We start from the raw sequence: 69,620 nt of genomic DNA, 5'->3' as shown, positions 1-69,620 counted from the left end.
CCGCTCCCTGCCTAGGCCAAGCCAAGTCTCCCTCCCAGGGAGCTGCTGCAGCCACCCTGCCGCCTCTTCCCTCCCCCTCCAGTCCAACCTGTAAACACACACAGATCAGTCTGCCCCGAGCCAGCTGCCTCCCCTGACGCACAGCAGCCAAGGGAGGTGAGGACACACAGGTCCCCGGGTGATGGCTGCTGCGGGCTCCAAGAAGATGCTAGTCAAATAATTGGCCCTTCCCCTTTTCACTCTTCCAATTTCACACTGAGTTATTCCCTTTGTATTTATTAAATGTGAAATGCATGAATGCACGCTAGCCTTGCCAGGTGTTTACGGGGTGGCAAATCCCAGCACAGCCCAGGGATAGCACATCTCTGGGCGCTGCCTTTGCGTGGCCACCGCGGCCACCCCGACAAAGTGAGGCCACATCCATTTCGGGACTGGGAATTAAGGCAGGTCCCTCCCACCAGCTCCCTGGCACTGGGCATCACATCTCCCTGTTGCAAACAGGACCCCAGAGATGAGCCACCTAGCCCTGTCCCATTTGTGCAGGCCTCCAGAAAGAACGACTCCACGGCCAGCTGGGTCTCTTCCGGCCGCCTTACTCCATTTCTCGCTATAACAGCAAGTTCTTCCTTCCTCTTTTCCTAAAGTCTCTCTGGGAAGAGTCCAAGTTGGCTGGCTTTGTTTCAAGGGAAGACAGAAACCGGCTGGTGAGTATCCGAGAACGCCCATCCTTCTCCCCCAGCCTCCTCAATCTAACAGCCCTGAGCGTGAACTGGGGGTCTCAGCGGGTTCTCCCCACTGCACAGGGTAAAACCGAGGCCTCCAAAGTAAAATGGCCATCGGAGAATTAGCCATGGGATAAGGCTGTCCGGAGAGTCCCTGACCCCAAGGCCAGGTGAGTAAGGGACAGGCAGGGCTAGGTTGGGGGAGCCACGTAGGGGACCATGGAATCAGGCTCACAAAACAAAATCCCCAAAATGCTGAGATGTAAGGAAAGCAAAAATAAGGGAAGAGGCCAGACCACCTGGCCCGGATGTGAGGGAGTATTTTTCTTTTTCTTTTTCTTTTTTTTAAAAGATTTTATTTATTTATTCATGAGAGACACAGAGAGAGGCAGAGACACAGGCAGAGGGAGAAGCAGGCTCCATGCAAGGAGCCCAATGGGGGACTCGATCCCAAGAACTCCAGGATCACACCCCGGGCCGAAGGCAGACACTCAACCACTGAGCCACCCAAGGGTCCCAAAGGAGCATTTTTCTTTGGCGGCTACAATGCAATCACAGAAAATGACCAGACCACAAAGAAGTAAGTCGTTAAGGGTGTTTGTTATCAATAGTCCTTGCTCAAACCAAGACGGCACCAGAATCTCAAGGCCACAAACTCCCTGGTCAGGTTTTCGATAAAAGACCAGCCTAAAAACCTTGAGTGGCCACCCTGTCAGGACCTCTCGCTCCCAAGAGCTTTCCCTGTGCCCTCACTAATAAGCCTCTAGCGCTTACTCACTCTTCTTTGCAAGATTCATCCTTCGACTCCTCCGTGAGACCAGAACCTCGCTCTCCTGCTTCACGGTGAGCGGGGAAGAGGCCTGCTCGCTGCCGGGCGGGCCCCCTGCTGGACGGGGCACCTGGGGGCGTCAAGGACAGGGCCCGGTTTTCTCCCACATTCTTAAAGGCAGCTAGTTACAGCTCACCCCTGTGAACTGGTTTCCGGTCAAGTCTCCATGAAGAGCACCAACTTCTCCAGCTGCCCCAGTTTTGAGCCTAACCCCTGGGGAAACAAACCAGGAGTACAACCGAAGGTGACTTGCCTCTTCCCTGGCACAGCGTCTGCACGATGGGACCACCATGGGACCCGGATGTGCTCCTGCTTAATTAAGACAAAGGCAATGCCATAGCCCAGGAGCTTCCCACCTGCCCTAGGTGGCTGGGGCTGCGAACCAAATGCCACAGACCAGGGGCACACAGCAGAAGTGATTTCCTCACAGTCCTGGAGGCTGGAAGTCCCGGATCCAGGGGTGGGCAGGACTGGTTTCTCCTGAGGCCTCGCTCCGTGGCTTGCAGATGCCTGTCTGCTCCCAGTGTCTTCACAAGCTCTTCCCTCTGAACCCGTGTCCTAATCCTGTCTTCTTACCAGGACACCAGTCAACTGGATTAGGGCTCCCCCTAAGGACCTCATTTTAATGTAGTCACCTCTTTAAAGGCCCTGTACTGGGGATCCCTGGGTGGCCCAGTGGTTGAGCACCTGCCTTCAGCCCAGGGTGTGATCCTAGAGACCTGAGATCGAGTCCCACTTTGGACTCCCTGCATGGAGCCTGCTTCTCCCTCTGCCTGTGCCTCTGCCTCTCTGTATGTCTCTCATGAACAAATAAATAAAATCTTTAAAATAAATAAATAAATAAATAAATAAATAAATAAATAAATAAAATAAAACAAAGGTCCTGTCTCCAAATACAGTCAAGTTCTGAAGTACTGGGTGTTAGTGCTTCAATGTGTGAATTTTGCGGGTGGGGGACACAAATCCCTAATTCCCATAATAGCTCCCCCTGTTTCAACCCCCATAGCAGAAATGGGGGACGGCTCGCTCCATCGCAGTCCGTGGCACCAGTTATACCTTTCCTGTCACCAGCACGTCGACCACCCGGACTCCCCAACCACTCTTGCAGGAGGCCCCCTCCCAGCAGCCACCCCGAATCTCCCACAGCTCTGCTCCCCACGACTGTCCCGAGAGACTGAGCCGCCACAGGCCCTGCCGACAGCCCTGGCCCTGCCCCCCGGCCTGGGGCTCCTGCAGGAGAGGACTTGGCCCGCTCCGAGAGGCCAGAGGCGGCAGGCAGGATGAGAGAGGCCTCGTGATGAGGCTGGGGAGGCGCCAGGCCCCCAGTTCTGGAAGAGATGTTGGGGATTTGGACGCAGAAGGCGGCCTGCGAAACCTCTCGCTGGATCTACTTCTTCCCCGCGCCCCCAGCCCTGGCCCAGGCTCCCTCAGTGGGAGAGGACAGCTAGCAGATGTTCCAGATGTTCTCAAGGGATCTTCAACCTCCAAGTCCAGAAGAGGGTCAAAGGGCGGCCTTGCAATTTCCTGGCGGAGGAACCACAGCTAACCACGGGGGCCCGTGGTTCTGTCAAGTTTCCATGTGCCTCGCTGCACTTCCGTTCTGAGCACTTTTTCTGTACATCTGTCTCTTATAGCCCTAATAGTCGCCCTTCTGTTCGTCAGTCTCACAGCTGCATGAGGCTCTGTGGTGGAGAAGAAGGGTCTGAGTCAGGGACTGTTCAGGTCTTTTTTTGTTTTTGTTTTTGTTTTTGTTTTTGGACTCATATTTTTGCTGGTTTTCATTAGTGCCTGGAACAGCGCCTGGTACATATTAGGACATACGTTCAATAAAGATTTTTAAATAAAGGAGTGACAAGGATGAGCAAACCTTGTCTCAGGTGGCTGGTATGGTATGCGGTGTGGAGTAGACCAGTGGTGGCAGGAGAAGTCCCCTCTGTAAACACAGTTAGACAAGAAGCCTGTGAGGGTCCTTAGGAGCACCAGCTGGGAAGACAGAGAGGGTCAGAAGCAGGAAACTTGACCTCTAAAACCTCAGTCCAGAGGTCAGAAGAACAAAATGAAGACCAAGAGAAAGCACATGGTAGTAGTGAGTCTCCTGTCATTCGAGGCATGAAAGGTTAGCCAGACACCAGAAATGCAGGATGCTGCCCAGAGACAACATACCTGAGGCCCCCAGAGAGCAGATATTCTCAGACTAGGACCTGGGCAGACCCTTCGCCTTTCCTGGGCCTCAGTTTCCTTCTCTGTAGTATGGCAGGAAGAGGTAGGATCTTGAATTTCATGACAGCTCCTCTAGCCTTGAAAACGAGTGCTCTTGAGCCTCGGGAGAGTCTGCCTCAAAAGAGTGCTCTCCAGAGAGAGGAGGCCGGGAGAGAGGGCAGTGGGGAGCCCTGAGGAGGCACGCAAAGCCTCAGTGAGAACTGGCTTTGCCCTGACTCCCACGCCTCCAGCCAGCCCCAACCCTTGGCCCCAAGTTTGGTGGCCCCAGGGGTGCTGGTGAAATCAGTGAAGGCTCAGCAGGGTCAGGGGCCATGGCATCCTCCAGGGAAACCCAGGATAGAGGCAGGGGGTCCCAAGAACACATGTCTGGTGGTGGGAGGGCCTCGGGCTGGGTCCCAGCCCCCACCCAAACTCTGATTCTCTGTGTGACCATGGGCAAGTCACTCTCCCTCTCTGAGTCCCGATGTTCTGATACGCCAAGGGTAAGTCTGGGCCTTGTCGAGATAGGGGCAGGAAGGAGGCAAGAGGAAACAGACAGGGTCTCAGGTTGCCGGAGCCCTCAATGTGCCTGGACTGTAGGGAAGAAGGAGGGAGCGGGAAAAGATCAACATGGCAAAATCTGTAAAATGGGTTTACTGATCTCTGCCCTGCCTTTCTGCCTCTATGTGAAGAGGCCTGTCACTTTTCAGTACTGGAGTGCCTCGCAGCCCATCATGCCATTTGATCTGCAAGTTGACCCACCACAAGAAAGCAGGCTGTAAGGAGTTAAGTGACCCCCCCCACACACACACACTGGCCACACACACACACACACACACCACTCTGGGACCCACACAGTTCTCTGCAGGCTAAACTCTCTGCACCACTCTCTCTCCCTGTGGGTGCCCGTAGCCCCTGGTACTTCCCTGTCACACCCCTGTCATCGTTGCCTTTTCCCTGCAAAGGCTGTGAGCTGCAGGAGGGCAGGGGGGTGTCTCTGTTCACACCTGTATTTACAATGCCTCGCACAGGGCCTGGCACCCACGAGGGCCGTGGTGGAGCCAGACCCCAAATGTGGGAAGGTCAAAGAAAGAGTTCTTTAATGACTTTGGTTTCAAAGAATTTGATATAGAAGCTTAAGAGAAGTCATGGGAGAAATAAGAATTCTGGACCTCTTTACACATATGTTAATTCTACTTCAATGCGTTCCTACAAACCTTTTGCTCGTGCCGGCTCTGTGGTAGGCACTGTTGAACTAAACAAAACACCCTGCCCTCGTGGAGCTTGCATTCTAATGGAGAGAGACAGATGATAAACAAGACAAGTGAGTCAGGCTGTGTTTTAGTCATGGGTGCCATAGAGAAGACTGCAAAGCAAGGAAGGGGCAGAGGACACGCCGTGGGCTGCCGCTGGGATTGCAGAGTGCCACTTGGTCTGAGATAAAGGAGTAGCTGAGAGGAAACTGCTCGGTGCAGAAGGAATAACAAGTGCAAAGGCCCTGGGGCAGGAACAGCAAGGAGGCCAGTGTGGCTGGAGCCAGGTGAATGAAGGAAAGGAAAAAGGAGGGCAGCCCCTGTGGCTCAGCGGTTTAGCGCCGCCTTTAGCCCAGGGCATGATCCTGGGGAGCCGGGATCAAGTCCCACATGGGGCTCCCTCACGTCGGGCTCCCTCACGTCGGGCTCCCTCACGTCGGGCTCCCTGCGTGGAGCTGGCTTCTCCCTCTGCCTGTGTCTCTGCCTCTCTCTCTCTCTCTCTCTCTCTCTCTCTCTCTGTATCTCTCATGAATAAATAAATAAAATCTTAAAAAAAAAAAAAAAAAAGAAAGGAAAAAGGAGGTGAGTTCAAAGAGGCAGAACAAGGAAGCCTTCTCGGTGGCCCGCACAGAAGGCTTTTGGCATTTGACTTTGAGGAAATGGGAGAGCTAGAGGAGGGATTGGCAAATAATAGGGTTTATTTTGAATCACAGTGTTTTGGGGTAAGAATAGCCACCCTAGTTTCTGGATCCAGCCTTGGCATGAACCCTGGCCCGACTAACTCCAGATTCATGCTCACTCTGGTACCCCAGAGGGACCCGTGAGCTTTGAGGGCAGAGAAGCCTGGGCTATGGGCTTGCCCAGGGCAGAGGGAGGGAAGCCAGAGACCCAACGGGCAGTCTCACTGCTCAGAGCAGCTCTGTGAAGGTGGGGCTCCCACGGGAGATCTCCCCTTCCAGGGCACCAGCAATGTGGCCTCAGCCCTCAGGCTGCTTGCTGTGAATTGCCCGAGGAAAGAAGAAGGGAGAAATGAAAGCCTGGGCTGGGCTGGGCTGTGGGCCCCAGGATTGCTCAATGGGCTCAGCAGAAGCCTGGACCCTCCCCACGCCCCCAGCAAGCCTCCCGGGAGCCACCCTGGCCCGAGTCACAGGATTAATAAGCTGCTTCTAATTAGACCCACAGAATCCCTCAGGCCCTCAGGGGAGGCTGCCTCAGAGGAACTTGGCTGGAGCCACCACTTGGGGCACAGGACAGAGGAAGAGGTGACCACCACGGAGCCTCCGTTTCCTTATCTGTGGGATGGTGAGGATTTGCTACTTATTTCACAAGGCTTAAAAGATGTCACACCTAAAGTGCTTTGCAGAGAGCTTGGCTCGGGTGCGCGTGTATTACACAGAGGTCCCTCGTAGCTCCGGCCAATCAGTAAATCAGGGGGCTTCTCTCCCTGTGTGCCCCCCACACACACACCAGGCCAGACTCAGCTGGTCGTGGGGACAGAGGGACTCTGGGCTCAGCCCGGTAGGAGATCCTAGGCTGGCTGCAGCTGATGCAGGAACCTAAATAGGACACAAAACCTATAGGACTGTCCCCCAAACTTGTTTTTACCTCACCCACAGTGAGAAATACATTTTTCATTGTGATTCAGTATAAACATGCATATAGATCCCTAAAATATGTTCCATGAGACGGTACTTGCCCCCACTAGGTGTGATGTACTCTATTTTCCATTCTCTTCCATTTCATTAGACATTAAACGCTGATCGCAACCTAAACACGAAACGGATTGAGAGGCTGATGTGGAGCAGTTGGGCTTTTCGGCCAGCCTGGTTTGGGGTTGCAAGGGCTGTGGGCGCAGGTGTCCACGTCCATGCGACTGTCCTCAAGGGGACACCCCATCAAGAGGCCCAGCAAACACACCCGTTTGCCTTCCAGATGTTCCTGAGAGGCTGCTTCAGACCCTTGCAAGGAGGGCCCTGATTCTGCCCCGCAGAGCCACCTGCAGGGGACCGTGAGGGCTGTAAGGGCTTCTGTGGGGCCTTCCCTACACCAAATACCAAATGCTAAAAACCAGAGAATCAAACTTCCTAGGGGACCCGTTGCCATTTAGCCCACAGGGCACCCCTTTCCCTGCCCAGCAGTCCTGGCCCCGGAGTCTAACAACTCTAAGTTCAAACCCCAGCTAGGCTACTTGGGAGCTTCGTGGCCTGAAGGACCTCTGGGAGGCCCAGGTGCAGCATCATTACCACTGGGATGGTCCCTAAGCCACAGGGCTGCTGTGAGGTTGAAGCCAGCCGAAGCACAGAACTAACTCGCCGGCTAACTCGTTGGCACGGTGCTTGACACTTGTAGGTGCGTGACGAATGCAAGAGGCTGCTCTCCCCTCTCTGGGGCCCCTCTGCCTGGTCCCCACCCCATCCTCCCCAGAAGTCCCAGCTCCTAGCAGAGCCTCCTCCGGAGGCGCTTCCGGGTGCTTGGCTTTGTAAACAGGTCTTGTGGCAGCAGCAGCCTTAATTTTAGTTCTGGGCTGGGTAATTTCCCGTGATTACAGGCCCTGTCAGTGCAACGAGCTCTGCAGCTGCTGGGAAGCCAGCAGGCCTCGTCAGGGCAGGGCTGGAGCACATGCTCCCACACACGCCTACACTCGAGGGGGCACAGTGCTCACGTGTGCATGCACGCACACACACATGCACTGCTCGTCCGCCACCGGGACCCAGAGGCCCTCAGCCTGGCCACATACATATGGTTTGTGCCCACACAGATTCCTACAAGAGGGAGTTTAAATAGGACATGTGCACACACACACAACCTTTCCTACAGTGGATGACAGGTATGGCAGTAAGGACAGGAGGGCAGTGACAGGGAAAGTTTTAGGGCAAGGACTCGAACCTACCCCTCTTTTCTAGAATCTTCCTTCTATCCCTTCCCTGTGGTGCCCAAGGGAGGAGTATCAGGAAAAGAGATGTCCCATCTTTCCTATTTTGAGCACTCCTAAGGACTCTGTGTGTGTGTGTGTGTGTGTGTGTGTGTGTGTAAATGAATGTGTGAGTGTGTGGGTGTGAGTACATCTTTGTTAGATGTCTGTGCTGAATCTCCACCTTGATTCTGGTGCTGGAAATGCAGCAGTGAGGACGACAAAGGAAAGCCTGACAACAAACGTGATAGACATAAATAACATACAGTTGACCCCCATTATTTGCAGATTCCGTATGCATGCGTTTGCCTTCCAGCTCATGGTATTTGTACCCCCAAAGTCAATACTCACCTCGGTCAGTCATCTCAGACACGCACAGAGCAGGGAAGGGGCCCGAAGCACCAGTTCCCGGCCGAGGTCCAACAAGGAGACGCCCTGCCTTCTTTTCTCAGCTCACACACTATAAGCAAGCGTCTTTTTCAGGGCACGTTTTTCACATTTTTGTGCTCTTGGTTGGCGATCTTGCTGCTTACAATGGGCCTCGGGCGCAGTGCAGAAGTGCTGGCTCGTGCTCCTGCGTGCAAGAGGCCAGTGATGGGCCGTGCGGAGAAAATACGGGCGCTAGACAAGCTGCGTTCACGCACGAGTTATTGTGCTCAACCTGGAGTTCAATGCTAATGAGCCAGTAATGCATCTTAAGTAAGGTGTGTGCCAACAGAAACCCACAGAAAACAAGGTTATTACATATTGATCAGTGGACAAAAATGTTGGGCACAGAGGCTTGAGCCCCGCCCTGCGCCTCCCCCGGGAGCCACGGTTCTGTGTTTGCTAATTCAGCGCTGCCGGGGACTTTATGGAACGGAACCGCCGCGAATTAGGAGCATCGACTGCAATTACCCCCGAATGCCGTGACGAAAATAAAACGGGGACGTGCAACACGACAGGGAGTGAGGTCACTAGGTGGCTGGGACAGGCCCTCTAGGAGGTGACATGGATGCTGAACAGGTGGCGGGCTGAGCGACCACGGGAGGTGGCAGTTGTGCTGAAATGGGCACAGGGGTCCTGGGGATCCAGGGCAGAGCAGGGAGGGCAGGAGGGCCGGGTTGCTGTGCTGGTCCAGGCTAGGCTGTGGGAAGGAACCTCCTGGTCACGATGGGAAGCAGGGGTGCCAGGCGAGGTGGACACTCCCCGAATTGGGAGACCAGCAGGAGGAGCTGTCCTGCCACCCTGCCAAGTGGGAGATGCCCCAGACACTGGTTCAGAGCTGTCGGGGGAGCGGGCCAGGGCTCTGGGCTCGGGTGGGGACACGGGCACGTGAGACTCACATGCGCCCCGCATGGAGAGCTTCCCACCGAGGCTGTGCCAGGGCCTCGGCAAGGCTCCCTTTAAAGGGCTTTCACTGGACCCTGCTAACTGTCCCTCACCCTATCCCCCTGGACATTTCCCGGGCTCCAGCAACGCAGAACTAAGCCCAGAGAACCTCTATACGCTCCGGGCTAGCCTCTCTTTGAAAGATCTAATTCAATCAAACGGATCATGTGCTCTGGGTCTCCCCAATTTCGCATCAGCTGCTCCTCCTCCCAGGATCCTTCCCCTAGTCTAGTCGTCTAGTCCGACTCACCCTTTTGGGCCCAAAATACCACTGCCTCTCCCAGGAGGACTTCTCTGATTGCTCTGACCCTCAGCTGACCTCTGACATTTGCAACCCCCCACCCCCTGCTGCCCCTGCTGCGTCCCACCTGCCTCTGTCCTCAGCATGCACCCCTGCCCCCAAAAGCAGGGCTTAGGTCTCCAGATCCTTTTCTCCCTTCTGTTTGATCCCCAGGGCGCAACCCACAGAGGATCAGAAGACTAATGCTGGGGTCAGGGTCAAGATCAAGATTTCAGCAGGGCCCAGGGGGAGGGCTGAGGCTGCGTTTGGTGAGGGCTCCGGGTGGGCCTGGTGCGGACCGAGGAAGGGGCTGCAGAACGGATCTGGGCTTGGGACAGTCAGGGCTTGGCCAGGACTCAGAGTCAGGTCTGCGCTGAGCCAGCTGGTGCGCAAGGCATTCATTCCCACGGTCATCCACCCCCCTGCCCGCCCCCCCGCAGAGCCCTGGCCGCTGGGCTGAGAGGCTGAGCTGGCCTCCGGCCTTCCCAGAGGCTGCGCAGGGACGCTTTGCCTCCCACCTGGCTCCCCCGGCCACAGGCTGCCCGGGGTGGGAGGCGATCTGCCCAGTGGGAGCCCAGAGCCGCTCCGTGCCAGCACTGCGCCCAGCGGAGCTGTGGGCCACACCGGTGCCATGGCGATGCCACCGCTGCCAGCCTTTCCCAGCCCCGTAACCATGGGAATGTGCGCTGGGCTGCGCCACTCACGCAGTGCTTCGGGGGCAGGGGAACCACTGCCCATCAGCCCCGCCGGCCCGACCTGCTCTTGGGGACGCCAGCAGGGAGGGTCCATGAGCTTGGCCTGTGTCATCCCACCTGTCACTCCCCACGGCCCCCATACACACACACACACACACACACACACACACACACACAGAGCACCCCAGCTCTGGAAGGCACACAGGGGTTAGAAAGATCTGGAAGGAAGACGGGGAGAAAAGGAGAAAGCGGTTGTGGGGGCTGGGCAGAGGGGACCAGATGCAGGCAGCTGGCCATCTGGATTCAAGCAGAAGCCCCAGCCACCTCCGGCCGCCCCGGGGCCCAGCCATCCAGGATCCTAGAGACAGGCCAGCCGCCCCATGCGCCGTTCGTCACTTCTCACAGCTGGACACTGGGGCCCTGCTCAGAGAAAGAGAGAGAAGGAAACAGAGACAGACAGACAGAGAGACAGAAAGGGAGAGAGGAAGTGGGCTAGGGGCCGAGGCGCCGACGGACTGGGCGCGCTCTGGAGGAGAAGCAGCCACACGACACACGCCCACGAGCCCCGAGACAGAGCAGACTCTCAAACAACCAAAGTCCCAAACACCACCTGGGTTTGTGATTTCGTGGTTTCCAAAGTCTGGCTCTCCCTCCGCAGGCAGCCTTGTTCCTGATGGCTCTCAGGGCCCAGGTAGCTGACAGTCCCCAAGTTGGGAGGGTGAGGCCATCCCGGACTCCCAGGCCGCACACATCGGGCGTCCAGAGGGAGGGGGCAGTGCCTGGGACTTTTCGTGACCCCTGCCACCCGCCCGGGGCCCTGTGCACCTGCGGCTTCGCCTTGGATGTCTGTCCGGCTTGCCCTGTGCTCCCCGCTCAGAGTCACCCCACCCCTGCCTGGGCCCCTTCTGTCATCACCAGCCCTCACCCTGGGGGACCCCCAACTCCCTGGGCGATGCAGCCCCTCCTGTGGTCCCCTCCAGGGCCCTTCTCCCGCACTCCTAGCAGCGTTGCCTCCCGCTCTAGTGGGAGCCTGTCCCTGGCCTAGACAGCGAGCCAGCAGCCACACTCCTCCCCTCCGATGGGGCCACCCATCCTACCCCATGTCTCCCTCACCCCCTCACCCAAGCTGTGGCCGCTTCCACACCCTGACCCACGGGCACAGGCCCTTGTTTGCAAATACAGGAACGTCTTCCGGGCAAAACCCCACCTGGAGGAGCTCCACTTGCCTTCTCCCTGCTGCACGGCGCCCCCAGGGCAAGTGGTGTCACTCCAAACCCCGCCCTTGGGCTGGGGCCGGGCCATCAACACTGGCGACAGCTGCACATGTTTCTCACCAGCTGGCGCTGCCGCCTCCTGCCGCTGCTCTTTCCAGCCTTCTTCATTCTCCTCAAGACCCCCTCCTTTCCCTCCCTGCCCCCCAGCAAGCCCTCTGGCCCCCATGTGCATGCGCAGCCAGCTGACACCCCTTTACCTGGCCAAGCTGCCCGCACTGGGGTTCCGGGCCCACCTTCTCACTCCTTCCCAGTGACTTTGCTCCGTGATTTGCCTTCTGCGCCCCCCCCCCCCCGACCCTTCCTGACTCCCCAGCTGTCCAGGTCCTCCTCTCAGTAAAACGAAACACCCAAGTCCCCCTGGAAGCTCACATCCCTCCACTCCCAGACCAGCCTGGAGAAAGGATGTGTCTACCTGTCTGTCCTGCCTCCACTTTCCAGCACTATCTGGTCTGGGATGGGAGTCCGTCTTCTGCTTTCATCTTGATGACCTCCCAGCCCTCAGGCCGCTCCTCCAGCCCCAGCCCTCAGGCCGCTCCTCCTGGGCCCCTGCCTGTCCCACCCGGGCCGCACCCCCTCAGTGGTGCAGCACCACAGCTACTCTCATGCCACTTCCAACCCAGCTCCCTTCTCAGCCCCAGCCGGCTCCTTGGCCCCCAACTGCATGTCTCGTGTGCACCCCAAACCCAGTGTGCCTGCCCTGAGCTCCGACTCTCCCCGCTGAAACGTGCTCCCTTCCACCACTGACCATTCCAGAACCTTCCTAGAAACCTCCCTTCTCTACATTGCACACATTCACTCATTACTCAAACAGCTTTTGAAGCTGCCCTAATCTTTCCCACCACCATCCCACCCAGACTCCATTTTCACTCTCCCTGCTTCCAGCAGAAGTATCTGCCTGAAATCCAGCCCTCATATGCAAGTCAAAGGGATCCATTTTAAAAACATAAGTCTTGTTCTATACCACATACTTCCAACAGCTCTTGGGGATAGAACCTCCTTAACACGGCTTTCCTGACCGTATGTGAGCTGGGTGCCGCCCACCCATCCTATCTCAGGTCCTTTTCTCACTGTAATCTGGCCACAGTAGCTAACTTTCAGCTCCCCCCAAAAGCCATACTCCTTCCTACCTCAGGGCCTTTGCACATTCTCGTTCCTCTGCCAGGAAAGTGCATTTTTATCCACTTCTTCAACTGGTCAACTCATACTCATGGTTTTAATCTCAGCTTAGATGTCACTTCCCCAGGAAGCATTATTTTTTAATACTCCCAGATTCGATTTGGCCCTTCAGGTATTTATTCTTTAAAAAAAAAATTTATTTTTACTTATTCATGAGAGACACACAGAGAGAGGCAGAGACATAGGCAGAGGGAGAAGCAGGCTCCATGCAGGGAGCCTGACGTGGGTCTCGATCCCAGGACTCTGGGATCACGACCTGAGCTCAACCACTGAGACACCTAGGTGCTCCCAGGTATTTGTTCTCATGGTACTCTATTTCTCCGGGCATACCTGCCACCATGATTTTGCAATTGTTTGAGTGGCATGATTGTCTCCCAGCACTGGGCATCTGTCATGTTTGCAGCCAGCCAGCATATTCTGAACGCCCTTCCTACGACTGAGGAGCTTGCCACAGTCTGCAGGCCCCTCTCCAAAGGCAGAAGGCAGAGCTGGCTGTCCAAGCCTCCCTACTGTGCGGCCAGTGGGCAGGGTCAGGACCAAGTGTGTAGACTTAGGTTTGGAAGAGAGCATCAAGAGGAAGCCAGAGCCAGATGGAATCAAGTTTTTAGCAAGCATGGCAGTGCAGGAGTCTGGCTTTTCAGGACAGCCCTGTGTGTGTCTGGCCTTCTGTCCACAGTATTACTGGGGTGGGCAGCTGTGTCTGCTACCAAAAGTGGTGCCGCGGGGAATCTGTCACAGTGGTCCCCTGGTATGAGGTGGGCGCTGCTACTGGCTGCACTCCTGGAGCGCATAAGGTGAGCTCCCTACCTCCCTGAATCGATCATGTTTCTGTGTGACCCAGCCTGAGAGGTCCTGTTGTTTGCAAGACAGCCCTAAGCCATATCTTCTCTCTCTCTCTCTCTCTCTCTCTCTTTTCTTTCTTCTTTTTTTTTTTTTGTATATTTTTTTAATTGGAGTTCGATTTGCCAACATATAGCATAACACCCAGTGCTCATCCGGTCATGTGCCCCCCTTAGTGCCCAGCACCCTATGCCCCCGCCCACCTCCCCTTCCACTACCCCTTGTTCGTTTCCCAGAGTTAGGAGTCTCTCAAGTTCTGTCTCCCTCTCTGATATTTCCCACCCATTTTCTCTCCTTACCCCTATGATCCCTTTCACTAATTTTTATATTTCCCATATGAATGAGGCCATATAATGTTTGTCCTTCTCTGATTGACTTACTTCACTCAGCATAATACCCTCCAGTTCCATCCACATCGAAGCAAATCGTGGGTATTTTTCCTTTCTAATGGCTGAGGAATATTCCATCGTATATAGAGACCACATCTTCTTTATAAGAGTTAAAAATGGAGCTACCCTATGACCTAGCAATTGCACTGCTGGGGATTCACCCCAAAGATACAGATGCAGTGAAGGACCGAGACACCTGCACCCCAATGTTGATAGCAGCAATGTCCACGATAGCCAAACTGTGGAAAGAGCCTCGGTGTCCATCAACAGATGAATGGATAAAGCCATATCTGAGCCTGACCTGAAGTCTCCTGAGTAGGAACGTTCTGGAGCTGTTTGCCCCAGTTTCTGGGCTCTCGCAAAGTGCCTGCTGCCTAAGCAAGCGCTTCAGGGATCCTTAGCAAGTGAATGAACAGGCAGCCCAGCAGGGCCCAGAGCCCTAACAAGAATGCCCATGAACAACCCTGGGGAAAACAAAGCCTGGGTGTGATGCCCACATTCCTGTCCTGCCAGACCCTTCCTCCAAGCATCGCCGCCTGAGCTGAAATCAGCCACATTCCTGCTTCCTGCCCAGCAGATGGTGGCACTTGGCCTTGTGACTTCCAAGGTCTATCCAACCAACCCAAGTGCCCTCCCCCAGGAAGCCTTCCCTGACTGCTCCTGCCCTCACCCACACTCTGTCCTCTGTGCTCCCACAGCCCAGAGACTCTGAGTCTCACATGCCTGTTCTTACTCACATCCAGGCTAGGGCTCACCCCAACATCCCTGGGGGCTCCCTGGGGGCAGCGTATGGGCCCCTCATTTTTATCCTTGCCTCTGCCCTATGCTGTAAAGGAGCACGGGCTGACCACAGGAGGAGAGGCGTCTCCCAATTTCTTCCTTCCCTTTTTTTTTTAAATTTTTATTTATTTATGATAGTCACAGAGAGAGAGAGAGAGAGAGAGGCAGAGACACAGGCAGAGGGAGAAGCAGGCTCCATGCACCGGGAGCCCGACGTGGGACTCGATCCCAGGTCTCTAGGATCGCGCCCTGGGCCGAAGGCAGGCGCTAAACCACTGTGCCACCCAGGGATCCCTCTTCCTTCCCTTTAGGGTCTGAGGAGCAGCCTTCTGGAAGGAAGAGCAGTGTGGGAAATGACAAATCCTGCCCTCCCACCCTGCACAAAACCAGGGGCCCAGGGCAACCCCCTTCTGCTCTGATCTCCGCACAGAGACTCCAACGAACACCAGTTCTCCGGTCTCTCCAGCACTCCCTCCTCTCCCCAGCTTGGCCCACCTCAAAACTGGAGCCATCCTGGGACGCCTCGGCCCCCTGGATCGAGTCCCGCATCGGGCCCCCTGCATGGAGCCTGCTTCTCCCTCTGCCTGTGTCTCTGCCTCTCTCTTTCTCTGGGTCTCTCATGAATAAATAGTCTTTTAAGAAAAACAAAAAGCAAAACCGGAGCTGTCCTCTGCACACCGGAAGCCACTTCTTCCAGCAGCGCCACAGGCTCAGGGTGCCCCAGGCCCAGGGTCCCGCGCCCTGCTCCGGAGGTCCCAGCGGGACACTAAGGCTGCGCCACCCGGGCACTTGGCCGCAGTTATTTTGCCACCTGGTGGCCGCGTTGAGCATTGCTCTTCTCCACCGCCCTCCTTCCCTGTCCCTTCTGAGCCCTCGGAGGTCGCCTCCTGACTCCTTCCATCCCCCTGCAGATGTGCATGCTGAGCCCCGAGAAGGGAAGGCTTTGCCAGTCCAGGAACCATCACTGTGGTCCCAGTCCAGGTCCCTTGGTGGAAGAGACTAGAAAAAGTGGCAGGGGTTTGAGGTTCCTGTTGAAACTGGGAGCAAGGCGTAGACTTCCAGCCATGAATGAGGCCTCCAGCAAAGGGACAGACAATTCAGAGGAGCTTCCACGCCACCACGGCTACCACCCCCAAAGTAACTGCTAACTGACGACTGACACCACTAACTAACCACTCACGCCAGCCATGAACCAACTGCTAACACTAACTGCTAACACCCTCAAAACTCCGAGAGACCCCACCTGACTCTCAGGCTGACCAAGCTATGGATGATAATAATTAGGCCGAGAGACGGTCCCCTACACTCCACCTGCGCCACAATGCACCGGGCCAGCTGTTCTGCGAGACGACTGCCAATAGGACTCAAAAAACTCCTCATCTGCATTGCATTGGGTCGAACATTCCAGGTCCAGGAGTTTGTTCTGAAGCTTCTTCTCTTTTTGAGATGTGCATGAAGCTTTGTCTGCAAGGAAGTTTGCCATCACAACTATTGATTTTTCAAAATTGGGAGCAACTTGCCCCGACAGAAGATTTGTCAAGCAATTATCGGCTCAACAGAGAATATCGGATAGGCCTCCCAAATTATGTGGCCGAAAAAAGTTTTACAGGTGTTGTGTAGCAATCATCGAGAGATAATAATTCACATGTCATAAATGCCACCCTTTGCATCTGCACAATTCAGTGGTTCCAGTCACAGAGGGTAAAACTGTCACCACTAGCAAGTTCTGGAACATTCCGTCACCCCAGAAGAAACCCCATAGCCACCAGCAGTCTCCTTTTTACCCTCCCCCAGCCCCTGACAACCTAGAACCTTTTCTGTCTCTACAGAGTTGCCTATTCTGGACATTTCACACATATGGAAGCCTACCACATGTGGTCTTTGTGCCTGGCTTCTTTCACTGAGCACAGTGTCTTAGGGTTCATCGACATAGCACATGTCAGTCCCTTATTCCTTTTTATTACAGAACAATATTCCATTGTATGGATATACATCATTTTGATTCTTTATTCACCAGTTGATGGACATGGTTTCCGTCTGTAGGCAGGGAGGCATACCGCTGCTATGAGGACTCATATGCCAGTTTTTGTATAGACGTAGGTTTTCCATTTTCTTGCCTATGTGCTATGGGGTGGATTTGCTGGGTTGTATGGCAACTCAACATTGGACTTTCTGAGGAATCATCAGCCTTTTTGCCAAAGCAACTGTACCATTTTACACTCCCACCGGCAATGTAGAAGAATTCCAATTTCACCACAACCTGGCCAATGCTTGTTGCCCATTTTTTTTTCATTTCAGTGGTCCTCCTGGGTGGGAAACAAGCTCATTGTGGTTTTGATTTGCAGTTTCCCGAAGACTAATGACAGTCGGCATTTTTTATGTGCCTATTGGCCATTTTTATAGGGTGTGTGCTCATTTTAAGTATAAGAAATACAAATTTATAAATACAGTATGATCTCAAGATGGTTCAGAAATGCAGAGGAAAAAAAATCTTTCAGGAAACATACCAAAATATCAACAGTGACTGACTATCTTTGGGTAATGAGATTATGGCTGATTTTCATTTCCTTTTTTAATCCTGTCTATATCTCTGAACACCCTGCAATGAATATGAATTACTTTTATGATCTGAGACTAAAGGAAGGAATGCACAGTAGGGTTTTCTTAGGCTGGAGTCACACCGTGACATTTGTCCGACCAAGAAGGTGTTGGGTAGTTAGGCGTCATGGCCAACAATGTGACCTTGGGTTCCATCTGGCTGAGTCTCCTTTCACTGGAACCCTCATGACTGTGAGGGAGGAGTGCCTGCATCAGAGCAAGAATGGCAGGGAAGACTGGAAGGCTTCCTGGAGGCCAGGGAATGGAGCCGAGTTTTACACAACAGACCTGCAGTGGGCTGACCAAGAACGGGAGTGACTTCATTCTGACCTGCCAGGTCCATTTCTGCCTGTTTGCTCTACTCAAACAGTCTACAAACACATTCCCTAGGACAGCACCCACTTCTCATCCTCCTCTCTCCCGCCAAGCAATGGGGTGGGGAAGGACTGACTGACTGTGATGATGCGTAACATCAGGGGGCCTCACTTGAGCAGGGGAACAGCAGGCAGCAGGCTATGGACACGGGAAGGCACACAACGGACAGACCACAAGGGAAAGACCTAGAATTGAGAAATCTCCACGCCAGAGAAAAACAAGGAAAGGGACCCAAGCAATTTCCAGAAGAACAAACCCAAAAGGCTAACAGGCACTGAAAGAGATGCTCACACTCATTAGTTATCAGAGAAATGCAAATTGAAACAACAATGAGATGTTGCTTTACACCCATTTGACTTGCAAACATTAAAAAGCTGGGTAATGCCAAGTGTTGGTGGAGCTGCCGGTGGGAGTGTAGATTTTGCAAGCATTCTGGAGCGCAATCTGGCAGTACTTCATCACATCAGAAAAGGCATAAGTGATGACCTGGCACTTTCGCTCCTGGGTACGTGTCCCGGAGAAAGGCTCACTTGTACAGGTGCACGAGGGGACAAGCGTGTGAATATTTATCTGCAGGGGCGAGGGGGAGACAGGACGGGTCATACGTGGGCGATGACACCATGTAGCACCATATGGCAGTCACAACAAGAGACCAGATGAGCACACGGCAACACGGGTGGATGTCTTAAAAGCAGAATGCTCAGGGGAAAATGTTAGAAGCGGGATGAAGCACATAACGGACAAAACTTACGTAAATCAGAAGTACAAACACACACACACACACACACACACAAAATAGTACTTATTTTGCAAGAACACACAGAAACACAAATATTCACATTACACACGTCGGGATGCTTGCCTGCGGGAGAAGAGGGATGGGAGTGGAGATAGAGACAAGAGAGAATAAGTTTTAAGAATAAATTACACAGGTGGATTCTTGCGCAGACTAGAATTGGGGACCGAACACGAGAGAGGGGTGACGAAGGCCGAGGGTCCCTCTGTCTCCACTCAAGCTCGTTATCTATTCACTTACAAGTTTATTGGCTCCTCTGGCCGTGGCCTGGGGCCCAGGGAGGAGGGACAGGAGAACAGAGCCTGAGGAACCCAAGTGGTCCACCCGCAGCGACCCAGGGTCGGGTGTAGGGCGGGGCGAAAGCGCTGCACCTGCCGGATGGGCGGCAGGTGGGGCAGCAAGTGGGGCGGCAGGTGGGGCGGCAGGTAGGGCAGCAGGTGGGCGGAGGCTTGGCCTGCGGGCTCCATGGGGCGCGGGTCCCTCTTGCTCCGGCAGAGGGTAGCTGTCCAAGCTCGGCGTGGCCAGCCTAGCACACAGATGTCAACACCTTCACCCCGGAGCGGGAAGGCACCGTCCACTTGGTGAGGGCCCTCCGGGCCGGCAGCAGCTCAGGGTTGTGGCCGTGCCACCTCCGTGAGATCTCAGTCCTCACCTCGGGGGACAAGGGAGAGGATGTCAGGGAGGGCCGCGGCTCCTCCCGTGCTCCACCGCGGTGGGGCTGGGGGTATAGGGAGGACCCTGCAGGAGGAAGGGAGGCCTGGGCTCCTGGGGAGGAGATGGGCCGCAGCCACTACCGAGTATATCTCTGCGTGATACTACTTCCTCCCTCCTGTGGGTATTTCTGACCATTCCCTTTAGCTCTGCTCTAACTTCTAGGAGGTCCTTTGGGTGGGTCCCGTTAAAAACATTCCCTTGGATGCTTTCTTCAATTTCTGGCCTCCCTGAGCATCTTAGCCCGGCCCCTGCTCTGGGATTCAGTCCTGCCCTGCCCGCTGAACTGAGCTATAGCCACTGGGAACCTGTCCAGAGCCGATGCCCCAAAGGGAGAAAACACAGACCCCTATCTAAGGAGCTGCAGACGAGGAGCCTAGGATTCCTGAAAGAAAAGCAGCTGGGTACAGGGAGGCAGGGGTGGGGACCGGGGAATCTGAATTGTCACATCTCCGAGGGGCTGTTGGGGTCACAGGTTGCTGAGAGGCTGTGACCACCCGACAGAGCTGAACTAGGGCTGCAGTGAAAGACAGAGGGAGACAGATTTCTATTCAGTGTAAGGGTGAGCTTCCCCACAGGGGCCTAACAACAGAAGGGCTGTTCTGTGAGTAGTAAGCTCCCCATCACCAGAGGTATGTCACCATCTGGTCTCCAGCGTGATTTCCCGGGACAGATCCCCTCCCAGCTCTCGTGGAATCGTCTTTCCCAGGTCCCATCGGCCTCAGCCGAGGCTGTCCCCCACCCCTGTCGACGTCCGCAGGACCCAAGAGCCACTACATACAGACACTGCCGTCCTGTGTCAGCAGCCAGACACCCAATAAGGCTGGTGTGGGAGTACAGAGGCAGAGGTCGGGGACAGAGGTGGCAGGGGAGGAGCGAGCCGGGTCCCCCAGCTGGCGGATGGCGTGTGCACCCAGGCCTCGGGGCAGCTCCGAGCCCACGGCCAGTCCAGGCCGCCAGAGGGAGCCCTGCCGGTGCTCAGGGCAGCAGGGCCTGGCTGTCTAGGGCAGGAGCTAAATTCTCCCACAAAGCAAGTATATCCTAAGGGACGGATGCAAGCTGCCTTCTGGGTGGGACATTTTACTTTTCCTCCCTCTGCCATCTTTCCACATTTCTACAAGTCTGTCGTCACTATGTGTCTAGGCATGAGTGTGCCCTCCTCTGTGGTCCCTCTCTCCAGGTGCTTTCTCTCGGTATCCCTGGCTCTTCCCCATCGTCCTCCCTCCTGCTGCACCTGACTCTATTTTCCTAGTTCCCTTTCTGTCTGCTGCTGACTTTTTCAGTTCCTCTGCCTCTCCCAGAGCTGGCTTATTCCCTCATCCACTCTCCCTTTTGTTCAATTTTAGGAACACAGAATTGGGGGATCCTTTTAGACCATCCCCAGTCCTGAATGGAGAGTATATTTGGTCCAGGCTAGAGGAGGGATGGATAAAGGACGTTTATAGGAAGCAATCAGGTTCAGCTTGATCTAGAGGCTCAGGACAGACATAGCTTCCCAAAGGATCACAGGAGTCAAGGTTTGGCTCGAGCTGGGATTTACAGGGTCTGGGAAGAAGAGAAGTGGCCTTAGGTCTGGTGGGAGGTAAGACTCAATGGCTAAGGATATCCTGCAGAGTTACCTACCTCTTGGTTGAGGAAGCAATACAGGATGGCAACGATGAAGCCCTGTGGGGCCAAAGAGAAAGGAACACATCAGGATCCTATGGCCTGGCCTCAAGATGTCCACAGTCTTGACCTATCTTTTCTTCCACTACCCACTACCTACTACTCATCTACCCCTTACTACCTACAACCTGCCTGCCACCTTTTTCTCCACCCGCCCCCAGGCTGTGGCCTGGGCATGTATTTGGGGAAAAAGAAGGAGGTGCATTCATCTCTTACTATGCACCGGGCACACCGTCTCACGAAATCCTCATAGCAAGTCTGCCAAGGCTGTACTGTTGATCTGGTCTTATTTCTCTGATTTTCTTTATTTCTGCATCCCTCCCCCAGCATTGAGCACAGATCCTGGTACATAATAGGTGCTCAGTAAACGTTGGATAGATGAATGGCTGGATAGACAGATAACTGGATGATAAATGCATGGGTAAGTAGGTAGGTAGATGGATTGATGGATGGATGATGGGTAGATGGACGGGTAAATGGACAAGTAGGCCAGTTCAGGGGAAGCTGAATGAATAGAGAGATAGGTGGATTAAAAAAAAAAAAAAAAGGATAACCAGCCCGGTAACCCTTAACCTACAGTGAACTCAACCAAACCTGTGGGCTGCACCGCCTCCCTCTTGCCCAAGGACTTGGTGGGAAGGGTCCCTGTGGGGCCCCTCACCTGGAAAGAGCCCAGGCCCAATTCCAGGGGGAGGCGGATGCCCAGGCCAGCACTGTCGGGCAGAAAGTTGAAGATGACATAGTGAATTCCAAACAGCGGGATGAGAAGAAGCGTTGATTTAGAGAGACGCCTGCAGGAGAAGACAAGCCCTAGGCACCCAAGGCTGGAATTAGTAACTCCCACATGCCCCCTGCTCACTCCCAATTCCCATCTATTCTCCATACAGACTCTGTGCACCAGGGACCCTGGAGAACTCCATCTGCCCCAAAAAACACAGTGTGGTACAATGCAGGGCTTCCTTACTTTGGGGACCACGGGTCTTGCTATTCTCGCTGCCAAATGTTGTCTCAATTTATTCCAGTCGATGTCTATGCATCGAAGTCTAGTTCAAAGACCACCTCCTCCAGGAAGTCTTCCCTAACCATACCTCACCGCCACCTCACCCCCATCTAGAAAAGTTCTCCTTCCACAGGATCCTTCCCATAGAAATGGACCCCAGCACTCATCAGTCCATTTGTCCTGGGAACTGGATATTTGGAGCTTCCATCCCTACCCCCCCCCCCACACACACATTGTGACCTCCTAGACAGCAGGGACCAGATCTATCATCTCTCTAGAAGCTTAGGGAGGATCATGGTCCAAGATAGTGAATAAAACAGAACCACACCGACTCCCAGTCCAGTCATGCTCCCAGCATCCCCGAATGCACACGCACGTGCACACACATTACCAGTACTGAGGCTCGGTGTGGAGGCTGCCCTGAGCTGGCTCCAGTTTCCTCAGCAGGATGCGGATAATATTGAGAAAAAGCCCAAAGTTCACCTGGAAATAGAGGTGCAGGAAGGTAAAAGGCAAGAGTCAGGAGTGGCCCTGGTAGCCTGGGACGGGGCCTCTTTGGGAATTACAAACCCTAAATCCTTGAGACACAGGGATGTGCAGGCAGATAGATGTACAGGTCATTGCTCTAGAACTTGTGTCCTGGAGACTGGGAGGTCCCACATGGAGCGCAGGGTCCCTCTACAGCCCCAGGATAAAGGGTGGGGGGCCAGGCCTTGTCATCCTACCTCTAGCGCCTCCCAGGGTCTATCTACTCTTACACAAAGCAGGTGTCCCTCACTTTTGATAAAACTGGGGGAGATGCACACATTCACCGAGGCCACGTAAACCAGCCCCGTTGTCCCGTTTTCAGCATGGGAGCCGGGGGGCAGTTCAGCCAGAGCCCGCCTTCCTCTCCTGCACCGCAGCCCCCCTGCAGTAGGAGATGCTCTACAGCCAGGGTGCCAAATTCATCCCAACCCAGAGCTAGAAGGAGCCTGAGCGATGGTGGAGACCACCTCCTAGTTTTACCGATGCCACACTGAGGTCCGCGGAGAATCTCGCAGAGCCTGGCTGCAGGACCCAGGTACCCTCTCCCCCAGCCTGGAGTCACCTTTCCTGCGGTACAGCCCCCTCGGCAGATCCAAGGAGAATAAAGCAGAGGCGCTGGCCCCGGAGACTGACCCCAACAGAGAGGACGATGGGCCCTTTGATGATCCACCAGTAAGGGGAGCTGTCATCCAGGTCCCAGCACCTAGAGAGAGGACAGGCCAGGACTGAGGGGAGCACCAAAACTGCCCTCCCAGCCTTCTCTCCTCTCTCAGCCAGGTAGGCTCCCTTCCAAAGGGATTAATCCATGCTGGGCTTACCTCTCCCTCCTCTCTCCACCTGGCTGCTTCTTGCTGGCCCCAAAACTTTCCCTGTTCCAGGAAGCCCCTTTTTACCCTGTCCCCTGCCCCCACCTCCCCTTGAGCCCAACACCCTGAGAATCTGAGGTCCCCTCCCACCCCAGGTCATGCCCCTTGCACACCACCCACAACAGCCTTCCCATCTTGCGCCCGGACCCTGGGAGTTCCCTGGAGGCAGGACTGGGGTCTCCTGCTCCTCTCCCCAGCATAGAGAACAGCCACACTGCCTTACTGTCCAGCCCTCACCCCAGGGGTACCCAGCGCCCTGTGATGAGGTGGCCACCCAGACTCACGCAACATCCTCAAAGGCCACCTTGCAGCACACCCACATACCAGTGAAGAGCAGGGGAAGCCCTGTGGGGATACAGAGACACGAGTAAGGGGTGTCTCGGCTCAGGGACTTGCCCCCGCCTGCCACCGCCACTGCCAGCCTCACAGGGCACCGGGAAGGGGGGACCAGGGAGCTGTAGGACTACAGGTTGTCCCTTGGGTCACCATCAAGTGAGCTGAAGGGACCTTTGGGTGAGCTCCCTGCGAATTCCCCGCCCTCCCCTAGCCCCATGCTGCCCTAGCCGGCCTTGGAGCTCACCCCAGCCAGCAAGAACCAGCCGCCAGAAGGCTCTCCTTGTGCTGGGCGACTTGGAGGCCAAGAGGCAGGTCAGGTACACAGCTTCCACCAACAGCCAGCTGAAGTTGGTCATGGTGGCGAAATGGGAGGTGGCCACAGAGACTTTGCAGAGAACCTGTGGGCCGGGGGTCTGGGTTCTTCAGGGCTGGACACCCCCTGGAGCCCCTCCCCCATGCAGGCCCTTCCACTTCCACCTTGGGCTGCCCCAGAGGGGATGTGGTAGGATAATGTGGAGGCTGAGAGCGCAGATTTGGGACCTGGGTTCACGTTTACCAATGCATTCGCTGGGGAACCTCCCCCTGCCTCAGCTTTTCATCTGTAAGGGGAAATACTTCCGCTGCCTATCCTGTGGCCTTGTCCTGAGGACCAGATGGAAACTCTGCGTGGGAATTGCTATTTTTTCACTTTCCTTCCGTCCTTCCTGACCCCACGTCCATCCCCAGAGCTGTGGGTGTGGAGCACCGTCCATCGCTGCAAACACACGAGCAAACACTCGCTCATTCACCGCAGGACTCGCTCATCCGTCAGGGGTGAGGAGCACTGCCTCGGAGCCCAGGTGGCCCGAGCTTGGCCCCAGGCCCACTCCCGTACAAATGGGACTAAAACGAAACGATATGGAGGAACTAAAAGGTGGGAATATATGCAAAGCATTTAGCGCAACGCCTCCACAGCGGTGCTCAGTACACCTACCATTACTACTTCTTTCATTCGTTCACTAAGGTCACTGTTGGTTTGTCTGTCTGTGTGTCTGGCTACTGCTAGCCCAGCTTTGCCTCCACGCTGGCCCCCACTGCCTGTTACGTTCATTCCCTCTGCTTCTCCCGCCTCGGCTCCCTGCCCCCGTGTGACTTCCCCGGTTCTTGGACATGCTTCACGTTTTCCTGTCTGTGAGACCCTGTTCACCCGGTCCCTCCATCTAACGTGCCCTCTCTCCCCTCCGCCCCCCTCCCAGCCCCAAGCTGTCTCCTCCCTGAAGCCCAGCTCTCAACACCCATCCCCCACTCAGTGGTCCCAGTAGCTGGTGCATTCTGTCCCCTAGGCCCTGTGGATGCTTCTGGGGGGAGGGACCCAGGGGCACCTTGCCCAGCACACACCCGCACCCGGACACAGACAGGCAGGGGTGTTCGGGGGGAGGTACAAAATGCAAAGGCCGCTGGGGTGAGGCATGGGCTAGGTTGGAGTATGCAATAAGGAATGGAAGGGGGGACGCGGAATATGGGAAAGGATATGGATCGGCTCCAGGGTCTAAGAAATGCCATGGGGATTTAGGATCTGATTCTGGGGAGGGGTGGGAAGAGAAGGGAAGGGAAGGGAAGGGAAGGGAAGGGAAGGGAAGGGAAGGGAAGGGAAGGGAAGGGAAGGGAGAGGGTGTTTCCTATTCTGGAATTGGCAATCACAGAGCCTTAGGGTATCAGCCCACAGTCGGGGGGCTCCTCTAGGTCCCTAATGCTGCCTTCCTTCCCCCCACCCACCCCGGGACCCTCCAGCCGCAGCTGTTACAGTGGAGAAGCTGCAGTGGTCTGTGTTCTCCCCGTGGAAGAGGGCGGCGTCCTTCAGGAACACAGCTCCCGCCTTGAGGATGAAGGTCACAAACAGCTGGGTGTGGATGTAGTTCCGGGGACAGTGGAGCCTCCTGGAAGAGCAGGGAGGCATGAGGGGGAGCACAGGAGGAGCACAACTGAACTGACTCGAGTCAGACCAGGCTGGACTTGGAGCTTCAGGGTTAGCCATGCAGGACAGCCGACCAACCACCGCCTCGAGGCTCAGCAGAGGTGAGAGGACGGAGGGGACCGGTCCTTGCCTTTGGGGAGCTCAGAATCTGGGGGACAGAGGCATAGGTGGCAGGGTACTGGGCAGGGGAGCCCCCTGGGTGCTCAGAGAGATGAGGCACATCCCCAGGAGACAGAGAATGGCATTAGCCATGTTGGGGGGATCAGACTCTAAAGTTGGGGGGGTACTCAAGGGGGGCAATGGTCAAAGGGTTGGAGCAGTCAAGAAAGGCTCCATGCGGGAGGCCAAAGGATTCTTAAAGCAGGTGGGATCTGGGCTTTGAAGTTTGACAGATGGAAACACATCAAGAACACAGGAAGTGGGCATTCCAAGCAAACAGAGGAAGTTCCACGTGAGCAGAGGTGTCGAGACTGCGGTGAGTCCTGGAGTGCGAGGGCTGGAAAGGGAACACACCGGGGAACGGAAGGGAAAGCCAGGAAGGGCCGCGGGGCCTAGATCCAGCAACCTCATGAGTGTCCAGGCAAGGACTCAGGTTTGGCCCCGAGGACCACAGGGAGGCAGCAAAGGTTCTGGAGCAGGCCAAGAGGACAGCAAACCTGAGAGCAACCAGGATGGCAATGGCCACGAAGAGGGCCACGATGGAGATGCTATGGCCCAGGGTGTAGATGATCTTCACGGTGGAGAAGTAGGATTTCTGGGAGAGTAGAGATGGAGAAGGTTTCAGCAGCTGCACTTTCTGGGAAGGAGGGGCTTGAGGACCATGCAGGTGAAGGCTCTCGGTTCTAGAACCCCCCATCTGGGGGCAGGGTGCCCGTGGCAAGCTCCCTCCTAACAGAGGCATTTCTTTACAGCCTGTCTTGCACCTGACCTGCTGGTGGGCAGTGGGGGGGGGGGGGGGGCAGCAGGGAGTGACATGTTGACTCTCACTGTTAGGTGGGGTGGGACCGAGACAGGCAGCAGAGAAGCTACAGCTTCACTCACTCATTGGTAGATTTTGTCATTCACCGAGGAACGACAAAAGCTCGAGAGGAAACGGGACTGGTTTATTGACATCCTACTTCCTCACCATCTTGGGCACATATGTTCCCCCCAACCCCAAAGAAAGGGGGAGCCAGGGACAGCCACGGGGAGAAGGTCTTTCTATGACCAAGTGTTTGGATCCATCAAAGTCCAGCCTGGACACCACCCTCTCCCCACCCCGAGATGGAGGTGGAGGGTGCAGGCCAAGGGAGGGGACCAGGGACCCCTGGGGGATGCAAGCAACCAGCACCCATATCTGTCTTTTCATTTGAAAAATGGTCAGGCTCATGCCTTCCCCTGCAGGGCTGAGGGGAAAGAGGTAAGGGGTTGGGGGTAAGGAAGCACCTCGCAAAGGCCTTGCTCAATTTGGATGTGTGGGGCGTGCACACCACTCCATGGACCTGGACCAGAGGAGGGAGGCAGCTTGCCCAGGACCACCAGGAGCCTTTGTTTCCCCAGAACCACTCAAAGCTCCTGCCCCAGAGGCCTGGGCACAGAGAGGGCAGCCAAGGAGAGGGCAGCCAGCACATCTCCCACCCTGTCCTCCGCCTCCCCTTTCTCCCAGCACCGTGGCCACGTGTCACCCTGAGCAATTAGCCAAAGACCAGAGCCGTCTCTCTTGCAGACACTGCCATCTTCTGAAACCACTGTAATAAATACTCCCACCCGCTGGCTACAGCGGAAATGGCGGCCCCTCCAGTTGTGCAGTCCACCATCCCTACAACCACCCACGGCAACCCTTCCTCCAAGATGCCAGGAGCCTCTTACCTCCTCAGACAGCAGCTCTAGCGGCACAGGGCAGGCCACAGGGTAAGGTGGGAAGGGCTCAGACCAGCCCGTGATGGTGCAATCCCGCTTCACGGCCCCTGCGAGGCATGCAGAGGTGGGAACAGAGAGCAGGTTATAACTCGTTCTCTCTCTCCAGGACAGAAGGGGAGTCGTGGATCATCTGGTGACCCTGGCTGGGTCTGAAGACAGCTCTTCTCAATGGCAGAGAAAGGGTGGCCTTTCCCCAAGGGGCCTGGGTTCCAGGTCCAGCCTTTCCACACTCCCCCCACTAGGCAGTGGTGGCATCTGAGGAGTCAGACAGGCTCTGCTCCCCGCCACCCCCAGGCCAGCCCCCCTGCCGACATCCACAGAACATTTGCTTGGGGTCTGGCCCTGGGCCCAGCACCTCTATGCTCTGCTCACCAATCCTCCCGCCCTGGGAGGTTAATGTTCTTGGTTTCCCCAGGTCACAGGTCAGGAAGCTGAGGGTCAGGAGGTTGGCTCACTTGCCCAAGGTCACACAGGAAGATGGGAAGTTGGTGTTCACATCCAGATCTACTGCCCCCAAAGCCAGGGATGTGCCTGCCCTATGCTGACACCACCAGGTGAAACCAAATCATCTCCCCACTCGCCACCACACCCAGAACCCTCACCTGGCTCTGAGCTGAAGTGAGAGAAGAAATCTGGACAAGAGAGAGTGACCCACTCGCCAGAGCCTGCCATCGGCCAGCACAGCAGCCCATCCCACGTCCTCGGGCAGCCTAGATAGAGAGATGGGAGCAGAGCAGACTCAGGGGACAGGCCAGGCAGCATTCAGAATGATGAGGCTGGAGGAGATAGAAGAGCTGAGAAGCCACCCCCTCCCTCCCAAGCGCCATACCCAGCGTGGTGTTGGGCATCCCTTCCACTGCTTGCAGACATGACCTCTCATCCTCTCTCAACTGGGTGATGAAGTCACACTCTGGGTGCACATGACCCCATACCTGCAGGAAGAAGGCAATGGGATGAGCCAAGCCAATCGGGTGCTCCCTCTGGGTTCCCTGAGGGAGAAGCCTGATTCACTTCCCAGGCCCTGCTCCTAAGCACAGGGCCTGGCTCCCCGCACTTTCAAGTGCTCTTGGAGGAGATGGAACAGAAGAAGGAAGGCAGGGAGGGAGGAAGTGGGGGGAGGAGGAAGAGAGGAGGGAGGAAGGAAAGGAAGATGGAAGTCTGGACAGATGCTTCCCAGTTTCATCTCACGGGAGCAAATTCTGAGATGCATTGAACACAAGGCTTCCGAAGACCTCCTGGAGGGGACTGAGTCAACAACTCTCTGTGCAGGGCCTTTCCTCCGTCTCTGCCCGCTCTCCTCCCCCCTGCTCCCTGGATGCAATTCTGCACAAAGTACCTTGGTAGGCAGAACAATGCCCTCATTCACACAACAACGTCTGCCTCCTAATCCCCGAAAACCGAATATACGCTACCTGGCCCAGCCAAAGAAATTCTGCAGCTGGGATTAAATTAATGATCTTTGGATGGGGAGATTATCTGGGATTATCTGGACGGACATGAGGTTCTTATAAGAGGGAGAATGTCAGAGTCAGATAAGGAGATGTGAAGGAAGCAGAGGGGAGGAGGTGGGGGGATGGAGGGGACGTGAAAGAGAGCACCCATGGTTTTGTGGGGTGCACACAGATGAGAGGAAAGAGACTCCCCGTGTAACAACAGCAACAACAAAAAATTTAAAAGGGCAGGGGAGGGGCAAAGCCTTCCAGGTATGGAATGAATAAGGCACAGCACAGGGAATGAAGTCAAAGATCTTGTAATAGTGCCGCACGGTGCCAGATGGCAGCTACGCTTGTGGTGAGCACAGCATAACATAGAAACTTGTCGAATCCCCGTGTGGTGCACCTGAAACTAATGTAACAAGGTGTGTCCAGGCTACTTCAATTACCAAAAAAAAAAAAGAAGAAGAAGAAGAAGAAGAAGCAGCAGCAGCAGCAGCGACCTGTTTTGCACCCTGTGCCCATCCCTGACAAATCAGACCCCACTCAATGCACAACAGCCCCGGCGAACAGATATCATCTCCTTTTTAACAAAAGATACAAGTGAGGCTCAGGAAGTGTGGGGAACTTGTCTAGGCCACACAGCTAGTTTCAGGGTGCCAGGATTCCAGCCCAAGGGCTGTGCACCTGGGGGCGGGTGCTTGGGAGGTGCGGTGGCCCCTGCACACTCGTGCCTGAGCACACACACACACTCTCACGCTCACACACAAGCCAGCAGGGGAAGAGGAGACCTCAGTCCATGAGTGCTGAGCTTCCCACCCAGTACCTTGTATGTCCTGTCCTGGTCCCTGTGTCACTTGCAGTAACTCCTAGAAAACATGCTGGGAAATCGCAGCACAATCAGGGAGGGCCCCTGTCCAGCACCCCACTCCCACCACCCTACTCTCCAGTACATAAGTTTGCCAAAAGCTTCTCCAGCCCGAGGTGTATCAAGAGAGGAACAGTCTCCCAAATATGGGAGGGGAGCAGCTGTTCTCCATCTACTGCGCAGGACCCTGGTCCTTGGCCACACCCTTTTAAGAGGGAGCAACCCAAAGGGAATGTGGCTCTGGGACACTAGGGATAGGGAGGGGCCTGGAGATTCTGTGGAAGAATTAGGGACATGAGATGGGAAGGCCCTAACTGCCCCCCTGATTCAGAGTCATATCTCAGGCATACAGGGTCTCTGTCGCCCCTGGAAGGCCCAGGCAGGCCCTGGAGGGAAGCAACAAGGAGGCTAACTCAGCTCAGCCAGGTTTTCCTAGTCAGAGCTACCTAGAGACAAGCAGCTGCAAGGGAAGGGGAGAGGAGGGAAGGGAAGGGAAGGGGAGGGGAGGGAAGGGAAGGGGGCAAAAGGAAAGGGAGGGGGGAGGGGGAGGAGGGAAGTGAAGGAGGGAGATGGGGAGGAGGGGAGGGGATGGAAGGGGAGGGGAGGGGGAGAGGAGTTCTCTGAGCCATGGCCAGTAGCCTGCTTAGTAGAAACTCCTGTGCTGAGGAAGAGCAGTGGGGACCCACCAGGCTCCAGCTAGAGCCCCCCTTATGGCCTTGTGGCTCCCAGATTCGGAGCCCAGCAGGAGAGGCAGGAGGGTCTGTGTTGGCTACTCACAACTGGCAGTGGGCTCAGCAAGCAGAAGATGCAGGCACCCCACACGCTGCTGTCCATGGTAGGGCTCGAAGTGGCTGCCCCAGTCAGTGTCCTTGTCCTCAGGGTGAGCCTCGGCCCTCTTCCCTCCCCTTGGTCCCCTGTGGTTGCTGCTGCCGCCGCCACCCCTACTCTGGTGACTATTTGCATAGGCAGGAGCCAGCAAAGGGGACAGAACCAGCTAAATATTCACAGGATTGCAGGACATCATGCCCAACTCAGCCCCAGCCCCAAAGTGGGCCTCTATGTCCCCAACAGGGAGGGGCTGAGCACCCCACCCCTTCCACTCCATCTGTAAGTCTGCTGTGTCCCTGTCCTGAGCTGACTGCAAGGGCCCAGAGAGGTGATAGCCGTAGGACACCCCTTGCCCTGGCAGGCCAACATTCTTTACCATCTCCTCTCGGAGCCCAGCCTTCTGCTGGCCCACAGTAGAGAGAGCCCCCCTCCCCCAAATGAAGGAGATTCAGAGAAGAGGAAGAAGACGACCTGGGCCCACCGTCAGGAGCTCCCAGTTTGGTTAGTCACCCAAGCCTCATCCACAGGGCTGCAGGTGGGCTTAAGGCTGTGGGGACACAGCAGGGATGGGGGTAGGGTGTCAGTGGGGGTTGCAGAGTAGGGATGAACTTAGAAAAAGAAGCAAGATCATTCTGAAGCCCCTGCATGGGCTGGCCAAGAAGCGTCATATCAGTAGGACCTTGCTTCTTTCCCTGCAAGGACTCCAGCCTGGAAGGCAAGGTGGAATGTGCAGATGTCAAGGCTCTGGACTTCACACGGGGGCTTATCAGTCTCCAGAAGTCTTCACAGCAACAGAGGGGAACAAGCCAAAATGGGAGGTTTGCAAGGGGATTCATGGAGCTAGACCACCCGGAATGAAGCAAGACAACTGTTACCAGCAGCAAAAACTAGAGGTCTTAACGTAGCTGTTCAAATGATTTTGCACATTTGTTACCTGGGCATTTTCATTATTGTTTTAGACTTTAAAATATGGAATCCCAATTGGCCAAGCTAAAGACAGCGTTCTAAGCTACCCTGGCTCTCGCACAGCACTTGGGGATTCGGAAGCACCTTGTATCTTCCAGGGCCCTGGATGCCACTGTCCCTGGTGGGGCCTGATGTTTGTGTGCAGATCTGCATTCCCAGAGCTTGCTGGGCTGGATGCTGGTGACAACAGGCATGTTTACAGCCTGGCACGAATCATGAATGATGAAGGCTCCTCACCCCTACCTCGTGTAGAGTGAGGAATCATTTTACATCAGCAGGGCTTTATTTTTCCGTTTGTATTCATCGCTGACAAAGTGTTGAAGAAAAACATTTTGAAAAGAAAACACGAACCACCCCAAGCCCCACACCCCCCTTGCCCTTGCCCAAAGGTTCTCCTGTGCTTCGCCGTAAAAACAGTGTGGACGGGCGTGCTCGCACAGTTCACCTCATCTTCAGAATGAAGCAGAGCTCCTGGAGGGACAGGCCGAGTGAGGACTCACAGGTGGGACAGCAGAACACTGAGAAGGTGTGATCTAAAGGGAAAGCTAGAACCTTCCATCCATCAGCTACAAATAAGCAACAGCGCAAGGATGCATATTACAGTTAATCACTGTTGGCAATCAGTATCAATGTCATTAGCATTAATGAAGGTTAATAATCAATATTGACACTTAATAATAATTATTATCTAAATTAGTGGCTCTTAACAGGGAGCAATTTCATCCCCCAGGGAATATTTGGCGATGCCTAGAGACAGTTTTCAGTATCACAGCCAGGGGTCAAGGGGGGCAAGGAGCGGTGGTGACAAGGTGCTACTGGTAGAAAATGGATTGAAACCAAAGAAGCTGTTGAACGTCCTATGATGCACAGGACAGCCCCCACAGCCAGTAAAGAATTACCCAGTTTAAAAGGTCGATGGAACTAAGGTTGAGAAACCTGGATCCAAGGGTCTTCCAGGCCCATTGTCCTTCTGAATAGACCAGAGTCACTGAACACCCATCTCTAAGTACCTCTGTATCTACTCAAGCTCAAATTCTGCCTCCAGGGCTCGCCAGCTGTGTGAGACCGGCTCCCTGCTCAGCGGGGAGTCTGCTTGTCCCTCCCTCTCTGCCCCTCCTCTCACCTCATGCTCTCTTTCTTTCTCAAATAAATAAAATCTTTAAAAGAGAGATCATATCAAATTGCTTTTCAAACTGGGTGTACCAATGTTTGCTCCCATCTGCAAAGTAGAAAAGTACCACTTTCCCACATTATTTTCCAAATCTCATATTATTAGTCATGAAAATTTTAGGCAATGTGATCGATGAAAAAGGATTAGCTCATTATTAGTTTCATTTTCTTTAGTATTAGTGATATTGAGCATCCCCTCATCGGTGCAGTGGCCCTACATTTTATTGGTGTGGGGCTTGATCCCAGGACCCGGGGACCATGACTGAGCTAAAGGCAGAAGTTTCACCGACTGAGCCACCCAAGCAGCCCTGACGTGATCTTTTAAATCTATACACGAACATACTCAAAAACCAGAAGCTCCATTTCTGAATATTTGCCCCAGAGAAAAGTATTACGTAGTAAAAAAACCAGAAAACAACACAAAAGCCCAATGATAATGAAATAGCTAAATTAAATGTGGTATGTTCATACAGTGGAATACTATCGAATGTACCATTAGATACTATTAAAATACTATTAAAAGAATGAACTAAATCTGTTTGTATTAACATGAAAATATTTTTTTTTGGCTAATTCTATCAATTTTTTTAAATTCTCTTTGATTTTTTCTCCTGGTCTTCTGTTATCCTTTCTGCAGGTCGCTTCTTCAACCCCTTCATTTTCCTGGTTTGTAGTTTGCTTAGGTCTTGCTTCTGCATATGACTCCTTCCATAAGTTGTACCAAAAGTATCATGGGAGACATTTTTCTTCTTCTTTGGCTTGAGGGCTTTTGGCATTTTCATAGATAATTTATAAAGATCATCTGAAGCCAGATGTGTCCTCCTCAGAACCAGATCCAACGAGGGCCTCATCTCTTCCAATTCAATCCTTGGTGTTCTACAACCGGATTTCTTCAGCAGCAACTTATAGCTTCGGAAGTAAATTTTCCCATTCAGTGCAGTGAAGTGGAGAACATACTCTAAACCAGCCAGACAGATATTTGATACTGTGGGGCCTCTGAAGAAATCAATAAGAAGATTTTTCAGCCTTCTATAGTCTTCTGTTACATCAAAATCATCACCAGCAAATATTAACATGGCTTTTGTTCCCTCGGGACATTTACTATTCTTAACCTCTTTTAGAGAGACAAACTTCTCGATACCTAATTCAATCATATCCAGCACATGGTAATCATACATACGACCTATTACTAGATTATTTGGCCGCTTCTTATTATGGGAGCCAAACATAAATAAAGAACAATCGGACTTCTTTGAAAAGAATTCCAATGATGTCTGATCCTCAAATGGTCTTGTAATGTTTTTCTTTTTATACAGAACACCATATGGTTTTTTCAGTGCATACACATCTCTAAGTACTGTGTCACCATTGAATTCGCATTTCCCCCTTTAATCAACATTGCATTTTTAATATTTTCACTGAGTTTCGGTTCTCTCTTCTCAAGGAATCTCTTTGCTCTTTTCGTTTTGGGCTTTACAACTCGGTCCAGAGCGTCCATGGCTACGGCCACACATGAAAAGATTTTTTTAATGTATGTGAGGAATTTCTGCTTCCAGCCAAGACAGAGTAGCAGGGACTGACTTATTTTCCTCCCACCGTAATGACAGGAAATCTGAACAAAATATACAAAATTTTAGGTTTTAATAGATGAAGAAAGAAAAGCACACACAATCATCACAATTGATGCAGAAAAAGCATGCGACAAATGTGAACACTCTTTCAAGACAGGAACACTTAATATACTAAGAGTAGAAGGGAGCTTCCCTAACATGATAAAGGCCATAAATGAAAAACCCACAATGAATATCATGCTCAGTGATGAAGACTGAGCTTTTTCCCTAAGATGAGGAACAAGACAGATGTCTGCTTTTGCCACTTCTATTCAATGTAGTACTTACTAGAAGGTCTAGCCAGAATGATGAGGTAAGAAAAGAAATAAAAGACACCCAAATCAGAAAGGAAAAAATAAAATTATCTCTGTTTGCAGATGACATGATCTTATTTGCAGAAAACCCTAAAGAACACACACACACACACACACACACACACACACGCACGCACAATTAACATTAATAAACAATTCAACAAAATTGACATGCAAAAATCTGTTGTTTTTTTAATACACTAAAAATTAAACAATCAAAAAAATTAAACAATCTAAAAAGAAAATTAAGAAAACCTCTCCACCCATTTGCAATAGCATCAAAAAGAATAAAATGCTTTGGAATAAATTTAACCAAGGAAGTAACTTTGACAAAAAAAACAAGACAACAAAACAAAACATACAAAACATTACAAAAGAAATCAAATATCTAAAGAAAGGAAAATATGACTTGGTTCATGGATTAGAAGACTTAATTTGTTAAGATGACAATACTACCCAGAGTAAAACATAGGTTCAATGAAATCCGTATATAAATCCCAATGGCATTTTTTTCAGAAATAGAAAAATCTATATTAAAATTCGTATGGAATTTCAGGGGACTCTGAAAATTCAAAACAATATTAGAGGGGAAATATCAGAGACCTCACATTCCCTAATTTCAAAACTTACTGCAAAGCTACAGGAATCAAAACAATGTGGTGCTGGCATAAATATACATATAGACCAATGGAATAGGAGAGAATAACCCCTCACACATATATGCTCTATTGATTTTGGCAATGCTGCCAAGACCATTCAATAGGGGAAAGGACAGTCTTTTCTACAAACACTACTGGGAAAACTAGATATCCACATGCAAAACACGAAGTTGGACCCTTACACCATATGCAAAAATTAACTCAAATAGATAAAGACCTAAATTCAAGAGCTAAAACTATAAAACTCTTAGTGGAAGACAGAAGAGAAAATTTTCATTACCTTCGATTTCACAATGACTTCTTGAATATGACACTAAAAACAGAGGGAACAAGAGAAAAGTAGAAAAAATTGGATGTCACAGAAATCAAAAAACTTTGTCCAGCAAAGGGCACCACAAAAAAATGAAAAAAAAAAAAAACAAAACCTCACAGAATGGGAGAAAATATCTGCAGGTCATATACTGATGAGGAATCAATATTCAAAAAATATGTAAGCTCTTACAACTCAACAGCAAGAAAACAAAAACAAAAAAACAAAAAAAAAACGATTCAAAAATGGGCAAGAGACTTGAATAAGCTTTCTTCGAAGATGATAGACACATTGAAAAAAAGCTCAGCATCATTAATCATTCAGGAAATACAAGTCAAAACCACAATGAGATACAACCTCACACCCACTAGATTGCTATTATTTTAAATTATGGAAAATAATACATGTTGTTAAGGATATGGAGAGATCAGCCTTCCAGCCCTGCTGGTGGAAATGGAAAACGGTCCAGCTGCTGTGGGAGACAGTTTGGCAGTTTCTCAAAAGGTTAAACAATTCTACTCCTAGGCACATATCCTGAAAGCAGAGACTCCAACAATACTTGTAGACCAAGGCTCATAGGAGTATTATTCACCATAGACAAAAGGTGGAAACAACCCAGGTGTCCATCAACAGATGAACGGATAAACACAACGTGGTTCATACCTTAAACAGACTATTACTCAGCCATACAAAGGAATGAAGTCGTGACATATGCTCCATCATGGATGATCCTTAAACATATTCTGCTAAGTGAAAGAAGTCAGACACAAAAAGACAAAGGCTGCATAATTTCACTTAGATAAGAGATCTAGAGTAGTTAAATTCATAGACACAGAAAATAGAATAGAGGTTATCAGGCTTTGGGGTAATGGGGAAATGAGGAGTTGCTACTTCATGGGTACAGAGTTTCTATTTGGGATGATTCAGAATTCTGGAAATAAATAGTAATGATGCTTGCACAACATTGTGAATAGCTAATACTTCAGTACCTAAGCCACTGAATTGTGCATCTAAAATGGCTAAAATTGTAAGTTTTATGTTGTGTGTATTTTACCACAATTTTTAGAGTGAAAAAAAATAATTGGTTAAAGCAAAAGTAATAGTGAAACATTGTGGGGTCTATGGCACATATAGAAGTAAAAAGCATGAAAACAACAGCAAAAATGAAAGTAGAAGAAAGCAGAAGTATATGTTTATACAGTTTCTATGCTATTTGAAACAGTGTAATATAGTTTAAGGGTAAACTGTCATAAATTAAAGATATACATTGGAAATGCTTGAGCTCCCACATCAAACAATAAAACAAAGAGATAGTTAATCAGCCAATACCAGAAATAAAATCAATCATATAAAAACTAGTCAATCAAAAAAAGAAGAAAAGGAAAGGAAGAACAATGAAACAAAGAGCAGATAAGACAAACAGAGCATAGGAGAACTGTAGAGGTAAATCCAACAATATGAATAAATAAATTAAATATCAATGGACTAGTCACCCCAATTAAAGAGATCATCAAATTGAAAGAAAAATGAAGACCCAGCTATATATCTGCAAGAAACTATTTTATTTTAAGTAGGCTCCACATCCAGCATGGAGCCCAGTATGGGACCTGAACTCACAACCATGAAGCTGAGATCAAGAGTTGAACGCGCAACCAACTGAGCCACCCTGGTGCCCCAAGAAACTCATTTTAAAGATAAAGCCCTGATCGGTTGAAAGATAAACAAAGGAAACCACAAACCACGCATGTATTAGGATAGTTAAAATTTAAAGACCGATAAGACCAAGTGCGGACAAACATGCAGAACAACTGGAACTTTTGCGTGTTGCCGGGAAGAATGCAAAATAGTACAACCACTTTGAAAAACAGCTTAGCAGTTTCTTTTAAAGTTAAGTATGCGCTTAACCATCAACCCTACCTTAGGCATTTGTCCAAGTGAACTGAACACTTATGTCCGCCTGTACACAAATTGGATAGCACTTTACTCATAATCATCCAAAAATGGAAATGACCCAGATATCCTGCAACAGATAGTGGTAAACAAACTATGGTATATTCACACAGTAGGACATTACTCATCAATAAAACGGGACAGGCTATTGATTCATGCAACCTTATGGATGAATCTTAAATTGACTTTAATGGGTGAAAGAAAGAAGCCAAATCCAAAAGGTTACACACTCCATTATTCCATTTACATGACATACTAGGAAAGAGAAACTATAGTGCCAGAAAGCAATCTGTAATTCCCAAGGGTTGGGGGTGAGAGAAGGATCTGACTACAGAGGGGCAGCATGAGGGAATTTGGGGGGAATCAAGGAACTATAAGGAATTATAATGTGGGATATATGATTCTACGCATGTCAGAACCCATTGAACTGTACATCTCAAGGAGTGAATTTTACTATATGAAAATAGTTTCTTAAATCAACCAGGATGGACATGCCTGGGTAATTTAGTCGGTTAAGCATCCAACTCTTGATCTCATCTCAGGTTTTGATCTCAGGGTCATGAGTTCAAGCCCCTTGTTGGGGCTTGATTTTGGGGGGCTTGCTTGAAAAACATCAACGAGATGTCCTGGGTGTTCAGGATGTCGTGCAGACTATAACAAATGAATTTGACTATATTACACATATATACATAACCACATTCTAGGGAGTGGGAAAAAAAGAGATTGACCTAAATGTTTTGCCTGGATACTGTGGGACTAAAGATAAAAAGAACTGTACACAAATTCTGTACCATTTTTGGTAAATTTGTTTTTCACAAAGATATGAGTTAATAATCTTGAAAATATGTTGCACGTATAGTAAGGTGGGACAAATAAATAAATATATTATAAGTAATAGGATGTAAATAAAGATACTGTAGTCAATAAAAGCCAGAGAGGTTACAAATAAATAAAGAAAAAAAAATGCCAGAATAAATACATGGTGCTGAATCGGAGTCACAGGTATTAGAATAAAATCATATTTTCTTTGAAGAGACAGATATATAGAGATAGGAACAAAGGTAGGTACGTAGATAGGTGGATATGTACATACATGTACATATAAACATGCACGGGTGAATATATGTTTATATATTTTCTAGCTCCATCCAATGAGAGGACCCGGTGTCATCCTGTATTGGATCCTGGAACAGAAAAAGGACATTAATGGAATCTGAATAAAGTCTGCAGATTAGTGATGGCTTTGTATTAATGCTCATTTCCTATTTTCAATAATTGTACCACAGTTATATAAGATGCTAAAATTAGAGGAACTCTCTCTACCACCTTTGCAATTGTCCCGTGTGCCTAAAAGTATTTTTTAAATATAAAGTTAAAAAAGAGACCCAATAAAATTAAGAAAATGAAAAGGCAAGCCACTAAGTGAGAGAAAATATTTCTAGAATATCTGTCTTATAAAGAACTCATACCTAGGGGGGGTTTCAAAGAATTCTGACCACTTCATAGAAAACAATGTGATTTTCAAAGAATGGTGAGGATTTGAATGGTCGTGTGAGTGACAAGCAGGGACATTTAAAGATGCTGGATAACATTAGCCATTACCAAGGTGTATATGTCGCCATGGGCTCCACTACACACCCACTAGACTAACAAGTAAATAAACTGACAATATGGGTTTGGAGAAGGATATGGAGCAGCTGGGGCTCTCAGACATTGCTGGCAGGAATGTGAAATGGTACAGCCTCTCTAGAAAAGAATTTGGCAGTTGCATATAAAGTTAAACATACACGTATACGACCCAATAATTTTACTTCTAAGTGTTTGTCCAAGAGAAATAAAAACATATGTTCACACAAAGTCTTGAACCCAAACGTTCATAGATTCATAGGGGTGGAATGGGGGCGTGGTCAAAGGGAATATTTGCAGTAACTCCAATATTCTAGTGTTTAAGGACATTTTTTCGGGCTTGACTTATACTATTAAAACTAAACTTAGAAGGTCACAGCAGGTAGTGTTTAGGGGTTTTTTCTGTCACCTAGTGGGTCTGCCGGCTCCACAAAGCAGGTGGGCTCCTTGAGGGTGGGGGCGGACCTGTTCTTCTAGGACAGCCCCCCTGGCCCCCAGCACCAGGTCCAGATTCAGAGGCGCAGAGGCTTTTCTGTCGCCCCTGTCTGGTGCCCTCTGGTGGTGATGCTGAGCAATCACTGCCTCTTCCGAGTCTCAGGGTGGCAGGGGACATGCCCACAGCTGAGATGGGGGGCCTTGTAGCTGATGGATGGGCCCCAGGGACCAGCTGTATTTGGATATTTGGCACTGAGCTCCTTTCTGGGGGCGAGGGGCATGCTATAAGCAGAGGGTATCAGAGCTAGGCCAGAGTGAGCCCTATTTCTGCCCGAGTTTTCACCCCCTTTCCCGGTTCCCTCAGGGACAGGCACAATCAAGCACAGAAGCTGGGGCCCTGGGGCCTCAGAATGGATCCCTATAGACAGAAGCCCCATCCTCGGCCCCCTGAGAGGGGGCTTCACCTAACTGGAGCTCTGCAGGGGCTCTGGCCCCTGGAGCCATCAGCTGCTCCCACCAGGGCCTGTGCCCCGGTTCTGCATGGGGCCCATGTCAGAGCTCAGCCTGCCATTTATCTGCCGTCTAGGCTAGACCAGGGGTGAGGCTCAGATGGAGGGGTCAAGGTCAGAGCTGGGTTTGGGGCTGGGTCAGGGCTCAGTCTCTGGTCCGGTCAGTAAGAAAACCAGGGCTGAGGATTCTTGGAGTACCACTAATAATGATGCTTAGATTCTTTGGGCTCTGAATGGCAAATCCATTTCTGTTCTAAGGCTTTTAGGTCAATCTCACGATCCCCAAGTGGTTTTTCTGCCAAATAGAAAGCACGGCCCCGCAGGAGCACCTTCTAGATGGGGGGCAGGGTGGAGTGGGACAGGGCGAGGTGTGGACTGGCCGGGGTGCAGGAGGAGCTCTGGCCTTCAGCCAGGCAGCATGAGAACAATGTGACACTTTGTTTTCCTCCAACCAAAGAAGGTGCTTTGATTTGTGCATGGATAACTCATTTCTTTGTAAACTTTAAACTTCACCACAGACTTTGCCCTCCTTCTCCTCAGGCAGGCTTCCCCTAGCCAGGCCTGACGAGAGGAGCTGTGGGGCTACAGACCCAGCTGTCCCTGGCACGCACTCGGCATGGATAATTGTCCTTAGTTTGCAGAAGGGGAAACTGGTGCCCAAGGTGCCAAGGTGGCACAGGAAATTGATTTCTGAGCTGGGGCTGGGATCTAGGTCTCCTGGTGTCCAGGCCCAGGTTCTGTCCATGCCCCCAAGTTACATACCAAAATGCACCATTAAATTCTTTTTTTAAAATATTTATTTATTTATTCATGAGAGATGCAGAGAGACAGGCAGAGATACAGTCAGAGGGAGAAGGAGGCTCCCTGCGGGGAGTCCCATGTGGGACTCAATCCCAGGATCCCAGGATCGTGCCTTGAGCTGGAGGCAGGTGCTCAACCGCTGAGCCACCCAGGCATCCCCACCATAAGATTCTGATTCAAATTTTTGGTGGCTTATTTTGGTGTTGAGGAGGTCATGGCACACATGAAGGTGCTGGGAGCAGAGCCCCCGATCTCTGTGAGAGCATCTTGGGGAAAGGGGTCCAGGACAGAGCAGAGCAAGGCTGCACCCCACACACGCTGCCTCACCTTGCACCCACTCCCTGGACTTTCCGGATGAGGCAAAGCCCCGCCTTCAGGCAGAGGAAGGGTCGCCCAATCCTCCCCACCCCCTCTCCTCACAGGTGGGGAGACCAAGGCCCGAAGAGGGCAGGGGACCTACCCAGGGTCACACAGCCTGTCAGACGCAAAGTGGGGTGCCCCATGGCCAGCCACTCACTCTTCCCAGAGCAACAGGAGAAGGGACTGTGCCTATGACATGGGACCCTGGACCGGGAGGGGACAAAGCTGGGATGGCAGGGCTGGGGGGTGAGGAGGGGGAGTGCAGGGCTGAGGGGACAGGAGTCAGGGGCCAGAGGCTGGGCCCACCGCGATGCTTGGGGTCTGCCTGGCTGCGGGGTGGCCAGTGTCAGGAGGCGGCGACGGTGGCCGGGCAGAAACCGATGGTGGCGAGTGCCCTACATTCGAACTCCTGCCACAGAGGCAAAGATGGAGGGAACATCCCAGAAAATTAACTACGTCATGCTACCATCATTATAAAGCTCAAAAAGAGGAGCTTTAAACAGTAGGTTAATTAGGCATCTAGGCATGCATGATTTTAAAAAATAAAATTTTTTTTTTTAGGCAAAGAAATAATAAACAGAAAATGCAGGATGGCACGTGCCTCTCAGGGCTCTTCTGGAATAGGGCACGTGCTCACCGCTAGATGCGAATTACTGGAAAAATTCTAGTTCTTGGCGTGAGAGACAGGCTGGTCCGGGTCTATTGCATTATTAAACTTGATCATTCACCTCTCTAATAATACCTATTTCCTCAGAGCCCACTGAGTGCAGACGCTTTAACAAGCATACCACGTACGGGAGCTCGTTTAAAGCTCATGACAGCTCCGTGGGGTGGGTCCCCTTTCTGCAGATGAGGAAACAGGACCCAGTGACCTGTTGGAGATATGAGGCTCCGGATTCTAACCCGGGCTGTCTGACTGCAAAGCCCGTGGTCTGAACCCCTCCACCAAGCTGCGTATATTATCGTGTAACTAGGTTACTTTTGGCGTAACTAGAAGTTTAAAGTGTCCTGGGAGAGGTGGGAAAGGGAGATGTCCCCACCTGCTCTCCCCTTCCCTCCCGGGGTAAAATCCCTCTCCCCCTCCCCTCCCCTCCCCTCTTCTCGCCCCTCGCCTCCACCTCTTCAGTCATCCACCCCTCTTCTCTGGGCACCTAGCACTGATGATCCTGTGCTTTCATTTGCACACCCGGGTGACCTGGTGTGCAAGTGAATGTGATGGGTTCGCAGCAGGGCTGAGCCTGGAAGACACAGGGAGGAAGCAGCTCTGGTCCCCGGCTCCTCCGGCCTCCTTCGGAGTTGGGCCGTGGGCTAGTACAGGAGGTGCTGATGCTCAGTTATGATCTGAGGGGAGCCTGCCCTTGCGGTAAGAGAGGATGGGGAAGGCAAAGACTGGGTCCCCCAAGGCCTCCCTCTGGCCTCTCTGCAGCTCGATCCTCACCCTCCCCACCCAAATCAGCTTGGCCCCACCCAGACCCCTTATTTATAAACCATATGTCCCCGTGTCCTTGCCTGCCCCTGTTTGTCCAAAGGCTTCAGCTGCTTCCCCTGATAACCCAAGGACCAGAGGTCCTGGACAACTGGGAGGAGCCCAGGGCAAGTAGAGTTCAGGGATGCTCAGCCGGGCCCCTCCCTCTGCTCAGGAAGTTTCAGGGACGTCTCAGGGCTTGATGCATAGAACTCGTTCAAAAATTGGTAGCTGACCCCATTTTAAAGATTAATTTCCAAAATAAAATAAAATAAAATAAAATAAAAAATAAATAAAGATTAATTTCCACTGTTATGCCCCAGGAGCAGTTCCAGACTTCTTGGCCAAACCCCTCAAAGCCAACTGAGGAAGTTTAGGCCCAGAATGGGAGGTCACTGGCCCACTCTCCCACAGCAAGGCAGTTTGAACTTCCCTCTACTTCACCACACCGCCTTTCCACCCAGGTAGTACAGAGAAAGGGAGAGAACTTGGGGCTAGAGCAGGCTCAGAATCCTGGCTCGGCCCTTCCTAGCTGTGCAACTTTGTTTTTTTGTTGTTGTTGTTGTTGTTGTTTTTTAAGATTTTGTTTATTTATTCATGAGAGACACATGAGAGAGAGAGAGAGAGAGAGGCAGAGACACAGGCAGAGGGAGAAGCAGGCTCCCCATGGGGAGCAAGATGTAGGACTCGATCCCAGGACCCCAGGATCATGCCCTGAGCCGAAGGCAGACGCCCCACCACTGGGCCACCCAGGTGTCCCTAGCTGGGCAACTTAGAATTGGCTGCCTCACCTCTCTGACTTATAGTTTCTTCATCCATGAAATGTAACCATTGTCTGTTTTGTTCAACAGTCGGGACCCAGAATAGTGCTTTGCACATAGTAGGAACTCAGGACCTATTTCTCAGGCAAATGAACAAGTGAATCCCAACCTCTCAGGTCATTTTTGAGGACTAAGCAAAGCCACAGAGGCGAATTTCCCATCCAGTGCCAAGCACACAGCAGGACAGTACAAATGGTGTTCCCTTGGCCTCTTCACCGATCACTCTGAGGGCTCCCACCTCCCTTCTCACCCCAGCCCAGGATCTCAATCTCCAAAGCCTAGATCCAGCCCGAAATTCTCAGACCCCGAGAGCCCCAGCCTAAGGAGTCCGCTCAGCGCCCCAGGCCAGCCTCCTCTGCAGCCCCTCCAGCACGTTCTCTCCAATCCTCTGCCTGCCGCCTGGGGAAACAGTGCCCCTTGGCTGCCCCTTGGGGTCCAGCCTGCAAGGCCTCGTCCCTTGGACATCTCAGTCCTCTCTTGTCCTTTGCTCAGGAAATGTTGTCCTCCCCCGTAACCAGTGGAGGTACAGAGGTGGGCCAGCGGAGGGGGCTGGGATCAGGGCAGGTAGCAGGTGAGCCTGGCGGCCCTCCTCGGGCAGCTACTATGCTCGGGGCAGCTCTGAGGGCTGAGATGGTTAGGACCGCCTCGCAGGGCCAGGGAAAGGCCCAAATATGAAATGGCCTCAGTAAAAGGCAGCCGGAGATGAGGGCCCGAGCAGGCTCGGAGCAGCAGGAAGAGCTCTGGCCGCAGCTAAGAAGACACCCCCAGGGGACTTCGTGAAGTCTCCTTCTCTCTGGCCTCAGAGTTCCCAGCTCTTTAATGGGGATGAGGGTGTAGGTGTGGGGGATTGGGTTGATTCCCTGTCACCCCCAGCCATTCTGGCTTCCTGGCATCATCGCACCTGGGGACCCACGGTCTCCATGGGTGGTAACTTCTGTCCCAGGGCTCCCAGACGGACCTGCTAAGGAGCCCAATGCCCCCTCCCTGCCCCCTCCTCACTCCATCAGGCTCCAAAAGCTGCCAGGGAGGGCCCACCAGAGAAGATGGGGCTGATGATGTCACGGGGCTTTGAAAACAGTCCCCCTGGGGGTGCTCAGCCCTGGGAAGGGGCTTCTCTGGCTTCCCCCAAGAGTCAGGTTGAGACGACTACATGGTGCTTCCACTTGGATAAACCCCAGGGTGTGTGGACCTCCTCCTTCCTTGGCCAGGCAGTCGGGACTGCATCTTGGCTAATGGAAGCAAGGCATGGAGGGGTAGGAATGGTGGCCTCAGTGGGCCCCCAAAGGGAGCCATCCACCGTGGGCCTTCCTCCCAGCACTGAGCTATGACACTGCAGTGGGGGAGGGGAGCCCAGGGTCCCACAGCACGGCAGGGACACCGGCAAATGAGGAGGACAAGCAGCAGGTGCAGGCCGTTGCCCACCTTCAGCACCTTCCAGAGGCAGACAGACCAGATCCTGGCCAGCCGCAGGGGATGTGGGGTCTCCCCAAGCATCCTGGAGCTTCTGAGGACAGGCCCAAGGCCTCTGTCCCTGTGTGTCCCCGCAGGAGAGCTAAGCAAGCACAGAGCCCAGGTGGCATCAGGGCACAGCTGCAGAGATATGAGCTGGGGTATGAATAAGACCTCAAAGCCAACACATGGGAAGAGGCTTCCAGGTGCAAGGTTTTAAAGGATTTTGAGCAAAAGCCTAGACCGGGGAGGGCTTCTCGGGACTCTCAAATGCAATCCCCATGGTATGGATGGGGACACTGAGGCACAGAAAGAGGAAGGGAATCATCTGAGGTCCTGCTGCCCTGCTCTGGCTGGAAGCCACCCCCCAGTGTGCTGAGCCCATCCTGATAGCCCTAGATTGACCTGTTTCTGGAGGCTCTGGATGGAGAGCTGGCTCAGCTTGGCCTCACCCCTAGCCTGTGCCACCTTTGCCCACAGCTCCAGGAGCTTGGCATGGCAACCAGCACCAGCTGGTTCCAGCACAATGGAAGGCCAGTCAATGATTTATGGAAGCTCCTTTCCTGGAGGTCTTCTCTGGCTGTACCCAGGCACCTGCCACTGGCTCCCATACAAGCTCCCCAGGGCAGCAGGACAAGGCAGGTGAGGATTAATCAGTGATGGGCCAGAGGAAGACTCACCCTGGGCAGGAAGGTCCTCCCCACCCATCAGAGGGTGAGATGGTTTCCAAACTTTACCTCATCACCTGTGAAAACCAGTCAACAGCTCCAGGAGCTGGGGTTCTCACTCTGTGAGGACCACGGGGAGCAGGGGACTCACCTAAGCTCAGGTGACCCACGTACTCCAGGCCTTGGCCAGGCAGGTGGACACTGGCTGGTGAAATCCCCACGGCTGCTAAAGTCTGTTTCAAATTTAACTCTCTAGGATTTGTCATTTTCCATTTCCAGGACATCTCAAGGGCAGCCTGAGGTGACTTCCTACTTAGGAAGAAGGAGGGAAATGGGCAGGGAGTTGGGAGCCCTCAGAATTTTCTAGAACTAAAGCTTCGGACTCCATGGAGGCATTCCTAGGCTAGGTGTCTCCGGGCCCCACATTCCTGGAGGCAGATGCAGCTGCTCCTCCCAGCCCGGGAGGTCACTGCCAGCAGCGGAAATTCTTGGAGTTCGTCTCGGATGGAAGGTGCCACTGGCTCATCAGTCACGATCCAGGTGCATCAGTGACTCCTAGAACTTCACGAACAGTTGAACAGAGCCATTCTCTCCCTAGAGCCCAGGAATCTTCTTGTGGGGTGTGGAGCAGAGACACCTCTTCAGGTCTGCAGAGAAGCCAACGGGAGAGAGGAGTAAAGTAAGGCAGGAAACAAACGATCCGGGTGTCCAGGGGACCAGGAAATGCCTGCATGTCCATGTCTTTGCTGGGACCTAGAAATGAAGGTGAATGCCCACAATGCTTCTTCCAGGGTTGCAGGTGTCCGCTTGGCAGCTGGCACACGCCAGGTGGCCAGCTGAGACTTAAGGAGCTGTGTGCCCTGTGACTACAGGAGAGGCCACCTCCAATGCCAGCCTGGGTCAATGACCTGAGCCAGCGAGACATGAACCCGGGCTCCACCCTCACCACACCTTTTTCAATGTGGAACTCACCTCCCAGTGCCTGGCTTCCCCAGGAATGTCAGCTGAGAAAGAATGATACGTGAAAATAGAGGGGCAAGTATTTTTATCAAATGTATAAATTATTATGCATTACTCACTGCAAAAAAATTCTCACTGACAAAAAAAAAAAAACAACCCAAAACACACACAAACACTACAGTCCCTCCTGTGTAATCTATCCAAGCAAGCAAGCAAGCAGACCTGATTGGGGGAGGGAGAAGAGGGGTCCCTGGCCTCCACCCTACTCCCAGGGACTTGTTTTTCCCAGCAGGCAGTTCAACAGCCACTGCTGGGAATGCAGCAGGTGCCTGTCCTCTCCGCAGGCCTGTGTAAAGTGCCCTCGTATCATTCAAGAACTCATCCATTCCAGGGAAGTTTCCTTGGAGATCAAACAAGTAACAAAAAGTCGTGCGTTGGGCACGTCAGCTCACGCGTTGTAGCCTGCACAGTCCAGAAGGCCCGTGCAAGTTCTTCAGGCAACTCAGACCTCACTGACTCCTCCTTCACGGGCTTTGCATCAGCATCCCCCACCCCACGCACACCAAAGTGATAGTCAAAATATGTTAACACCTCGGTTGGCACCTTCAAATTTAGGTTATTAAAATTAAGTGTCTGGGGGATCCCCGGGTGGCTCAGCGGTTTAGCGCCTGTCTTCGGCCCAGGGTGTGATCCTGGGGTCCTGGGGTCGAGTCCCACAATGGGCTCCCTGCATGGAGCCTGCTTCTCCCTCTGCCTGTGTCTCTGCGCCTCTCTCTCTCTCTCTCTCTCTCTGTGTGTGTCTCATGAATAAATAAATAAAATCTTAAAAAGAATAAAAATAAAATTAAGTTTCTTGGTATTATAGGTTCAATGTGTTTGGGTTTTGTGGCTGAGTTCCTTAAAGACAAGTTACTCCTATTTACATTGCATTATATGAAAAAAAACATAAACTAAGTTTAAAAATGAAGCTTGTGTTAAATGAGTTGCCAGCAACACATTGGCCACTTTTAGAAGGAGCAAGATTGCTCCCAGCCCTGAGAACTTTTGCCTCTTTCTGAATTCTTGAGTTTGCTTTCGGCGGGGAAGGGGGAATTGGACTCATATATCGATTTCTTTGAGAATCTCTCTCTCCCCTCTCTTCTTCCCTCCATCCCTTTCATTTTTCTCCCCAAAGACAACACTTTTCTCCTTCCAAATTATAGGGCCATTCGCTTACTCAGTGGCTTGTAGAAAAATATTTGCAGGTTCCCCCTTGATGAACAGAAGCCAGGCCAGCCTTTTTGAGCCAATATTCTACGTGGGGGCAGGCTGGCTTTCGGCAAACCAAGCATAGCACCAGGTGGTGACACCTCTAAGTAACAACATGACTGTGGGCAGAGGACGTTCCTCCCTCCATCCCCTATGCTGCAGGGATGGGTCGTGGGCCAGGCTGCAAGAGCTGACACGGTGCTGGGTACTTAGACAAAGCTGTGCCATGACTCTCCCGGGACGGAGGATTGCCGCAGAGGTTCTCAGGACAGATCAGAGGAGGACTCCAAATATAGTAGTATTGCAGGAGTGAAGACTCTCTCTCTCTCTCTCTCTCTCTCTCTCTCACACACACACACACACACACTTTCTTAGACCTTGGAGATATATCATATATATATATATATATATATGAATTGCATATTTTCTCTCCCAACTAGTGGTGATATGCAAAATATAAAGCAGCCACGTGTGGCAACCCACCAGCAGTACCCCAAGACTTCAAGCCTGAATAGGATCTGCGAGGCCCCATGCGGATGACAGCGTTGACCTTTAAGTGCTGGAGATCGGAGAGGTCCGAGGGGGGCTAAGCCCAGGGGAGCCAGGGAGGCCACCTGTGGGGAGGGGCACTTGAGTCGCTCAGGAGTGCTGAGATGCTACTGACCCACGTGGCTGACGGTCAGCTCTGTCCTCACCTCGTCCACCCTCAATACGCTGGAAAGAACAGAAAAATGAGCAGAATCCTATATGCAGAGAAAGCGATTTCAGTGGAATGAAGGAGAGTCACCTGAGCAGGAGGAGCTCATTAACATTTCTGGGGACACTTTCCCAGGGGTTCTCCGGCACACCGGGGCCCAAGGCGAAGGTGGGAGCGATGGGAGCCAACTGTCACTTGAGGGCCGGGCATGCGGGCCCCGAAAGCAAAAGCCTCCCCGGCATCGTCTGCATCGTCTGCAGCCTTTCCTACCTCCCGAATTGCCCCCTCTTCAGCACTGAGGGAAGGACAGTGGTCATCACCGTCTGCGGGTCCTCGGGTCCCTAAGAATCACCCCACCCTGGCCCCCAGCTCACAGCAAATTCCATTCATCGTCTTCATTGTATTCTAAACCTAAAGAAAACAAGGCGTCCTGCCCAGCAGCTGGTCCATAAAACATTAATCACTATCCCCCTCCTTGAGAGGCTCCTGACCAGTGAAGGTGTGACCTCCAGGAGTGATGGAAAAATCCCAATGGGTCAGCACGTGGCCGGGCCACCTCAAGGACAGGGGCCCCTGGCACCAGTTCCTCCAGTGCTTTTCCAGATCAGCTCCTGGCTTTGGTTCCAAGGATGCTGAGGATCAGCCCGGGAACCCCCAAAGGGAGAGAACCCTCCTTGCAGCTGCCAATTCCCTGAGAGACACCATGGTCTTTGGGGCCAAGTGTCAAATGGCTGCCTCAAGACCTCCACACCCTTTCATCTGGGCCCTCTTTGAGCCCACGTGAGCTCTTGAGATGGATAATGATGCTGGGATCGTGGCCAGTTACAGACCAGGAGCCCCATGGAGGCTTCATGGCACTTATGTCTGAGCAGTTGCTGGTGACCCCAATCCAGGGTAGCTTCAAGGATCAATTCTCCCATAGACTACTCAACACCCCTCAAGGGTCTGGAAAGAAGAATCCCTTCGATCCTGGAAGAGAAAGGGAACTATGAAAAGGAAACTATGGGCGTCCAAGGATCCCAGATTCCTGGATATTCAGAAACCCAGAACGGAGTGACCCAGTGCATGAGGTCATACGTATGTGTGGCATACAGGCAGCCTCAGGTTGATCTGGGCATCCTCACAGGCCTCTGGAAGACGCTCCCTCAGAAGGGCTTTGGAAAAGCATGCAGTCTGGGCCAGGGATCCTCGGTCTCAGAACCCGTGGGACAATTGTGGAAACAACGTTTTGCTCCTATGAGTTTCATGAAGGGAGAATGTTCTAGGATCCAATGGCTGCTAGATTACATCCTGCTTCCTCCTGAGCTGACTGTAGAGGGCACCGCCTTCCGGACCCGTGGAACCACCTCTGCGAGCAGGTCTCTGTTGGACCACGGGGGACAGGAGGGGGGAGTCCCAGCAAGGACCCAGCTGCAACGGTATGATGGGCGCTCCCCACCAAAGCACTTCACGTGTGGAGTCACCTGAATGCTTGGCAGCCAGGGGACAAAGGCTGAGTCATGGAATCTTCCAGGAAATTGACTGTCTCCGTTAAAGTTTGATGAAGAAAATAGACAAGGGCTCTGGTTGCTCCACTAGCCTCGCTCCAGTTCCAGTTTCCTCCCCCACCATCCCACCCCCCAAACTTCTTCTCTGTGCTAGGCTGGACAAAACAGGAGCAGAGTGGGGCTGACCTCGGGGAGCTGGGGTGCCAGAAGCACTGAACCCTGCCGACAGGGAGATGGGAGGAAGTCTGGGGCAGCCTCATCCCGGAGTCGATGCCCCCAGGGCTCAAAGGGCATCTGAGGCTCCTGCATCCTCCATCATCTTCCCTCCGGTGCTGCATGGCCCGTCCCCTTCTCACCCTACTCCGATGGGAGGGGGCAACCTCGGGGTACGCAGGTTTATCAGACATCCTCCTCCGGATGGATCCTCCTCCAGACGGAGGAGCAGTCAGGCCTCAAGGGCCTCGGGTGGCTGGTGTGGGGCCACCCCGGGGAGCTGCCCGGGGTCAGGTGGGGCCTGTGCTTCTCAAGCAGACACTGAGTCCAGCTTGCCCCGGCATGAGACGCACTCCTGGTGCAGGAGGCCTGCCCTCCCAGCCCGCCATCCATTCCCCTTCCTGCTCCCTCTCCCTCCGGACACCCTCTAGGCCGAGGAAGACCATCTGCCGGGCTGGCCCAGAGCCGAGCTTCGTGGAGGTCATGACAAAACAGGCCCACACCGCATAGTGGAAGGAGCCCAGTCCCCGAAGCCAGCGGAGCGGGTTCAAATCCCACTTCTGCCACCAGCCTGTTGTGTGGTCTTGGGCAAATCATTTCAGCTTCAGGGGCCTCGGTGTCCTCTGTAAATGGGGGCAGTCATCTACCTCTACCTTCCAAGGATGTTGCAAAGATCGGAAGGTCTGTATGTGACGACCCGGGGAAGTGTCTCATACAAAGTAAGTGCTCAAGAAACACCGGTTCCCTGATCTCTTCTTTCTGTCCTGCCTCTTGTCACTAGGGTTCTGGAAGTCATAACTAAATAATCCGCGAGAAAGGCTCTGTCCTGGATGGCCAGGGATGGCGAAGGAAGGGCAAGGATTGAGGTGGGGGTGGCCAGGGCCCATAGTGGGGACTGAGATGGCTCCACACCGGGGAGGACGAGGTCAAGAGAAGGAGATAAGCAAAGAAGGGCCGCACGAGAGAGCCTTGGCTCACTGTCCCGGGCGGTTCTGGGCTGCAGTGGGCTAGCCCATATCCTGTTCCCAGGGTGTAGCTACATCACTTTGCACTCATGCCAGCCAGCCCTCAGCCTGGGAGGTGAAGGGGCACTTTGCATGGGCGGACACAGCAGAGCTGCCTCTCACGGGGACCCGGTGGATCCTGGAGGCAGAGAGCCTATCGCAACAGCACTGACGCAGCCTTCGCAGCCTTCACTGGGGTGACCTAGCCCCTGGCCCTGCCGGGTGCCTCTGCATTCCCAACAGCCGGCCTCCACCAGAGGGAGGCAGGAACCATGTGCCTCCCAGGAGCAGTGATGGGATACCAGGACCCTCCCAGACACCCCTTCCCTGATCAGCCCACACCTGTGTTGATAGCTGCACCTGTGGCCTGATGAGATTTCTAGTTGGCTGGTGGTTCTCAGAGCCCCCCAGATTCTAGGCCTCTGTGGAAGGGACAGGCCCGCTAATGGGAGTAGAGCCTGTTCCCTGTTATGGGTCACTCAGTTTCCCAATGTGGTTGTCCCTGCTTTGAGAAACCAGCCGTAAGTGTGCATGCAGTGGGCAGGGAGGTGGGTATCAGGGCCCTACGTGCAAGTCTCAGCCTGACAGACTTGTCCCGTGAGTTCAGGTATCCATCTCCCTTTCTGTCAAATGTGGACAACCACACCAGCTAGGCCAACACTGAGGGAGGCCACGAGTGGGAAGGGTTTATGTGAGATCAAGAGGGCTGGACAGAGCCTTGTTCAGCCCCCACCAGCCTCCAGACACCATGAGGACAGATGGAAAAGCAGGTGCAGAGTGGTCTTTGCACTTTGCACCCTCGAAGCAGAGGCCAGCCCGCTGTGACCTTTCTTCCCTTCTGCCCTGGGCAGCCACAGACTCCTTCTCCACAGGAGAGTACACACCCTTTCGAGGTGTGGTACCTGCTTCCAGGAGTGGGAGGTGGGCGGGGGGGAGGGAGGTGGCACAAGGTCTCAAGGGACTAAGTTGCTCTTCCTCACTTAGCTACCACAGGTCACCCTTCGCCAGCCAGTTAAGTGTCACCTGTGCCCAACATAACCCCACTCAGTTCTGAGAGGTGAACTCCTGCCCAAACTTTGGGTCCCATTACCCAAAACAGATGTGGGTGGGGTCGGAACTGGGAGTGGAGAGACACAGGGACAGACCCCCGAGCAGCCCCTGGTGCTCCCTGGGCCATGCTCTGAGGAGGACAGAGGGGTTGATGCGGCTGTCACATTTGCATCCTGCTTTCCCCCATGTCTTTCACACTCTTTCACAGGGTCCCTGTTAGGGTCAGGACTCCGTGTTGCTCAAGTGGAGGTCTGGGGTGAGGCTGTGTCCACCCACTGAAACCAGGAATCCTTAGGGCAAGAGGTGGGGGTCCCTAGAATGGCACCAATCTCCCCTCCAACCCAGAGATCCTTTGTAGGAATGCGGTACCCAAAGAGGAAAAATTACTGGAGGCCTAGATGACATTATAAGTCATTTTCCTTTATTTTCTTAACATATAATGAAATTTTGATTCCAAAGAGACATATATGCAGAGAGACAGATGCAAGGTCTGGCACGCAGCAGCCAGAACCAGGCAGGAAGCGGGTCTGCCCCCCTCTCCCCTCCAGCACAAGCCTCGCCCCTCCTGGCTCCTGACCACCACGCAGGCAGAAACCGAGCAGCTGGGAGTAAGAGGGGTCAGTCTCGTGGTCCAGGGAGTAGCCAGAGACATGGCCTTGGTTGCTAGGCCTGGCCAAGTCGTTACCTCACTGTGGGACATTGGACCTCAGTTTCCTTATCTGTTAAATGAGCTAGAAGTCCCTGCTAGGGAATGGAGAAGAGAGTGTGTCTATGTCATGACGGGTCGGTGACCATTAAGTGTTACCTGGTTGTCCTGCTGCTTCCAGATAATCTGCAGATGGAGTTACTTGGGTTTTGTCACCATCATGGCGACAGGCATGCTGGGAGACCTGCTCTGGCCCTGATGGGATTGAACAGACCATGTAGACAGCTGCCCCCAAAGCAGACTCTGTCCTCTGAGGGGTCCGTGGGCTGTATTGGTAGCTACTTCATCAGGCCAAGGCTGAATGTCCCACCCAGGCAAACGAGAAGGGAAGGCTGTGGCCTGGGGTCACACGGGGAGCCTGCGCAGGTCACCCCCCTGCCCCACATGCCTCCAGCCAGGAGTTCAGCAATAAGGGGGGAATCTGCTCCTCCTCGCCTCTCAGAATCAGCTGGGGGCTTAGAAACCACGTCCCCCCACTAAGGGTCCAGCAAGGGACATTTGCCTCTGTGGGCTGATCCGCATCGTGGTCATCTGTCCTTGGGCTTGGGGCTTCAGATAACCAACACACACTTGCATGAGCGTGACCGGGGTCTACACTGGCAGGAGGAAGTAGAGAATGAAATGATGATCGAGATGATGCAATGATAGGTGGGAAAGGCCAACTAAAACCCCATGAAGGAACATGGGTGCTCCTCCTTCGGGCTCCCTCTGGATTATTCTGCGAGAGCCAACCCTGTCCCTGCCACATAGGGGTCAGCCTTGCTTTCCTGGCAACAGGGGCCTCTCATGGCCTGGACCGTCTGTTGATCTCTGCTTTGAAACATGTATGCATATGGCCGTGTGTTCACACAGACGTAAACCAAGGCTCTGCACTTGGGAAAGAACCAGGGCAAGTGGAAGAAGAGGTGCTGGTCCGTACTACATCTTCTAGAACGCATGGAGTATCTACGCTTACAGAATAGAGAGGCCTCGGGCCCGTAGAGCTCTCCTGTCCCTGCCACTCTACAGATGACGTCACTGGGGCCCCCGAGATAACGGATGATCCCAAGATCAGGCAGCAAGTCTGGGCATGGAGCTGGGGCTGGAGGCCAGCCTGCAAGAATGAAGCCCATCTGCCCCTTGCCCCCTACCACTGCACCTCCCGGGGGCTCCTCCCCTCTAAGCACCCTTGGGTGCAGAGTGCATGTTCGAGAAGAAGGAGGGCCGCGGCCAGAGGCACAAAGCAGTAACAGTGGGGCCCGAGACACCTGGAGCAGGTGAGCTGTTGAGCAACTCTGGGATGAGAAGGACTTTCTGGCACACCTTCCATCACACTCTGAGGGGACAGCTTAGCAGGGTGGGTCCCTCTCTTTCACTTCCTCTGTGACTTCAAGGGAGTGAGTGATTGGTAAATGTTGGTTCCCAGGAAGCCCAGAGGCCAGGAAACAGAGAAAGAGAAAGAAAGTGATAGAAACAGCCCCAAACCAGGCTTGACCACGCAGTTCCGGAGGGAACTGGTTGGGAAGTGACGTTGGCCAGCTTGTCAGAGTGTCTAGGACGTGATTGCACCCCTCCCGCCCTCCGCCCGCCCCTGCCCACCCCCGCGTGGGTGCCCGGGCCAGGGCCTCTCTACTTGGGCTTCATCTCCACCCGGGAGTTGATGTCGTCGCCGTCCAGCTCATACTCCTCCACCTGGCCGCTGGTCCACACCTTCACGCGGTCCGTGAGGTCGCTGCTGCGGGGGGCCAGGATGAAGTCGTAGATGAGCACCGCCAGGGCTCCCCCGATGAACGGCCCGACCCAGAAAATCTAGGAACAGAGCAGGCCTGCTCAGAGGGCATCCACGGAAGGCCTCCTCTCCTGGGACACCTGCCCTGACGACCGGCGCCCCCCACGCCCCACCTTGTCGCACGGGCTCCCTCCCTCCCACACCTGGGGTTAGGGCAGGCAGTGCCAAACCCCAGTGTCCTGATGCCAGTGACCCCAGAGCTGGCCCAAGCCAGGGCTCTGGTAGTGGGCCGCTCCTTGTCTCTGTGTGCCCCAGCCCAGGGGGCCTGGTGTGACTAGACCAGCCCCTTCTTGAGGGTGGCCCCTGCCCCAACCTCCTCAGCTTCAGAAGGGCCACAGGAGTGTCTGGTTCGATAGAGTGTGGCCTGAAATAGAAACCTCGGCAGTTAAGGACGCTACATCCATCGAGCACTGACTCTGTGCTAAGCTCAACCTACAGGTGGTGAGGCAGTTTGTCTCAGAGGCCACCCGGGAGGGAGGGAGGCGCCACGACACCCCACTTTGCCGCTCAGGGAATGCAGGCACCAGGAGGGCCAGCAGCCTGCCCACGTCACACCGAGTGGGAAAGCGGCAGAGCCACGGTCCGGCCTTGCTCTCATGGCCACGCTACTGGGATGTGGGCAGGCAACCTCCCTGCCTGAGGTGTGACCCCCCACCATCCCCATGTCAGGCCTTGCTGTCCCCATTTCCAGGCCTTGTCTGTCTCCCAGAGCCTCTGTGATGGGAGAAGATGCCGCAGGATGGAGTTGGAACTTCCATTCAGCACCAAACCTTCCCACCACGTCCAGGGGACATCCCTGCGCCCCCTTACCCAGTGGTCCTTGAAGTTATGTGTGATCACCGAGGAGCCGAAGGACCGGGCGGGGTTGATACCGCAGCCTGTGTAGTCGATCTGCAAGGGCAAGGGCAGGAGGCCAGAGGGGGCAGAGAAGCAGAGACAGGAAGAGGAGACACAGAGACACACAGGGAGAAGACAAGGAGGTGACAATCAGACCCCGAAAGAGGGGGGCACACTGACCCAGAAAGATGGTCAGGAGGTCCCTGCGCTGCCCTCTCAGAGCAGGACCCTGTCCCCCGCACCCCTGCCCATGACAGGGTGCCTGGCCCTGTTCTCCCCATCCCCACCCGGGAAGACCCCACACTCACCGCCAGCAGGTGTCCCAAGGCCACAGAGAGGCCGATGGCCAGGGGGCCCGAGCCCCCGAGGTCACGCCGCCTCCTGTCCGTGGTGGCCAGCACGCACAGCACCAGCTGCAGGGTGCCAATGATCTCGATGCCCAAGCCCTGACCGGAGTTCACACCAGGGGCCAGCTGTAGGGAAGGGAGACAGCAAGGTTCCGTGAGCAGGCGGGGTGGGGACAGTGTCCCAGGCCCCCCAGGCCCAGGCACCTCAGTGCCCTCAGAGCCCATCACATCAGCCCCCGGTGGGCGCAGAGGGGGCCAGGCCCATCTAAGCACATGCTGCTGGCAGCCAACACCAGGCTCTGTCCCCGTCCACACCTTTGAGGAGGTGCCAGCTCAGCTCTGGTACCTGCCTGCACCTGCAGCTCTGCCCAGAGGCGAGGGGAGCCTGGGATGAGGCCGGGCATCTGCGTCCGGCTCCAGCCGGCCCGAGGACCTCGGGGTAGCAGAGTGCCCCAGGCAAGGGGCGAGCCCCACGCGTGGGAGGACACGGGCAGGGATGCTCATGGGAGCGGAGCACATGGGTGGGAGGGTCCACCTGGACACATTGCTTCACACCCCAAAAGTCCAGAACATTCCACCCCATTCCCTGCTCATCTGAAATCCCCTCGCCTCTCTCCTTGGGCCTCTCTCCCTTGCTCTCCGGCCCTCTGCCTCTCACCCCACCTCCCCTGGTTCTGCGTCTCTCCCATTTCTTCTCTGCCCTCCCCGTCTTCCCCTCCCTCTCCCTCCTGGACCAGCCCCCTCCTTCTCCCTGGCTACATCGGCCCCGCCACTACCGTCTGGCTGCCACTTGCTCTTGGGCCACTTTTAGAAACATGACTCATGGAAAAAGAAGGGAATGGGAGCTGCTGTGAGGTCACCCGAGCCCTCCTCCCCCTGCAGCTGCGCCAGGGAGACCCCTCGCCAGGGAGCCCCCTCGCCCTCCCCTTTGGGGGGTCTCAGGGGCCAGGTGCACCCGCACAGGGGAGCTGCTCCGCATGGGCAGAGACCCACTGGCAGAGATGCCCGGATGCGGCCACGTAGGCCGCCTTGCCCAGGCAGAGCTGCTGTGTCCCAAGGAGCCTGAGCTTGAAGTCTCATCCCAGGGGCAAAGGGGGAAGGAGGGGGTCCTCCAAAGCCAGAGGGCATTTTATAAAATCCTAGGTGGGGGGCCTTCCTCGGCCCCACTCCCTCACCCCCGAGCTTTCTCAGCCCCACCCTGAGGCCATCTTATAAGAACAATTCTCTTCCCGCTTTTGTCTGCAGTCCTGGGCCACAGGGAAAGTGACTCACATCCCCTCCCCTGTGAGGCAGCCCTAGCTCTAGGCCTTTCCTGGCGGACCCCAGAGCTGTGACCCCACCAGCCCGGCCAGCCCTCTGGGCAATGCCCAGTTCTCTTCCCATCCCAAGGTTGGGTGATAGGGGCAGAAGCCCTGTGTTCAGGTCCTGACTCTCCGACTTACTGATGCCACAGCCATGGCCTTTCTGATCCTCAGTTTCCCCCATCTGTAAAATAGCTTTTCCCCCACCCACTTTCCAGAATGGCTGGAGTTTCAAAGGCAGTGGGGGTGGGGAGGGTCTTGGGGCGTTTGGGAAGGGCTGCAGAGGTGGGAGGGACCAGGACAGTTGTGGCTTTGTTCTGATTCTTTCTCACCCTATTCCCAGGATGAGGGGGAGGGGGGGACGGACAACCAGAAGGGGAAGGACCCTGCGTAGGGTTGTGGAGACCCGAGTGAGGCCTGCCTGGAGCGAGGATGGGCTGTGGAGGAGAGGCCGGTGAGACAGGGCCGACTTGTACAGATGCCCGTCACGCTCACACCTGCCGCACACTCCTCTTCTTGCTCCCTCTCCTCTGCTCCCCAGGCTCAGCCTCATTGCTCGCAGGTGGGAGTCCTGAAACCAGGCCTGGTTCTACGTGGCTCCTACCGCCTCTCCTCCCCCATCGCCACCATCTCACAGACGTGGCCTGGGCAAGCTCATCTCCTCCCTCAGTTCTTAACCAGGTCTGAGTACCCCGGCCCCTGCTTTGCCCAAAGGCACAGGTTTTCATGCAAAGTGAGCAGAACAAGGGGGCCAATGCCATGGCCAGCACTCTGAGTCCACAGAAAGCGGAGAGGGTTCCACCTTCCCCGGGGAACCCTGGGTTATAACCCCTTCCTGACCACCCAGAGCCTTTAGCTCAGAACCACATGGGGTTGGCGAACTTCCTCTCCTAAAACCCCTCACCACCACCACCATCACTAGGAAGCCTCCCCGATTGCTTCAGCGTCTACCGACCACTTCTCTTCTGACCACCAATGCACTTGTGTGACTTACATCTGGCCAGACTTGATAATTCAGAACTGAGAGGGATAGTTAGGGGTCTGTTGAAACTTGATGTCCAGGAAAAAGCAGGTAAAAATTCAAAACATGTTACTGTGCATAATCCATTAAATTTGAAGCAATTGCTTAAATAAGGCTAATCTCAGTTGTGGTCACTTATTATTAAAATATATATGTATATGTTTGCACATCCCCAGGGCGTTTTGCCCAGCCTAGGTCTTATAGGTCACTACTTAAGCCCCCTTCAAAAAAAACCCAAAACAGGGGATCCCTGGGTGGCGCAGCGGTTTGGTGCCTGCCTTTGGCCCAGGGCGCGATCCTGGAGACCCGGGATCGAATCCCATGTCGGGCTCCCGGTGCATGGAACCTGCTTCTCCCTCTGCCTGTGTCTCTGCCTCTCTCTCTCTCTCTCTCTGACTATCATAAATAAATTTTAAAAAAATTAAAAAAACAAAACAATCAGTTTTATGAATACAAGTGTGAACCACAGGATAATCCCCACATGGAACCTGAAGCATCAGAAAGAAGCAAGGCCTCCATTTTCACATCCTACCCATGTAAGCTCATGCCCAAGGCCCAGTTCAAACCCCACCAACTCCAAGAAGCTTCCTCCGGCCCCTGGCTGGAACTTTCTGCGGCTATGTCATCACACTGTCCCTGAAGTGCCTGCAACTCTTGCAGGGAAGTAAGCCTCCTGCCTTTTCTGTGGGTACCTCGGACCCCCGGCCTGGCAGCTTGGTGAGGACAGACCTTCCTGTCTCGCTGCCTAGACCTCAGACGGGATACTAGCTGGGTAGTGACCGAAGTAGTAGATAATGCTAATTTTCTAGAACTTCCACCCTGTTTAGAGGCAGCCTGTTTAGAGGAAGCTTTCTGGGTTCAGGGCTGGTTTACTTGCTTTTTGGCTGGGAGGCCACAGGCCGTCATTAGTTTTTGTGGGTCTTATGGGGCAGCCCGTGCAAGCCTCTGTGAGAAAATGGATGAGGAGGCTGAGTCCCCAGGAGGAATTAAGAAAGCCAGGATCCGGGGATCCCTGGGTGGCTCAGCAGTTTAGCACCTGCCTTTGGCCCAGGGCATGATCCTGGAGTCCCAGGATCCAGTCCCACATCAGGCTCCCTGCATGGAGCCTGTTTCTCCCTCTGCCTGTGTCTGCCTCTCTCTCTCTCGTTCTCTCTCTTTCTCTCTCTCTCTCTCTCTCTCTCTCCCTCTCTGGGTTTCTCATGAATAAATAAATTAAAAAAAAAAAAAGGAAAGCAAGCCAGGATCCTTGTCCCAGCCAAGGATCCTGACTATCAACATGTCCAGCCAAGGGACCTGGCTATTCCTAGCTGGGACTGAGGAGCGAGTGGAAGATGGCCCTATAGCTGCCAGTGTGACCTAGACTCCAGCATGGCGGGGGCAGGGGCTGTGTCCATGGCAGGGCCAACCTCTCTAGACAGTACACCTCGACCCATCCCTGCTGCCCATGGACAGAATGACCAAGGTAGCTCCCTAGGCCCAGGGCCCCCACTCAGAACCTGGGCACCCTGGTGTCCCACCCTTGGGGAACAACAGCAGGTTCTAGAACCAAGCCTGGCTGCACTCTGAGCATCCAGTTTTGAAGAACAGGGGAAGGGAGACATTGAAGCCTGCCCTGCTCGCCCACTGCCTCCAGGACTCAGCACTCACAGCGAGGGGGACCTTAATGGGTCCCTCGTGTCACCCCTTCCTAGGTGTTCCTGTGCGCAGGTACCTCTGGGTAGCCATGCCCTTGCCCGCCTCTGTGGATCTTTGTAGATTGGTATCTGCAGGATCTGGGGCTGATCCTATGGGTTCAGGTGGGATGCTCTCTTTTTCTTTTTCATTAGACATTAAGAGGCTTATTGCATCATAATTGAACGAAAAGTCTATCAAAGAGCTGCATGAATTCTAAACCTATAAGCACCGAACAAGACAGCCTCCCCCAAATGACAAAAATTGACAGTTTTAAGGCGAATCTGATCAATCCTCCACCAGCACGAAAGAGTTTACCGACCCCTCTCTTAGAAACAGATAGACTAAAGCAGTCAGACAATATAAAGAGCGCCAACAGGGAGGATTTGAGCCACCTGATTACCAAGCTTGATGTAAGGAAAATAAGTAAAGCCCTGCACCCCAAATTTGAGAATATCTGCTCTCTCTCTCGGCCCATGTGGACACCCAGACAAGGTAGTCGTGTATGGGCCCTGGTGGCCCACCTGTCTCTGAGAATCCCGATCACACAGGTGCCGTCTCTTACCACGGTGGGCTCAGTGTGTCAGGGTTGGGAGGGGGTGTCTCTGTGTGGAATGTGGCCCTGCCTGACCATGTTGCGTGTTGGGTGGCACTTCTGGGTGTGCCATCCTGTCCCTTGGCATCGCACAGCTACACACAGGTGCCACCACTGCCTGCGGAGAGGGGCGGGGGAGGGAAGGGAAGGAGGTCCCCTTGAGGGACAGCCAGCCAGCTGCAGGTCTCAAAGGGCCCTCATTGGCTCCCAGAAGCTACTTCATCTTCCTGACAAGGAATAATACACAAAGCAATGGCTTCTCCTTCCCTCCCTCCTTCTTTTCCTTGCTCCAGGGCAGACCCCATCTTCCTGCCAGGGAAAGGAAGAGGCTCCACTGAGGAGCACCTACCACCACCCTCCTAGGACCGCAGGGCTGAGTGGCTCTACGGGGACCTGTGTGTGTGCCCAGGTGCTGTGCATGTGTGTGTGTGTGTGAGAGAGAGAGAGAGAGAGAGAGAGAGAGAAGAGAGCGCCTGTGCAGAAGCTAGGGCCGGGCCGCAGGCTGGGGGCATGGGCCTGCCCTGCCCTGATCTGCTATGCAACCGCACAATCTCAGTGCCCTGGTGGCCTCTGTGTCCTTATCAGTAAAATGGAAGTGTTGGCCCGCACGGTAACCCGGGATGCCCCCTAGTCCCCAGGACCTGCTGTCGCCCTCCCAGCCAGGGTCCCCGCAGAGCCATCTGAACCGGGCTCTCAGTGTGGCCCACAGACTGTCACAGGTCCTCCCTCCCAGAGCGGCCAGCGGCAGACAGGTCACCTGTGGGCCCCCCAGGGACAGGGAGCCTGTGGGCCCTCTGTGGCCCCTCCCCAGAGACAAACTGCTCCTTGCACCGAGCAGACATCTGTTCCTCTCCAGTTGCCCAAGGGGTGGGATTTCAGGCCCTGAGAGGAGCTGCTCATGGGAATGGGGCATTTTCTAGTCTTTTTGGCCATCTTTTGAGTTGGGGGTTTTAACTCCACAGGACTGCAGCTCCTTGGTTATATGAAGACAGTCCCTTGCTTATCCCCCTGAGCACCAGTGTGGGGCAAGGAGCACCCCCCCAACACCATTCCGGGGAGGAGCCCTAGCTGGGGGAGACAATGGCCATGACATTTTCCTCCCCACACCTGCAAGTGTGTTGACTCAGACCTGGCCATTCAGGAGCCCCCAGACCCACTGGTGCCTCCAGAGGGCAGGGACCACGGCCCCCAGGGAGGCACCGCCAGCAAGAACAGGGGGCTCTTCGGGAAAGCTTCCCTGAGCCAGTCCCCACAGTGTGGGCATGAGGCAGGTTTGACCTGCCTGGGGGAAGCCCTGGTGGCTAATGCTGAAGGAACCCCCACTGGGTGGGGCCCCAGAGAAAGTGGGGAGCACTCGGGCTGAGCTCAGGTTGGGTGGGGGTGCTCCATGGAGTTGTCCGCACTGAGCAGTGTGAGCAGGAGGCTGTGCCCTGGGGGCCGGGGGGGAGGCGAGTCCCCGCAGACTGAGCGCTCCAGCGGGGCACGTCCCTCGCAGGGCATTGCGCTTTCAGAGCAGGGGCTCCCAGAGTGAGCCCTGGTTAGGGCCGAGCTCTGGGGTGGGCCGCATAGGGCTGGCGAGGCTGCTCCAAGGGCCCTCACAGGGGAAACTGCCTCAGAATTTTCCGTGGTGAGGGAAGTCTCCACCACAAAGCTCCTGCCTCTCTACGCCCTCCCCCTCATCTGGTTCTGGCTGGAAACAGTAATTATAGGTCCCGGCTATGGCACCACCACCCAGCCCCCAGCCCCCTCTCCGGGCACGTCCATCTGAAAACTGGCCTTCCTTTCCCTAAGCCACCCCCAGCCCTGGAGGAGGCTGCAGAGGTCGGGGGGCGGGGGGGCCTCAACCCTGGAAGAACTCGGGGCCCATGCAGGCGACGGGGGCCAACAGGGAAGGGACGACCCGCCCACTCTGTGGTTAGGGAAACCGAGCCTCAGGAAACTGGGGAAGGGGAGAGTTTAGGGCTGAGGTCAGGCCCCAATGTAGCAGAGAGAAGCGGTCCCCAGGCTCAGGCCCAGAATCAGCAGGGCTGAGAGAAGACCCCAAAGAGAGAAGGCCTGAGCCCGCCCCACCCCCCTGCCAGGGGGGTGCTGAAATCACCGGCTGGGGGACCGCCAGGCATCCAGTCCCCTCTAGGACACAGGGAGACCCTGGCCCGAACCCCAGCCCTCCACTCTCCAGAGCCGCAGCCTCCCACGGGTCCCCCCACCCATCGGCCACCCTGACCTCCCATTGCCACCTTGCCTGTGCTCACACCCTTTCTCCGCCTGGAAGCCCCTTTCCTGGGCTCCCATTCAGGCTCCCGTGGCAACTCCTCCCTGAAGCCTTCCTGGCCCTCCTCATTGCTCAAAAGCAGACGTTCTCTTGCCGCCCTGACACCTCTTATCACACCTGCCTCCTGCCCCATATCGTGGGCAGCTGTGCGTGGGGCTTATCTTCCCCGCCAGGGGCCTTGGTCGGTCCAGGGGTAGGGAGCTGGTTGGTTGACTCAGCCCCTGGGGGCCCCCATCGGCCCCAGTCTGGTTAACAGGGAGCATGGGTGAGGGAGTCAGGAGAAGAATAAGAAGAGCTGGCTATGAGCGTCTTTCATTTCCCAGCGCCCAGCCACGCCCTGCCCGTCCCTGTTTCACAGATGGACTGGGCCACACAGGCTAGGTGCTGGCATGAAGCGCGTCAGCCTCTGACTAGGGCAGGGTCAGACGGGGCCACCGACCCCTGCCTCCGACGCTCTTCACTTTGGGTCGAAATCGAGGTTTGGCTCTTAGAACCACCCGGGATCCTCCAGGCTGGACAGAGGCCCGTGATCTCTCCAGGGCGTATCCTAAGCCCTGACTCAGTGAGAAGAAAGTTGTCCCCACCATGCCCCCGGGGGACACCCCCTGACTCACCCCAACCGCTTCCTGCCTCCTCTTTCCCTATTTTTCTGAGGAATCTCCATGCCAACAAAGGTCTCCACCTAGATTTGGGCCAGGGTGGGGCCCAGGGCCCAAGGGGCTGTGGGAGCCTCCCTCTGAGCCTGGGGGAAAAAGTGTGTCACTTGCTGCAGAGACCGGTCTCTGCCTCTCTTGAGGCATCGGGGCCACCTGCCAGGAACTTCAGATGCCTTCACATCGCAGGTCCAGTGTCTGACAGGAGCCCTGGGAGAGATGCTTTCTGTTTCTAGGCCCAGACTTTGGAACCCCAAACCTCCCTGGTGTAGACAGGACAGTGCCTGCACCCCACCACAACACTCAGTAATCTTATGGTCAGCGAGGCCCCCCATGGGCTCCTCTTAGCCAGACCCTCCTGGGAAGGGTGATAAACACAAGTCCCCAGAGTGAGCTTGCTGGTGGCTTAGGCGGGGCCAGGAATTATCTATAAAGACCTAGGCTCCTTCTTGGAGTCTCAGGATCCTCAGCTCCGGGAAACGCAACAGGTTAGCAGCAGACAGGACGTGAGCCCTGCATGCTTGTCCCCGGCAGGAGCCTGTCCCTTTATCTCCCCCAGCTGCCAACCGCCCAGCCAGGCTTCTGGGCGACTCTGCAAAACGGAGGCCAGAGCAGGGAAGGGACACTGGAGCAGGCTGTGGCCAGACGAAGATGCCACGGTAGGCGGCCACCCTCCCGGCACCTACCCGTGATGCCCGAGTCAGAACTCGACGTCTGCCCACAGATGCCTGTCCTGCCTGTCCCTGGAGAAGGAGGGTCAAGACAGGGCAGGGGCCTGCAGACATTCAACCCCTCCCCAACGGGCACCTTTTTGCCACCGCCCGCCCTGCCCACCAAGCCGGCCGCAGCTGAACCTGACCCCACCCGGGGGACACTCCCGGGGGTCACCTGGCCCTGCCCCTCTGGAGAGCCTGCCGGAGCTCTCGTCCCTTCCACCCACCTCGGCCACCACATTCTTCCCCGACTAAAGTCTAAACTCCAGCCCGCGGGCTAATCTTCAATCTTGGGCTGAGCAGCGGTTGGCTCCGTGAGGGGGCCAGGTAAGGTGTCACTGTGACACAAGAAGTGCTAATCCCCCCCACCCCGAGCCAAGGCCTCGCCAGCTGCCCTCTGCACCAGGCCTTACCAAGCCTCCCCGCAGCTGCAGCGCCAGGATCTGAACTTTGGCTGGGAAGTGGGACAACAATCGCTATAATCCCGGGCCGCTGTCTCTGGGGCCCTGCCGCCCCCCCCCCCCCCCCCCCGCCTGCCCTGCCCATGTGCAGGGCAGCCTCTATTCTGCAGATCTGGTTCCTCCCGTGTGCTCGTGCGCCGCTCCCCTGTCCCGGGAAGGCACCCTCCGAGCCTTCCTCAGCCTCTTTCAGGCCAAGCCTCTCCCTGCCGTGCGGTGGCCCGGGCTGGGTCTGAGTTTGCACTTGGCCGAGGGTCTGGAAAAGCCCAGGTCTGCGACAGCAGGCAACTGCCGCCAACGGCCAATTAGCTGTGCTAAGCCGCCCGGGAGGAATTCTTTGCAGCAGCCTGCCACCCACTCACCAACATCTGCTCACCATTAGTGCCCCCGGCCCGGACCCCATTGGGGCCAGGGGCAGTGGGCAGCACAGGTACACACGCACCCCCCGCCCCGCCACCCACTCACACGGCTGCACTAAGACTTGCAGACACCCACGGGAGCGCACAGCTTACACAAGCCCGGAGACCCATGCCAGCATCCACGTGCACACACCGTTCACACACACAAGCACACGTGCCACACCTCACGGTGCCCGGCGACAGAGAGTGGAGCCCAGACGGGAGGCGAGATGTCCCCACCCTGGCCACCACCCCTACTGTAATCCAGGAAAACCACCTGCAAACCAGCCAGAGAGTGTTTTCACCTGCCCCCACCGCACCCCCGCCACCCCGCAGCTTCGTCTAACTTCCGGGGACCAAGGAGCAAGAGGGGCTTTTTCCCTGAAGGCAGTTTGTTTGGGGACCTGTGTGAATGTGGGGTGGGCTGAGGGTCCGTGTGGCCGCCCATGGGTCCTGCTCATGCAGCTGCTGACCCGCGCCAATGTGCCAGGCACCTGGCTTTGGGGGGCTGGGGACAGCGGGCAGCGTGTCCCCAGAGTCCAGGTTGTAGGAAGAGGGAGCTGGCTGCCTCAGACAGGCGGAGCGGGGACCTAGAAGCTACAGCCGAGGTGGGAGGAGCTGCTGCCCCCCCAAATGGTAGCTGCCTCCAGAGCTGATTCCCCACGATAGAAGCCTGCAGGGGACACTGGCCGGACTATAATTCTCTGGGTCTCGGCTTCCCATGGTGCCTGGTAGGAAACGGGCTCCGGGCTGCAGGTGTAGCTGAGTTCCAGCCCCAAGTCCTCGTGACCTCCAGCCAGTTCATGCCCTCGCTGCTCCTCAGTGTCCCCATCTGCACAATGGGTGAGGATGAGACCTACGCCGCGTGTGCTCTGCTCCAGAGCCCAGCACCTGGGGCCACCCCACATACCTCGTTTCGGCCGAGGGAGTTGTCCGGAAGGGAGGAGGTGATGCCTGAGAGGATGGCAGTGGCCACGATGGCCCCCACGCACTGGGCGATGATGTACATGACAGCCCTGAGGATGCTGATCTGGCAACTGAGCAGCAGCCCCAGCGTGACAGCTGGGTTGAGGTGGGCGCCACTAATGTGGCCCACGCTCTGGGCCAGGGTGGCGATGCTCAGCCCGAAGGCCAGTGACACCTTCACGTTATCCTGGGCCGCACCTGCTGTCTGGTTGTTCCTCACCGGGTAGTTGAAGCCCAGAGCGGAACCGATGCTGATGAAGACGAAGAGGATCATGGCCAGGAACTCGGCCACCACCGCCCTCCAGAAGAGCTTCTTCTTGAACTCGCTGGCCATGCTGGCAGGGGGCTTGGCTTGAGACCGCTGCCTGGTGCTCGACTCCCTCCGAGAGCTGAGCCACAGCCCGGGCTGGGCCTATTTATAGGGCCCGGGGGGAGGAGAGGAGGGGGGGGAGCACAAAGGGAGGAAGGCCTCTCCTTGCTCCTGGCCCGCCCCGCACTGCACGGGCCTCCTCTCAGCGATGGATGCAGACACAGCTCTGCTGTCGGCCTGCCAACTTTTTTCCCTCCCTCCTCTCCCCCCTCCCTCCCTCTCTCCCTCCGCCCTCAGCCCTGCCCAGCCCGAGGAGGCAGGCGGGAGGCAGCCACTGCTCTAATAGGCTTTGGGAAATTCCTCCAAGTTGGCCCCACTCAGGGGGCCAGAGAAATCCAGGTGTCCCGGCCCTATGTGCAGAGCTCAGGGGTGTCCACGGGCAGAGCCAGAAGCTCTGGATGGGGCGGGGTGGGTGGGCTGGACTCCGCAGGTGGACTTTGCCTTCCCGAGAAGTGGGGCACCATGATCCTGCTGCCCGGCATCCCATCCCATCCCGGAGTGGCGTTAGTCTGGACAGCACAGGTCCAGGGGTCCCCAGGGGCATTCTGGGTCTCCCACACCCTGGCCCAGGCCTGGCTACCAGATGTCACCTTAGGGATGTCCCAGGGGCCCAGTACCACTGGCCAGGCCCAGTTGATGGGGACACAGAGGCATTAGGAGGCACAGAGAGCTTGTCGGTGGCCCACCCCGCACTCTGTGGTCAAGGGCAGGCCCGAGATAGGCTAGTAGCCACTCTGGGAGCCCTCATTGCTTCTGGAGCAATTAGAACCAACGAAATCAGGGCAGGTGGAGAAAACAGAGGCAGTTCAGGATTTTCCTCTCCAGGGCTGCATGCTGGCAGACCACAGGGGGAAAGGGAAGGAATGGCCAGCTAGCCTGGAGACGGAGGCAGAGACGAGGGAAGGAGAGAGGACACAAGACAAAGGGAGAGGCAGAGAGACAGAGTCAAAGGGCAAGTGAGACAGAGCGAGATCTCAGGCCAGGCTGAGGAGGAGAGACAGCCAGGGAGCAGAGACGGGAAGAGACAAACCTGACAGAGGAGACGCCACTGGAACCAGCAGAGGCACGATGCAAGAGGGGAAAGGTGGGGTGGGTGGGGAAGAGGCCGGCCCGCAGACCCCTGCCCCCAGCCCCTGCCCTGCACGCCGCCAGCCAGAGGCCCGACAGCAGCCGGTAAGCTGTGCAGGCGCCCGGACTCCCCCAGGCAGGGGGCTCCTGCCGGCGGCCTGCCCAGGCGGTGTGCAGTGAGGGCAAGAGCAGCCAGGCGGGGCCGGGAGGGGGGCGAGGCCAGGCCTGGGAGGGAGCGGCCCTCTCTGGGCCTCTCCTCCCACCTCCCGCCCGCCTCCCCAGTCCCCCACGGCTGTGTTGGCGTCTCCCCATTTTACAGCTGGCAGATGGAGGCCCAGCCGGGAAAGGACATCCCTGAATTCTGCATGCGCCCGGGGCGGGGCCAGGATGAACCTGTGGCCCTTACGGCTCCTTCCCGAGCCCACCTGCGGTGCACACCCTGCAGTGCACACCGCAGCCACCAGGGATCAGCCTGGGATTCGCTGGGAGCAGGAGGCCCACAGGGGGTGGAGGTGGCGTAGCTGTGGCCACCTAAGTACACTTGAGTGCCTGTAAGTACAGGATGGAGTGGATGCAAGGCAGGGAGTCCGTACGGTGGCCGGTGAGCCCTGCGTGCTCCCAAAGCCCCAGTGGCCAGAGGTCATGTGTGCCTTATTTACCATCCAAGAGAGGGACCCAGCCAGACGGGGCCACTTCCCAGAACTTCCTCCACTTCCTTTCTTCTGGGCAGCACTTGTTGCGCTGTCCACACCCCAGGAGTCTCCTTCACGCCCTGGCCCTGGGCATTCAGAGTGTCCAGGATCCTGTCCGCTGAGCTTCCTGGCCCCGATGGGGCCCACGTCTGTCCCTGCCCTCCAGCTGGTGCAGGGATGAGTTGAGGACTCAGCTTGGAGGCAGCAGGCGGAGGCCTGGCACTAGACCCACAGGGCCAGGGGACTCAGGCCAGCGTGGGGGATACGGCATCTCAGAGGCAACAGGAGCCTGGGCATGCTGCGGCTTCAGCGACAGGGTCCACGCGCCAGGTCAGGGCCCACGTAGCTGAGGATGCTCGATGTGCCACTATGCACGAGGATGAGAATCACGTGGGGTGTACTAATTTATTCACCAAATATTTACTTAGCATGTGTCCTGTGCCATCCTGTTCTCAGCACTGGGGAGACGGCCACATGCCAGCGAGCCCAGCTTCTTGGCCTCCTGAAGCTTTCAGTCTAGCATGAGCCTGTGGGCCCTGTGCCCCCACTCTGGGCGGTGGAGCTTGTCACTGTGCAGGTCACGTGTGCATGAGTGTGTACTTGCCAGAGGTCCACCTCCTTCTGGAGAGGGCAGGATCGGGGGGACCCAGAGTAGGCAAAGTGCTTTTGCCAGGGCAGATTAGGCACCTGCCAATCTCAGGATGACGTGAGGGTCCTCAGGACAACACCCTGGAAAATCAGTGTCTCCTGCCAACCCCCCCACGCCAGCTGGGCCTCTGCCTCGAATGCCACCCACCAGTAGAGTTCCGTTCCCTCGGGCAAAGGCATTGCCATCAGCAGAATGCAGAGGTCTCCGCAGTAATGTCCACCTACTCACCCACCATCTCCCACAAAGCAAGGGGGCCTGTGTAGCCACGACCTGCTGATTTCAGTGTGAAAGGGAGAAGGCCTGCCGCTGGAGCCCCCGCCCCAGGAAGGCCGCAGAGCCCATGACCTTCCTCTCCCTGGACTGCCACAAATCCTGCCCAAGTAGGGAAGGAAGGGAGGAAGGGGGAGGGAGAAGGAGGAATGAAGAGAGAGAGAAGGAGGGAGGGTGGAAGGAAAGAGCCTCTGGTGAGGGCTCATCGTCACCACACCCCTGGGATGCTCCGATGGTAAATGATTTGCCAAAGAACAGCAGAGCTGCGATTAGAACTCAGTACCCCCTAATTCCCAGAACCCCAGGCTGGTTCTCTGGCTGCCTGTCAGGAAAGGCCCCTGATGGTCCCAGGTACCAGATGGAAACCCGGTAACAAGTTCAGGACTGAGGCACCCAGGCCCCAGGATGGGCAGGGGATATGGGGGGAGAAGTGCGAGGACCCTCTGCAGCTTTTCTGTGTAATGAGGTGCGGCGAGGGGCGGGTGGGGAAGGAAGCGTGGACTGAGGGGACACAGAG

The 69,620-nt window shown here is 54.6% G+C and overlaps 3 protein-coding genes across 3 annotated transcripts; all 3 read right to left on the bottom strand.

Annotated features, from left to right (window-relative positions):
• Positions 1 to 19,014: 19,014 nt before the first annotated feature.
• Positions 19,015 to 30,582, bottom strand: GHRHR (growth hormone releasing hormone receptor). The gene is made up of 13 exons (XM_041728167.1): positions 30,526 to 30,582; positions 28,277 to 28,379; positions 28,050 to 28,157; positions 27,397 to 27,494; positions 26,205 to 26,302; positions 25,378 to 25,510; positions 23,839 to 23,992; positions 23,543 to 23,603; positions 23,026 to 23,095; positions 22,256 to 22,347; positions 21,526 to 21,655; positions 20,823 to 20,864; positions 19,015 to 19,140 (listed from the first exon to the last, which is right to left on the bottom strand). Exons 1-13 carry the CDS (start codon positions 30,580 to 30,582, stop codon positions 19,015 to 19,017), a joined length of 1,272 nt encoding a protein of 423 aa, XP_041584101.1.
• A 2,717-nt stretch (positions 30,583 to 33,299) lies between these two features.
• On the bottom strand, positions 33,300 to 34,216 carry LOC121474879 (ribosome production factor 2 homolog). Its single transcript, XM_041728032.1, has one exon. It carries the CDS (start codon positions 33,939 to 33,941, stop codon positions 33,300 to 33,302), a length of 642 nt encoding a protein of 213 aa, XP_041583966.1. The 5' UTR covers positions 33,942 to 34,216.
• Positions 34,217 to 52,747: 18,531 nt separating this feature from the next.
• Positions 52,748 to 67,092, bottom strand: AQP1 (aquaporin 1 (Colton blood group)). The gene is made up of 4 exons (XM_041727802.1): positions 65,999 to 67,092; positions 55,968 to 56,132; positions 55,633 to 55,713; positions 52,748 to 54,842 (listed from the first exon to the last, which is right to left on the bottom strand). The coding sequence occupies exons 1-4, from the start codon at positions 66,386 to 66,388 to the stop codon at positions 54,663 to 54,665; spliced, it is 816 nt and encodes a 271-aa protein (XP_041583736.1). The 5' UTR covers positions 66,389 to 67,092; the 3' UTR covers positions 52,748 to 54,662.
• Between the last annotated feature and the right edge of the window lie 2,528 nt (positions 67,093 to 69,620).

This window comes from Vulpes lagopus, chromosome 13, assembly GCF_018345385.1.
Source record: "Vulpes lagopus strain Blue_001 chromosome 13, ASM1834538v1, whole genome shotgun sequence".
In the NCBI taxonomy this organism is placed as follows: domain Eukaryota; kingdom Metazoa; phylum Chordata; class Mammalia; order Carnivora; family Canidae; genus Vulpes; species Vulpes lagopus.
The sequence above is the reverse complement of the archived record's forward strand: the minus strand, read 5'-3'. Positions and strand labels throughout refer to the sequence as shown.

Excerpts from the sequence above, each read along its gene's own strand:
- GHRHR (XM_041728167.1), bottom strand. The coding sequence starts at position 30,582 with ATGGACAGCAGCGTGTGGGGTGCCTGCATCTTCTGCTTGCTGAGCCCA. Across the intron at positions 28,158-28,276 it reads GATGCCCAACACCACGCTGG|GCTGCCCGAGGACGTGGGAT; the intron begins GTATGGCGCTTG and ends CTCTCTATCTAG. Across the intron at positions 22,348-23,025 it reads CCATCGTCCTCTCTGTTGGG|GTGAACTTTGGGCTTTTTCT; the intron begins GTCAGTCTCCGG and ends CTCTATTTCCAG.
- LOC121474879 (XM_041728032.1), bottom strand. The coding sequence starts at position 33,941 with ATGTTTGGCTCCCATAATAAGAAGCGGCCAAATAATCTAGTAATAGGT.
- AQP1 (XM_041727802.1), bottom strand. The coding sequence starts at position 66,388 with ATGGCCAGCGAGTTCAAGAAGAAGCTCTTCTGGAGGGCGGTGGTGGCC. Across the intron at positions 55,714-55,967 it reads CCTTGGGACACCTGCTGGCG|ATCGACTACACAGGCTGCGG; the intron begins GTGAGTGTGGGG and ends TTGCCCTTGCAG. Across the intron at positions 54,843-55,632 it reads ATAACTTCAAGGACCACTGG|ATTTTCTGGGTCGGGCCGTT; the intron begins GTAAGGGGGCGC and ends CTCTGTTCCTAG.